The 69,905-nt window shown below is 53.3% G+C and overlaps 1 protein-coding gene across 1 annotated transcript; it reads left to right on the top strand.

Annotated features, from left to right (window-relative positions):
* The first annotated feature begins 37,535 nt into the window (after window positions 1-37,535).
* On the top strand, window positions 37,536-59,675 carry EPHB3 (EPH receptor B3). The gene is made up of 15 exons (XM_032803886.2): window positions 37,536-37,596; window positions 38,073-38,745; window positions 53,243-53,398; window positions 53,709-54,044; window positions 54,797-54,921; window positions 55,065-55,233; window positions 55,323-55,428; window positions 56,262-56,314; window positions 56,559-56,681; window positions 56,771-57,018; window positions 57,440-57,655; window positions 57,764-57,913; window positions 58,020-58,213; window positions 58,502-58,657; window positions 59,183-59,675. The coding sequence occupies exons 1-15, from the start codon at window positions 37,540-37,542 to the stop codon at window positions 59,289-59,291; spliced, it is 2,871 nt and encodes a 956-aa protein (XP_032659777.1). The 5' UTR covers window positions 37,536-37,539; the 3' UTR covers window positions 59,292-59,675.
* The last annotated feature ends 10,230 nt before the right edge of the window (window positions 59,676-69,905 follow it).

The following is a 69,905-nucleotide window of genomic DNA, read 5'->3' as shown; positions in this document are numbered from 1 at the left end:
AGAGAAGTGACACAACTCCCTAAAATTTTCCCCATGTAGATCTGCCTGACAATACGGACAGGAACACACTCCTCCTGCTTGCTCCAGAGCCATGCAGCACTGTATGGGGGCACTTTTCAAACCCTCTAGCCTCTGTGAGGGGTGGGGGGCCAGGGGTGGAGCTCCAGGTAGGTGCAGGGAATAGCGTAGGAACCATAGCTAAATGCACACCCAGTAGTGATCCTGGTAGCTATAGCACTCACAAGAGTGCCAAAGTCCAAAGGCTGCTCCTCTAGCTGGCTTGAGGTTGCCAAGGCCCATATGCTGCCAGCTCTTCAAAGCGCTGCGATCCCCGGAGTGCACTGCGGGCAGTTGTACCACAATGGAAGGAACAAGGCAGCTCTGCCTAGAAATGTGCAGGCACAGATCAACCAATACTCGCTTGAAAACTTCAGAGAAAAAAGGGCCAAGCTAAACCTTAAGTGCCACAAACGGAGAAGAGTTGTGGTCGCTGGCTTGTCCTGTGAGCCAATCCAAGCCAAGCCCCAGGAGCCAGCCACATTGCTCCTTCTTTCCTGAATCTAAGCACAGCCTGCAACTTCATTTGTTTTGGACTTGGCCTTTCAAACTGGGAAAGCAAAACAGTGTGTTTTGGACGAGGAAGCATGCAGCCAATACGTTTACAATGCCGTTTCTGCAAACTCATTTTGTCTGGCTGCCCAGTCACGGGCTCACTCGTGAGCATTCTTTTGTATTTTGGAGCTATTTCATTTGAAGGCTCCGGTATTCGTTTGTGTGGATTTCTTTTCCCATTTTGAATGCACTGAATTGTACTCGCCTTGTTTTTATTTGACTAGAATTATTCTTCTGCCTGCAAAAAAACATATCAAGGGTTTCTGTTACAATGTATGTTTTGGAAAGTTTCTGCCTTGCTTCAAGCATTGTGTTATTTTTTTTCTGTTACTGTCAGAGCATAGATTACACCCCCAGGCAGACTCTTACATGGACAGGGCAGAGATAGATAAAGCCCTGGCTACACTTGAGTGCTACACTTGCTCTTAAAATAAACCATCTGCTTTAAAACAGAATCTCTTTGTTCCTGCCCCGCGTGCCATTGGCCACCAGTCTGAGAGGGCGAGGGGAGGTGTCAGGGGCTATGAAGAGAGTTCACGACAAGGTGTGCATTAATGGGAGCAGTACATTACACCGACCTGAGTCCCCTTCCACGGGTTCTTTCTCTGGGCTCAGCCAGGCCTCGGAGAGCTCCTATCTATCCTCCACGTCCCCCTCCTCTACCAGCTCTTCCTCAAAGTGCAGTTCTGTGCAGATGTTTTGTTGGCCTGAGTTCCAGACACGGCATTAAATCCAGCCAGCTCAGGGCTACTGGAGTGGACACATGCCAGGACTGAGTGGCAGCAATGGAAAGGGGAGGGGCTACTCACTGGTATAAATGGTGCATCTTATACCTGTATTCATTGCAGAGCTCTACAAAGTGAAGGGGTGCAGCTTATATCCATATTCATTGCAGAGCTCTACCAAGTGTAAGGGGTGTGGCTTATATCCATATCATTGTAGAGCTCTACAAAGTGTAAGGGGTGCGACTTATATCCATATCATTGCAGAGCTCTACAAAGTGTGAGGGGTGCGGCTTATATCCATATCATTGCAGAGCTCTACAAAGTGTAAGGGGTGCGGCTTATATCCATATCATTGCAGAGCTCTACAACGTGTGAGGGGTGCGGCTTATATCCATATCATTGCAGAGCTCTACAACGTGTGAGGGGTGCGGCTTATATCCATATCATTGCAGAGCTCTACAAAGTGTAAGGGGTGTGGCTTATACCCATATTCATTGCAGAGCTCTACAAAGTGTAAGGGGTGCGGCTTATACCCATATTTATTACAGCAGTCGTTTTCAAACTTTGTTTCTGGCGACCCAGTTGAAGAAAATTGTTGATACCCATGACCCAACAGAGCAGGGGATGAGGGGTTTAGGGTGTGGGAGGGGCTCAGGGCTGGGGAACAGGGTTGGGATGCAGGGGTGAGGGCCGTGGGATGGGGCCAGGAATAAGGGCTGGGGCAGGGGCGTGGGCTTGCAGCTCCGAGTCAGTGGCACAGCGGGGTGCTAAGGCAGGCTTCTTGCCTGTCCTGGCACTGTGGACTGTGCTGTGCTCCAGAAGCGGCCAGCAGCAGGTCCAGCTCCTACTCGTGGGGCGGGGGGAAAGGGCAGTACGGAGCTCCACATGCTGCCCCCGTTGCGAGCACCGGCTCCACAGTCCCATTGGCCGGTTCCTGACCAGTGGTGCTGACCAGAGCCGTTGCGACCCAGTGCCTTACATTCCGCCACCCAGTACTGGGTCGCGACCCACAGTTTGAAAACCACTATATTTCAGAGCTCTATAAAGCATCCATTGTAAAAGCACGTTGGTCACAGCACCCCTAGGAGCCACGGAGGGGCTAGGATGGTGTCACTAAGGGGCAGGGCTATGCTAATGACCAGAAAGGACTATGAGATGTATGTTTTGAACCCTGAGCAGGCCCAGAGAGAAGCAGCTATTTCCAGAAGCCTGAGCTCGTTCATGCAGAGTCAGGTGCTTGTGCCATGCATGCCCAGGGCTGCCCAGAGGATTCGGGAAGCCTGGGGTCTTTGGCGGCGGGGGGCCCCCATTGCCGAAGACCTGGCACTTTGGTGGCAGGTTCCGGGGAGGCAGGACCCCCCCACTGTGGGTCTTCGGGGCATTTCGGTGGTGGGTCCCAGAGCGGACCTGGAGCAGAAAAAGCTCTGGGGTCTGGGCCCCGTGAGAGTTTTCCGGGGCCCCTGGAGTGAGTGAAGGACCCTGCCCCAGGGACCCCAAAAAACTCTTGTGGGGGCCCCTGTGGGGCCCAGGGCCTGGGGCAAATTGCCCCACTTGCCCTCCCACCCCAGGCAGCCCTGCGTGTGCCTGGCCTGCTCTCCCAACAAAGTGGATTCCTGGGTGTCTGTTTAGGATTATCCTCATCTCGCAGGTTGTTCCCGTGATCCTCCCAGCCGTCGACACAAACACCGGACACTGTGTGGGAAGGCATGTGCAGACCAAAGGTGCTGCCGCTTTGAAAAGAGGAATTCTTGCAGCTGGGTGCTGGTGAGATGGCCCACACTTGACCTCAATGCTGTCTGTGGGCAGCCCGCCTGCAGTCCCTGGGGAGCGCCGGGCTGCGGCTCAGCTTGGCAGGGTTAGTGGGGAACTTGCCCTGCCCCAGGGCACTTCCTGAAGTTGTTTATCCTCCCGCACATTATTTGCTTTGCCTGTTTATTCCTGGCTGACTTGTCTCACGGTGCTTGTATTGATTAAGTGCAGCTCGCCAAGAGCCTGTTGTACAACGCGTCTGAGGAAAGCAATAGCCCCGGCCATGCGACGGCAGTGAAGAGAGCCGGCTGTAGCAGCAACACTGGCGTTAACCCTGGAAATGCTTGCGAGCCTCTGGAGTGGTGGGCGTCCTTCAGCCAGGCATGAGGTGAGTCCCCCAGCCACGGTTAGTCCCCTAGAGAGAACAGAAAATACCACACTGAAGAAAGTGACAAATGCAGAAGCCTCATCTCGGGAGTGGTGTGGTCCCCGTAAGGGATGCAGTGAGGATAAATTGGGCCTTGGTCATGCCCATGTCAAGGCATGGTATGTTGCCTGCAATTGCACCTGTTGTTACAGTGTGGCGGCTCCAGGGAAGGAGATGGCTGGGCCACGCTAGCCGCTCCGCTCTAGTGCTCAGGATATCTTGGAAATGGCTCCTGATTGGGCTGTGCGAGTGAGGCGATGCACGTGTGCATGTGTCGGGGGGAGAGTGTGTGTGTTGGTGTATGATTATACGGGTGTATGTAATTTTCCAGGGGGCGGGGGTTGAATAACTCTGTTCAGACGTTCTCTGAGCAGCACAGAAATTTAGCCTGTTTGGATGTTTGAGCAGGGCGTGGGTGGGGGAGGTGCTCTGGTAACACCATGCTCACTTTGGCCCAAAACTGAGGCAGTTTGTGCCTGTGAGGAGGACGATGGTCTGTGCGGAGGAAGGGGAAGCTCCGTTTGGAAGGACAAAGTTGTGAATATTTGAAAGTGACAGAGGGAGGGCTTGCTTTGCCAGGCTATGTGACAGCTCACCTCGCCGTGCGATGCCACACCTCAGCATGCGAAACCTCACTGTACCATGTCACACTTCACCATGCCAAACCTCATTGTGCCATGTCACACCTCCCCTCACCATGCCATGTCAAGTCTTACTGTGCCACATCTCACCATGCCATGGCACACTTCACCATGCCATGTCATACTTCACTGTGCCATGTCACACCTCATCTCACTGCGCCATATCACATTTCATTGTGCCACATCTCACCATGCCATGTCACACCTCATCTCATCTCGCCATATCACATTTCATTGTGCCAAACCTCACCATGCCATGTCACACCTCACCATGCCATGTCATGCCTCACCATTCCATGTATCACCTCACCATGCCATACCCCTCTCACTGTGCCACAGCCCCCCATCTGCCATGCCCCCTCACCATACCCCATCTCATTGTGCCATGCCTCACCATACCAGGCCCCCCTCACCATACCACACTTCACCATTCCAGGCCTCTTTGTGCCCTGCCCCCCTCACCATGCCACACCTCACCATGCCACACCTCACCTCACCATGTCATGCCTCACCATGCTGCACCCCCTCACCACACCATGCCTAACTGTGCCACACCTCACCATGCAACATCTCCTTACAATGCCATGCCTCACTGTGCCATGCCTCACCGTGCCATGCCACGCCTCACCATGCTTTGCACCTTTCCCAGCTACACTGTGAATCTGAGCCAAGACCCTCCCTGCACCCCACTTGTCCTTACTCCCCTTACACCCAGCTACCAACCTCCCCCACCCAAGGTCAGGGCCGGCTTTAGGAAGTGTGGGGCCCAATTCGAATAGTTTCGATGGGGCCCCAGCAGGGATGACTAAAAAAAAACAACAGCCACATGTAAAAAAAAACCACGTGGGGTTTGCACTCACCGGGCAGTGCTACGAGTCTTCGCGGTGGGTCCTTCACTCGCTCCAGGTCTTTGGCGGCACTGAAGGACCTGCCGCCAAAGACCCAGAGCAAGTGAAGGACCCACTGTTGAAGTGCCACCGAAGACCCAGAGCACCGCCAGGTGAGTAAAAATTAGAAAGGCACCTCTAGCCAGGAAAGGGATTCTCACTGGGCGCGGGGCCCTCTTAGGCGCGGGGCCCGATTCGGGGGAATTGGTGGAATAGGGCTAAAGCCGGCTCTGCCCAAGGTGCACCCATTGCACACACTTCTTACCCCAGGGACACTCCCTTGATCAGGGCCGGTTTTAGGAGGTGCGGGCCCCAATTCAAACAGTTTCGATGGGGCTCTGGCAGGGATGACTTAAAAAAAAAAAACACGTAAAAAAACACATGGGGCTTGTACTCACCGGGCTGTGCTCCAAATCTTTGGCGGCACTTCGGCGGCGGGTTCTTCACTCACGCCAGTCTTCAGCGGCACTGAAGGACCCGCCGCCGAAGTGCCGCTGAAGACCTGGAGCGCTGCCAGGTGAGTAAAAATTAGAAAGGCACCTCTAGCCAGGGAAGGGATTCTCACTGGGCGCGGGGCCCTCTGAGGCACGGGGCCCGATTTGGGGGAATTGGTGGAATAGGCCTAACGCCGGCCCTGCCCTTGATCCTCCTCCCTCTGCTGCCAGACCCTCCTGAATCCTTTCTAGTGTGCACCAGTGGATCTGAGTGCCTGGGCGCCCAGGAGCATGGTGCCAAGGGGAAGATCACTTGAGGCAGTGTGGCAGGAAGGGGGGCAGGGAGTCTTTCTTCCCTATAAGCCCCCAGGGGGGCGGGATCCTGATCGTAACTCATCACCATGCTGTCAGGCCTACCCACAGCACAGCCGATCTGCCGTGTCCATGGGAGCCTAAACTCGGTCGCCTGTCCTGGTGGCACCATCATCTTGGGGCGCTAAGTACTAAAAGGGAAAATGGTGCCTTCCCTTTGATGAAGATACTGCTGCTGCCACAGGCAGGAGGAGCCATGGCAACCTGAGAAAGGAGGAGGAGGATGCCATGGCAACCAAGAAATGAGGGAGAGTTGGATAGGAGCAGTTGAAGATGGGAAGGATTCCGGAGGCAATGAGGGGACCCATCCCTTCAGCACATTTAAAACTAGACCGGATAGCGGCCCAGTCAATATGCTGTTAGTACCAATCCTGCCCCAGTCCGTGGCATATAGTGGGAGGGACATCTCTTGCGGCAGGGATTTGGGAGAGAGGCTGAGGCCAGGCATGGAGGAGGAACCAAAGATGCTTGAGGGGTGAACGGAAAGGAAAGAGGCAGGAAGGTAACTGCAAACGGGAGGGAAAGGGCCATTGTTCCATCCTTTTCCTTGCAAAGCCATACAGTCTCCGGGAACCGTGACTGGCGTGCAGCGACTGATCTCACTCGCTCACCTGGAGACTTTATATTCGTTCTTTCTTTCTTGGTTCTTTTCCTTGGTCTGAAAATAGGCATCGAGGCTGTTTTGCGTTTTGTGAATGAGAAAACCCCATTCATCAGCAGCATACGACTGCAACCTGCCTGGGCTGTGACACCGAAAAACACTGGACAGTGGCTAGGCAGCTGGGGTGCTGAAAATATTGCTCCTTATGCTAACCATAATTGTCTCACTGCTTGCTTGTGCTCCCTAGGTCTGTGTGCTGCACCCACCTGCTGTGTCCTTGTCTTATACTTGAATGGGGAGGGCAGGACCCATCTTTTCTTTAGATGTGTGTACAGCACCTTGCACAATGGGGCACCAACCTCAACTGCACAAATATCAAAATCAGCATCATCCGCGTTCCCCCGGGAGAGGGCAGGGCATATAACCGGGCAGTAGAGCTGGAGCAGGAGGGATACTTAGGGATAGGTAAAGCCAAGACCTTTTCTTTCTGGTCAAACTGTGCTGCCTGAACTAAAACCTCTCTGCGCAGGGTAGAAGTGGGTGCTGTGGCGCACCCATGGCTCATTGCATGGCAGGACTGGACCTTGGGGTGTGTTGCTGAACATAAAACATGCAGCACGTGCAGTATAGCTGAATTAACATTCCTGGAGAATCCTGAGCTTGGGACTTCCTGACTCGATAATAATCCGGTGTTAAAACCAGCTGCACAGGCAGCAAAAGCATCTGCCTGGGCGTATGGGTGAGCAAGTGACAGTTCTGGGAGAGCCACAGCTTAAGATTTTGAACACAGAGGACAGGAAATTCACTGAGAAGGCGTGTTTGCCGAGTGGCGCTGGTGGCACTGGCTGGCGGTGCCAGGAGGCACTGGGAACGTTTGCCAGATGGCACTGACTATGTTTGCTGGGCGGTGCTGGTGGCGTTTGTTGGTGGCACTGGCTGGGCAGTGCCAGAAGGCTCTGGGAACATTTGCCAGATGGCCCTGGCTGTGTTTGCTGAGCGGTGCTGGTGGCGTTTGTTGGTGGCGCTGGCTGGGCAGTGCCAGAAGGTTCTGGGAACATTTGCCAGATGGCACTGGCTGTGTTTGTCAGATGGTGCTGATGGTGGTGTCTGCGATTTGTTGGTGGCTTTGGCTGGATGATGTTAGCATCATTTGCCAGGCCACAGTTGCTGCATTTGTTGGATGTGATCTGGTTGGTCTTGATCCGCTAGGTGAAGGCGGAAGCTGCTTCCCAGCCCCAGGTCCCCTCCTCTCTGCTTGCCCTCGGGGACATTTGAATTTTCTTCACTGAGCTGCCTACTCCACAGAAGTCAGGTCTAATGGCCGCAATATCGCCTCAGGCATGACACAGAATATTGGCAATGACAGAGGCAGCAACACAACCGGCCTGGAAAGAGGACAATCTGACATGACAAAGAGGAACTGACTTCCCAGCCTGGAAGCACTTCAGGGGGTGACGCATTACAGACACTGATGCTGCTCTGATAGAAGGACAAAGCGGGCGTGGGCTTTTGCTGCCTAGAGGTGGATGTATTTCCCACACCTTCAGGCAGGTGGAGCTAGTCTGCAGCCCCCCCCACTCCCACCCCAACTCAACAGGCCTGCAAAGCGTGAGGTGTTCCTCTTGCCCTGAATTCTCACGGCCTCCCCCTTTCCAAGGCTGCTCTTTGCTCTTCGAAACTGGCCTGGGAAAAGAGGACATAACAATGTCTATGTTTGACATGGAAAATGACATAACATTTGTCAACATCTGATTAAAAGCATTTGGGGTAGGAATAGAGGTGGGTGTCACCTGAAAATAGCAAATAAAGTTACATGGGGAAGGTGTGTGTGTGTGTGAGAAAGAGAGAGAAAGAGAGAGAATGGGTGTGTGATACAACAGACAGGAGGGTCTGGATTTTCAGGGGTTTGACATCCACACTAGTTTTTTGTTTTTTCCCCCAAAAAGCTGTGATCACATTTAGGTCCCAAAATAAGAGCCTGGTTTTCAGCCTTGCTTAGCACCCAGCAGCTCCCGCTGTGAGTCTCGCAGCTGAGCTGGGTTTTCACCAGAGCACTGCACCCAACATGCTGAGCTCTTCTGGGGGCGTCAAGCCACTTATTTCGGTGCCTAGATGGGAGCTGAGCTCTCTTGCAAATCTGGACCATAAAGCTAAGAGCCAAGACTGTACCAGGGAATCAGCAGAGTGATTGCATAGTGAAGGTTGCGGCCAGACTTCCATTATAAGCCTCCTTCAGATTTTGAATTAGGCAAAGCAATTTGTCTGCAAATATATGTGGTTAAAATAAGTGATTAAGAGAATTTTAATCCTGGGAACTTGGAAAGCAGGAGATTTAAAGAAACAAAACCCTTTCACATGCTCCTTAATGCAAAATTGTCTGGCTTTAAAATTTAACAGCAGTGGCTGACCGTTTTCTGTTCACCTCTTGCTCAGCACAGGAAATCCTGAAGATCTCCCTATATCACACATATGCATAGAGAGCTCTCCGCATGACTGGATGGATTGGGGTCCATGCAAATGGGGTATCTGGGGGCAAAAGGGATGGATACATCCTTGTTGACATGGAACTGATCTCTGACAGTTGCTTAAAGTTTTAATTGCCCAGTGATTAAAGTTTTAATTACTTAGCAATTAGCACTTGAAGTTATAAGTGTTAAAGAGCTTACCTGCATCCTGGAGCTAGTGGGGCACAGCAGGGAGAGTCATAAGAGAGCATTGAGGTGGAGGGGGGATGGGAAGATGGAGAGGGAATGTTACAGTTAAATAACATCCTAGATCTGATATGCAAGTATCTAGCAGACCTGCTAAAGTCCAGTGGACCAGGACTCCCTCCTGCAGAGGGAGATATCGACTGGGGGTAGAGCACAGTGGGCTCCTGGGAAAGAAACTGGCAGGAGCTAAGTAGCTGCTAAAACAATTATACCTGCTCTGGGAAAAGCTTTGCATGACAGACTGGAACTGACACTCAAGCTCTCAGCAGATAATGCACTAAGCTACTCACATGCCTGGCATCAGAGTAATTCGGCTTATTTAAAAACCAAAGGAATTCCCAAACAAAAAACTTTAACCTGCAGTAAAAGTTGCTAAGTTCAATGGAAGTGAAAATGAGCCATTCGTGCATTGGTGTAAATATATCTTACGTAGAACTGGGCGAATCACCAATTTTTCAGTTCAGTGGCTGGTCTAAAAAGTTGTGTGGGCGAGGGCGAATTCGGTTCGGGTTGAACCAAATCTGAAACTTTTCAGAATTTTCAGTCAGTTGCAATGTCTGTTTGGGGGCCTGTTCCAGAGTGAGGATTCACCCCCAGGTTTCCAACATCCTAGCCTAGGGCCCCAGGCACAGGGTTAAGGGTCACCTCCACCACTGGCTGTTTCGTGAATGGCAGAAACGATTCTTGTCAAATTTGTAAAGCGTTTCAGGTCGACTGAAGCTGCATTTTTCAGCGAATAAAAAATTTGTCTGAAAAAATTCACCCTACTTGGGTGTTACAGACACGTCTCTTAGTGACTCCAGAGCTGCGTTCTAAACCGGGCTTAAAAAGGGGCATAAAAGCTGGCTTTGCTCTAAAGGTAGGTGTCGATTGATGTGAAATTTCACAAGGGGTGAGAGGTGGTTTTTTGTGCTTTGAATTTTCTGTGTTGCTTTCGTTTGGTTTCTCTTCGTACGTGGCTCAAAGGAAGTGTCTGAAATTGGGCTCTGGCTGAAATTTGTCATGGGCAGTCCTACTTCTCTGTGTTGACCGGTGTCTCGTAAAAGAGAGAAGTCAGTAGAGAGGGGGATCCTGACTAGCTCTGGCTCCGCGGGTAGTTTTTGTTTATAAAAATGTGGTATTTGACCTCACTTTTTGCCATTATTCACAGTCTAAGGGAAAGGTTAGGCCCTGTGCACACAAACCTGACTGAGCGGGACCAGGGCACACGCAAGCCTGATTAGCTGATTGGGGCTGGCCGCACATTAACCTTTCTCCCTCAGGAACGACTCATTTCTATCAGAGTGTAGCCTATAACAGAGAAGGGTTAATGCACGGCTACTGACGCTAGGAGCCATATGCAGCTGCTCATAGAGCAAATATTCTGCCAGCACCTCCCCCCATCTCACTGGGGTTTTCTCCCCTCCCCCTTGTTCCCTATTCTAGGTGGAGGGAACCTGCTGGCAGGGTTGTTACGGATGGTCCGTTTCCCAAGAACAGGGACCGGCAGATGCAGGCTAGTTAGCAGTGGCTGGGGTTCTCCCGTTCCCTTGCAGTTAGACTCCTCTGTCCCCATTGACATTTTCGCACTAATGACAACACTTGGCTCTCCTACAGCGCCTCTCGTCCTTCGCTCTTAAAGCTGGCTCCATATCCCTAGCCCCACTTGCAGATGAGGAAGATGGAGCGCAGAGCGGGGGAAGTGGTTATTCCCTGAGGTCACCCTGCAAGATGTGTGAACAACTAGACCAAAACCTCAGGTCTCTGGATGCCCACGGCTGTGCTGTAGCTGTCAGACCATGCTATCTCAAGAGTTCTCTTCTGGATTCCTCTGCGACAGAAAGGAGCAGAGGGTGGTTGTACTCTGCATTGAATGATTGGCTCAATGAAGGACCATGCATGATGCAGGAATTTGGTCAGGACACTGGAGTTAATCTCCTTGAACCTGATCTTTAATTACCGCAAGTGGTCAACATGTTTCATCTGAAAAACAGAAGCCCAAGCCCCTGGCCATAACCTAGGAGTTTATGCCCAGCGAGCGAAGGACCCTTGATAGTGTTTCCTTGTTCGTACAGTCCTTGTTCAAGGTTTTGCTGATTCATTATAGAAAGTGTGACAAATGTACTATCCTGTAGTTAAGGTTGAATTTCTGCTTCCATTCTAGCCCCCCACCCTTCTAGCTGCTCATAACTTTCTTGAACAAATTCCTTTTGGGTTGAAATTTTCCAGCCTTGGTCTCAGCTCCACGGGGAATTCTTCTGGAAAGTTTGATTAAAATCAGTTCAACCGTTGTTGAGTTATTTAAGTGTGAATAAACAGTTTTCCCATGTGTTCCAGTTAGAAATGTTGTGCTTGAGTAACTCACACATCTAAAGTTACAAAGTAATCTGGGTTTCTGCATCATTTTGAGACGTGCCTTTCCAGCTGCCTGGGAAGTCACATGGCTCGGTATTTTAAAAGTGGAGTATTTACAGTTAGCAAGTTCGCACACATGTAATAGAATTTTTCTCTCCTTTTTTCTATCATGCTCAATTTTTTGGCCTCATCACCCAGGTCCTCCAGGACTCTGGTCTCTCCCCTATGGATCTGACCGTCTCTCAGAGTGCATCACTTAATGATGTCAGTTTCCGGACCCTGTTTGCTTCTCTGTCGGCCAACTTTGCACGTCCTTCCACGCTGCCCCATCTGCATGGAAAGCTCAGCCTCTCCTCTTCCAGTCCCCTCCATCCGACCTGCTTCTTCCAGGTCAAGTTGTTCAGGAATAGATGGACCACATGGTAGCCACTTCCTCCCTGAACCACCACGAGGGAGTGAGGTCTCACAGCCAGGGCTGGTCGAAACTGTTTCCGTTGACCAAATTCATTTTCTATGTGAAAAGTGTACGTGTCTGCGTAAAAATAAATTTTTCATTGAAAAACTTACTGCCTGAACACCGAAAAATGTGGAGTCTGAAATGCCAGTGGGGCCTCATGGGGGTTGTAGTTTGGGTGCCTCATTCCTCCATTCTCCTCCATGCACCAGACTCCCCAGCTGGACTTCAGCTCCCATGATGCACTGCAGCCACCTGACAACAAGAACCTAGCAAGTGTGGCAAATGCACTGTCCTGTCGCTAAGGCCTTGGGGTATTCCAGCTTGTTGGTTGTGTTTGTTCTCCTTGTCATTCCATGAGGAGGGAAGAGAAAGCCACAACATGCGGGATCTGCCGCGTCAAAGGGGCAGTCACACCATTGTTTCAACTCCCTGCTTGGGTAATGAAGCACTCTGGATAATAAACAGGGAATGCTGAATACCAGACCTCCCTGTATGAATCAGTGGTGTTAAAATGCCAGAACCTGTGGGGCTGTGTGAGCATTTCACACACTCAGCGCACGTCCAAATCCCCATGGGTGACCAATGGAGACGGGGCGGCTCTAGCCATTTCGTCGCCCCAAGCACGGTGGCATGCCGCGGGGGGCGCTCTGCCGGTCGCCGGTCCTGCGGCTCCGGTGGACCTCCCGCAGATGTGCCTGCGGAGGGTCTGCCGGTCCCACGGCTCTGGTGGACCTCCTGCAGGCGTGCCTGCAGATGCTCCTCTGAAGCCGCGGGACCAGCAGACCCTCCGCAGGCACGCCTGCGGGAGGTCCACCGGAGCCACCTGCCGCCCTCTCTGTAAGCGGCAGAGTGCCCCCCGTTGCATGGTGCCCCAAGCACGCACTTGGAGTGCTGGGGCCTGGAGCTGCCCCTGAATGGAGAGACCCCAGGAATAACAGCCAGGCCAACTGACACTTTGATTCATGAATATCTTTTCTCAAAGCTTTTCCTGTTTCCCTTTGCTCGACCAACTGTACTTCTTAACCTTCGCTTCCAGGCAAGGAATTATAAGTTCTGACATGGGAATTGTGCCCCCTATACCAAAAAGAGGATGTTGACTCTTAAGCGTAAGGATGACCGGGGCTAGATTTTCTAGTAACAGGTGGGCTTAATTTGCATATGCAATTGCCATTGTGACTAAGTAGCCCTGGCACTGGCTGGAGGTGCAGTTACTGCCCCGGGGTCTACATTCTGCTTTGGGCCAACCTCCCACTGATGCTGGCAAAGGGTCTGCGGTGTGCCCAGTGTTGCACAGGACCCTAGCCTTGCAGCCCCTGCCTTCTAAGCATCTGTGGTAGGTGAGGAGCTACCGAGGAGAGACTCTCCCAGCTATTCTCTGCTGCTCCACTGGGGATGGGGCTTTATTTCTGGGAAGCACTGGGTGAATTCACCCGCTGCCCATCTAGGAGAGGCTGAGATAAACCGGTCCAGCACAAACAGGAGCAAGATGAGCCCAAGCTTTCATCGGAGGATGGGGTGAGGAAGAGGAGGGGCAAGCGGGATGCAGTTCCTATCCAGGGGGCAGATGGATCACAGCCACAGCAGACTGTGAAAGATCTGAAGCCCAACCAGCTGTTTATTAGCACACCCAGAGCACCTGGATCAGGCCCCACTGTGCACCGAGCAAACCCTGACATAGAGCAGCCCCTGCCTTGGAGAACTCACAGTCTGGGCTGCAGTCGGGGTAGAGGTGGAGAGCAGAAGGATATTGTTCTCCTTACAGGGGTAACTTGCTGGGGGCAGCCTGGCTGGAAGCACTGCTGAGTTCTGTTCTTAGCTCTGACACTGACTCCTTGTCTGGCCTTGAGCAAATCACGTCCCGCCTCTCGGTCTCAGCTTTCCCTTCTCTCGGAGAGGGACGCTGATCAGACCCACTTGCATTGGGACTGGAGGGTTCACTATGAATTACTTTTACCATGGCTTATTACAGCCAGAGAACAAAGGGGAGAGGGGGTGCCAAGGGGCCAGTTACAGCTCTCTGATTCTCTGCCTCTCCCGTGGTCCCAGTGCACTTTAGAGAAACCTGGAGGCTGTTCTATCTTATGCCAGCTGGTAATGGCCTCTGAGGACCACTAGCTCGGGATAACCGGAGTGACTTGTGCTCCAGCCACTCACCCTGCACGAGGGGATGCAGGGAGGGTGACACAGGATCCAGTTATGTCAGCTCCATGCCATCTAGAAACTCTCCTATGCCAGGAGAATCCCTAGCTAGAAGGGCACAGTCCGTCTCCTCCCCCTTTGTGCCCGCTGAGCAGTGCCAAGGGAGCAGAGCAGAGCAAAGGAGCTGCCCTGTAAAATGCTACAAAGTCTGGACATTTCTCCCTTGGATCATGCCAGGCCCGATGCCACTGAGCGCTCCATGCAAGTGGGGAGCAGACTCACTCCAGGGGTTGGGTGGCTCAGGGTCACCCCCTTTACACATTAGCTACAGGTGCTTCAGCAGGCATCATCACCCACATCCAACAGACCCTGGGCAGTTCGTGTGCGCCTGCAGTTGGGTGCAGTCTGCGTGCCGATGGCGGGGAGAGAGGGAAGCTGGCGTGCATGGCTTCCTGGCATGCTGCATGCTCAACGTCTGCTTTGTTACTGAGGCTGCTGCCTGCCAGGACCTCAGGGTGGCAGGAAATTCCCACCTCACTGGGTGCAGCTGAGGGACAGAGGAGACACCCTCTCAGCCTGAGCCCTGACTGTGAGCTCCCCTGCCCTACCCTGCTGCAGCTCTCCAGGACTCGGCCAGCCGCAAGGCCCAGCATGGGAATGTGAGGCAGCAAGAAGAGGGGTGAGGTGAGGGCAACAGCAGAGTGGGAGGGAGGGGGGCAGCCAGTCGCCTTGCAGAGGTGCTCCAGCTGCATGCCAGCCTCAGGGGTGGGAGTGAGCGTGGGCCCTGTAGACTCTGCAGCCCTTTGATTTCAAAGGAAGCTGGAGTCTTGGGCCTAGGGGATTCATGGAGTGGGGCAGCCACTGGACACCCCTTGGCCCCTGTTTCCAATGGGACTGAAGCCAGGATGCCTCAGGAAAGATGGGGCCACCTGGGAACTAGGGGAGGAGACTGTGAAGGGGCAGAAGAATGTGGGGGCTTGGAGGGAGGAAGGTGCAGAGGACTGTGGAGAGCAGTTGGTAGACTGAGGGGGCATGTGGGGGGCAGGAAGGAGACTGAAAGGGTGCAGAGGGCTGTAGAGGGCAGGAGAAGACAAGAGGTGGGGGAACACCAGGTGGCAGAGCAAGAGAATGTGAGGGGCTGGTTCCTGTGAAGGGAGAGAAGGGGGGAGCAGATGAGGAGGAGTCTGTGGGAGAAGCCTGGGATGTGGGGGGAGCAGGGACTGTTGAGGAGCCTGGGAAGGGGCTGGGGGGCAAGGAGGAGTCTGTGGGAGGAGCCTGGGATGGGGGGCTGTCATGCTCAAGCACGGGGGGGGGGGTTCCCACCGGGCCAAGCCCAAGACGAATCCTTGATTTTAAGCCAGTCTCGTGGGCCCCCCAAGGGTGGGGAGGGGGTGCAGGGCCTGTAAGAGACCAGTTCCATTTGTGGCCGCTAGGTGGGGCGCTCTCCTCGCGCTGCCTCTAGCAGCTTAATAGAAGGGGATAGGGGCGGGGTTTGCTTCGGGTTGGCGCCAAGTCCCCTCCCCATCTAATTCATTTTTCCCTGACGCCCCGCCCTTTGGTTAAGCTCCGCCTCATGGCTAGGGGCGGTGTTTCGGGACTCCCGACGCCCAATGAGCTGCGCGCTTGGCGTTGTTAGGGGCGTGTCCCCAGCGCTCCGCTCCCGCTGAGCGCGGCGTTTGGTTGCCAGGGGCGTGTCGAGAGGGTGACTGGCGGCTGGGCTCCGCCCCCCGTGGCTGAGCCGCGGCGGCGGAGCCAGAGCCCCCAGAACTGGAGCGTGAGCGGCGGCGCGCGGAGCCGCGAGACCCCGGCTTGGTTTGGAGGTGATAAGACTGGGGACTCTCTGCTGAGAGAGGTTAGAAAGGAGGACATGTCTCTTGGCCTTTAAGCATATGGAAGAGGTTGGGGAGGGGAGTTTGTTACAAATAAATCATCCTTTTTTTTTTGCTTTCCTTAAAAAAAAAAACTTCAAATTGAGGCAAAAAGTCACCCTGAGTCATCTGTGAGGGGGTGCAGGGGCAACCTAGGATCTCTGGGCCTGCTCAGTCTCTTGAGCTTCTAGAGCCAAGTGTGATCACCCTTCCCATCGTTGTAGCTGTCTGGGAAGCAGTGACTACGCTTGCATGCACAATGCTCCTTTGGATGAGCCTACGAACTAGCTGTGGACCCGTAAATGATCAGCTGCTTAAATGGTGGCTATGAACCTTACGTCATTAAATAGATACCGCAGAATGAAGTTCTTCTAGCAGGGACGGTTTTCTTATGTTCTTACAGCACAACCACAGCGAGCTGTGGCGTTGATTGGTATCTAGGTGCTGCCATTATATGTTCTAATAACAATTAGTTCCTACAGATCCTTTGGAATTGAGAACCAAACAATCTAGGCCAGCACATTTCAGAGAGGGTGTTAGAGAGGGTGTTGTGTGTGTGTGTGTGTGTGTGTGTGTGTGTGTGTGTGTTTTACAGGCTTGCATCTGAGCTTGAGTTTCTTGCCTCAGTTGCCCGCTCCTGGTTCAGATCTTTGCTCCGAGGCTGTTCCATTGTCACTCTGTAGCATGTCTGGGTGGGTTGTCCTGTGCGCCTGCATTTCCAGCCCTAATATTGTGACACTGAGTCTTGCAGCATTCAATAGCTTGTGGATGCAAGAACCAGGACTACACAGCTCCTGGAGTCCCAGCGGTTTGGGAGAGGTTAGGTCGCCTTTCCTCAGGAGGAGCTTGGTGGGCTCGGCTGTTTAACCCCCGTGAACCGGGGTGAAGAGCAGGACAAGGAAAATAAACTGCTTTCACTTAGGGTTTTCTCAGCTTCCTGAGTGTGGAAGGGTCAGAGGGCTGAATGCTCCTCCTGAGAAGGTCACCTTCCAGCTGTTTGCCAGGCCTCTGTGAACAGTCCTGCTTCAGTGCTGGGTTAGGAGGCTGCCTGTGTGTGGAGCAAGCCTGGGTGATGCTTGTTTCAGCTTCTCTTCTAGCTGGACTTCATCTAAATTGCTAGTAAGGCTGCAAAGCTGGCTGGCTGGGCCAGGAGAGGGTTTCAGTGACTCCAGTCTTTCCCGGCTCTGGGAGCCGAGATCACTAACCCCGTGGCCGGGGATTGTGCTCCTGCACTTTTGCTGTGTTTGGCTTTTTTAGCCGCTCGCAAAGCTGTTTCCTGACCTGGGCTGGAGCATTCGAGCCGTTACTGTAAATCTAGTGTGCATGGTATTTTAGTGCTAATCATAAACCCATCGTGGCAATAAATCTGTACGCACATACTCTGTAACCACGACTGCTAGTGGCCCAGGATTCTGCCACCTCACTTGTCAGGTTCTGTGCAACTCCCAGCTGGCTTGCTGGGGTGTAGCCCACGGTAACTGCTGTAGTTCGTGGTCACTTAGGTGGGGGCGGGGGAGTTACCCCTCTCGTCTGGTGTTGCATTGGGCTCCCTCTTGCCCTGTCCTGTGGCGGAATCTTTGGAGTTCGGTTTCTTAGCAAGGCAACGTAAGTGGGGGGAAGCTGTTCTCTGCAGCAGCTCAGTGAGGGCTTTGTGCGGCTGAGAAGAAAATGGTTTCTCTCCAGATCCTGTAAGTGTACTGCGTTTGTTTGAAGTCACAATGTGTTTTTCTTCTCCAGTTCAGCAGAGCCTCGGCCTGCTGGAGAAGGAGTGCTCTGTCCAGAAGCAACAGCAGTGGCTTTCTCTGGCAAAGCATTTGAATGTAAGAAGGAGACGGGTTTGCCCTGGTTTGGTTGGGAGCTGAGGCTTCTGTGGTCGGGAACCAGCTGTGGGAGCGAGCTCTCCACGCAGGCTGACATAAGTGTAGTGGCCTCCTTTGGGCCTCTGTAGCCTGCTCTCTACCCAGCTGCTGGCACTTAGAATTTGGGCTGTGGAACAGCTCGGAGCACCAAGAACATCCATTATGTGACTCCAAATGTGGGATCTGAGCGAAATGCTATGGGATTAATTTGTTTCCCCTAAATCACATTTTCTCTAACCATGTTTAATGCCTCAGCATGTCTGATGTGATTGCCAGCTGTCCAAGCAAGGTCCCTGGCACTGCGTGTCCGGGGGGTAGAATTGGTGATGGAAGAAGGGATAGTGGCTAGCTGCTCACGAGGCTACGCCAGTCTCCCTTACCAGTGTGCGGGCTGGGTGGGCAGACAAGACGGCTGCGTTCTCTCGCATTTCGCTCAGGGGCGAAATTCTGCCTCTCTGGTGTTTGTTTTCACATAGTCTCCTGGAGGCTCCTGTGGCTGCTACCCGTGAGCCACATGCTAGGGAGCTTCCTGAACTCATCTGCAGCTGGGAGAGGGAGGCGACTTTTATGCGCCATTTCTGAAGCAGTCCCAAAGCGGGTGTTGCGCCTTCCCATGTTGCACCGTTTATGGGCTCTCCTAGTGTAATGAACTGAATGTGCGCCCTTTCCCTGAATGTTTGGGAATGAGAAAGATTTGGGAGTCAGTCCTTGGCTTGGGTTTTCCCCGATTGCCGGTCTGCAGCCACCATTTAGCTTTATGAAGGCCGACCCCCAAACGCTGGGCCAAGTTCATTCCTGTACCAGAGCCACCCCCCAAGTTCTGGCACTGTCAGGTATTTCCTTGGCAGAGAAATTTGCTTTTTGTTTAATTACATTTCACTGAAATGCCTCATTTCTCGACGGGGGTGACTAATGGATGTTAGCTCGGCTGTTTTATTGACGCTTAGGGGTAGGTGGGGAGAGAATGCCGATCGCAGAGCTTCGTAGTGTTGCCTACACTCGTTAAATCTCTTGTTCCTTGCAAAACGCACTTCTGCCTGCAAGCTGCTTCGGCTGTGTTTCCTGAGCAGTGGGGCTTTCCTTTGTGTCAAGTGGAGCATGCAGCTAGTTAGGGAGAGGGAAGAACTTGCAGAGGAGTTGCATGTAGTGAGATTTCGGTGACAGTCTGTATATTTGTGGATTTGCACTTCCATTGTGTTCTTTTTTTGTTTTCTTCCATAATAACGCTTTGCTCTTACTTAGAGGCATAAGACATCCAGCTGCCTGAGGGGCAGAAACTCTGGGTCTGCCTGTGTGTGTGTGTCGTCATAGGAATATTGGCCTCTGGTTTTAAGAAACGTCCCCAAACTCCCCACTGTTGTGATGACTTATTGCACCAAATATTCGGGGAAACCAGTTTGTGGCATTTTCTTTCCATGATAAGTTGCTGCTGCTGAGACGGGAAAATCGGCGCTCGGCGTTTAATTAACTGTCCAGAAGACTCTGAATCACGGACTTGCATGTTTTGAAAATTGTAGTTGTGCCTGTTGTTGTTGTGCTGAGTCAAACTGGTTTGTCGGGATTAAGCGTCTCCTCCTTGGTGCCGAGCGCAGGGGGAGGGGCGACGGGCGGGTGTGTGTACACAGCCGAGTGCCCTCCAGTGCACGGCACAAAATGTTCTAGCCCCAGCTCAGGTTGGCTTTGGGTGCCCTGCTTCACTAGTTTGGGATTCTCGCCCCTTGGCCAGACAGGCCGGTGGGATGGAGGCCTGGTTTTTCTGCAGGGCTCTCGGCCTGACTGTGCTCTAAGGGCCAAGGTAGCAACTGAAAGAGTCACTAAGCTGTCCCCAGGAGGGTCAGGCAGAGCCCCGCGTTGACAGGGAGTGAGCTGAGCACTCTGCGGGGTGGCTCAGGGCTGCTAGCATCTCAGTCTTGACATCGGCGGGGTCTGTCATGCCCTTTGCTTCCTCTGCCGTTTGGTTCAGCACGAAGTGGTAACAGTGGAAGGAGAATTGCTCTCTCACGGAGAGGGTTTGCTGCTGCTGCCCTCTGAGGCTGGCCGCCTGTCTGAGGGGGAGAGAGGCGATGGCTGAGGGACGGGGAGCTGGACACGTGTGCTCCTGCTCGCAGCTTGGTGATGTGTGCTCGCAGCTCTCTGCACATCGCACTTGGCACATTACTAGGAAATAGACACAGAATGGGAAACCCATTCTCAGCCTTGAATTTGTCCTCTCCTACTCCCCTCTGCCCCCAGCCACGGGGCACTGGTGGGGGTGAGGCAGCCCAGTCTCGTAGCAGGATTTCCGAGCAGAAGCCGCCATATTGGAGGGAGGGGAAAAATCTTTCACCCAGGTCATCTTCCCTCCCTCCGTCTCCTGTTTAGCACTGGGCTGAGATGGTCACGGAGCTGTGGTGTTTCGGGCACGTCGGCCTTATTTGGCTTGTCAGTAAAATTCGGGAATTTCGATGGCCAAAAAAAACGATCAGGATCCCCTGCCCCGGTCTCGGCTTCCCTCCCCACTGTGTTGGCACGGGTAGGCGAGCGGAAGAGCTGCTCTGAACCCTTCATCGCTCAGTAAGATCACGCTAAATGAGGCTCAAAGGGAACTTCTTTAAAAATGGGAGCGTTCTCCGCTTAGGTGAAGGGGGAACTACAATGATCGCCAAGCCCTGCCTGGCACTGGGGTAACTTGGATAGATAGGGCAGACAGGTGGGGAAGGGTGGCAGCTTAGCCACGAAGGAAACCAGGAACCATTTTATAAGCAAAACAGGCCACCTACACATGGCTGCCTTATGACTCTCCTTTCTGATTAAGGGCACCTTTAAAAACAAATGTACCTAGGAACATGCGTCAGCAGCGTTACGCTTTGGGGCTCTCTTCACACTGAGCTGACGGTTCCCTGCCCTTGCTAATGCCTGGATTGCCGTGGCACGTCCTGATCGGGAAGATGGCATTGGAAGGGGTGCAGATCTGGCGGCCATGACGCCGAGCTTCTGCCAAGCACCTCAAGTATCAAATGCCGCATTCCCCAGTGCTCTGCAGATAGCCCAGGGACCAGCAGTGCTGGTAACTTCTTTGGACAGGGGCCTTTTCAACACCCTGCCTCCTCGTAGCCTTGGGTCCGTCATGGCGGAAGCTTTTCTGCGGGGCAGCCCCGCTCTCTGCGTCGGGTTGCCATAGCAAAGTGCGATTGACTGGTCACCCCTCCAACAACTCCTCCATCCCTCCTCCTGCTGTTAAGCACATCTGACTCTTCTGTCTCCACTTCCCATCAAGGTCAAGCACCCTAATGCACAATTGCCAAAGCGTCTTCACTTATGGATGCTGTGCTGAGGTGTTCCTCTGCTGGGGGAAGGTGGTGGGGCTGTACTGGCTCATAGTACTTGCGGGCAAGAGGTGCTGGTTAGGTTAGGGGGTGCTTTTGCATAAAGAGGAATGCCGAGTGGTGCTGAGGCTGTGCTCCCAGGTAGGGAGATTTGGGATGCAGGCCCCCAGCATTGTTACCAGGGGTACCTGACAGCAGGAATTCAGCAGCACAAACAGCTACCACAAGTTGCTTCACTTGGCTGTGGAAACCTTCCCCGTGGATTTCTATGTGTGTGTGTGTGTGTGTAAGTTCCCGGCCTTGCTGGTCGTTGTATGTCGCGGCAAGCTCTCTGCCACAGGCTGGCATGTCCCCCCATGCACTGTGAGCTGCCGCCCAACACCTGTTTCCCAGCCCCCTCCCCTGGAATGCCAGCAGTCGCTGGACCTTCCTAGCCGTGTGCGGGGGGGCTGCAGGCATAGGGCCTGACTCAGCCCAGAAGAGCTGCTTCAGAGAGAGTCGGAGTTGAGACTGGAGTCACGCAAAGGCCCCTTTTATCCCCAGCTTTTCCTGCCCCCAGATAGAGCTGGGGAGGCAGTTAGCTCAGGGGATGGATGGTAGGAGAGAGTGAATGTCCTCAGGACTCGCCCTGCAGCCTCCTGGAGGCAGCTGCTGCTACAGCATTTGCTCTGACCGGTTTCCCTGGGAGGTGGGGCCGTGTACCCTCGGCGGAGTGACTGAAATCCATCCAAAAGGGAGTAAGGGGGGGTAGGAGAGGCTTGCCCACTTCTCCAGCCAGCGCCACTTGTCACTTGACTAATTCAGCCAATTGCCCAGCCAGAGCCGAGGCCTGAGCAAGATCCCACTGTAGGAATCACTGAGGGGGACTGTTCTACATACACACACAAATGGCGCGCAGTCCAAGGCCTTTTTTTATTAATGAGAAAAATGTGCAGGGCTTGAATGATTGCCAGGAACAGATTTATTCTGGTTCCCCAGAAATTAAACTGAAATGAAGAGGAGAGAGTCGGCCAGGCCTGGCACCCCCCAGCCCCACCCCCTCCTGATTCTCTGCTTGTTTTAACTTTGGAAGAATCTGACTTTGGAAGCGGGGAGGAGGGGAAGGATATTTGGGTTTAAATAGTTCCAGATGGATTTGGTGCTTGAGAGTTGGAGGAAGTGAGCAGACAGCAGCATGGAGATTCGGGTAACTGCCCCAGGCGGGAGTGAGGAGGGAAGTCTTGGCAGAGGCTCCATCTCGGGGCTGACTGGATGGGATGCAGCTTGGCAGCTGAGCACTGCCTCTCCGAGCCGCTGTGTCTGTGGGCTGAGTGTCTCTGGATCTGCGATAAGTAACTTCTGGCTATTTCCCCCCTCCTCTCCTGGAATGTTTCCAAAAGAATAACCTGCAAAAACGGCACTCAGGGGAGGTATCCCAGCCCGGAAACAGCTGCCACCTCCGGGAGCCAGAGCAAAGCCAGAGACTGTGTTGTCTGCCTGCCCTCCCATCACTTGATGGACAGGAGCTTGTTCGGTGGCCCTGAATCATGTGCAGCCCAGAACCCTGGGCGCAGACGCCCGAGCCTCCCAGCATGGGCTCTGCCCCGCGGGAGCTCGATGGAGCTAGATGTTCAGCATGGAAAAGCAGGGAGCTGCTTGTTTCGGCCGTGCCCGGCCCCGTGCAGAGGCAGTGCTGTGGCCCTCTCCCCTGGCTGTTGGGGACTTGTGAATAAGGCAGGCCAGCAGGCTGTATTCTCCTGGTCGCCACAGCACTAGAGGGTGCAGAGTGGTTTTATTTTGCCATAAAGTTTGGAAACAAAGATGGGTTTGTGGAGCAGTTTGCTGCCTGTGTGTCCCAGTTAACGGTATTCGCAGCTCAGGCGGGGCTGATGTCATCTGCTCGGCTGAGTTATTCCCATGGCCGGAGAGTGGCCAGAGTGAATGTTTCTGCCAGGAGTGTAACTTATAAATCGCTTTCTTGCCTGCTGGCCTGGGAGGTCTCTACTGCCTGGGGTCAGTCACATTCTCCCAGAGCCCAGATTGGACCCCTGGGTAGGGAAGTGGTGAGGAGAGCAGCCCCTTGCAGTGGGGCAGGGAGATGTCTGTGGAGTGTGGGAGGCTGTAGGGCTGAGGAGAGGCCCCAAGGGCAAGAAATGGCAGCCAGAGGCTTGGCTGAGACCACTCTGAAACCTGTCAGTTTAGAAGTGTGAGCGAGCCAGTGATCAGAGAGTGGGGGTGGGAGCTCTGTTGCAAATGAATCCATAAGCAGCCCTGTGGGAATGAGAGATGCTCCTTATCTGGGGATGTTAAAGGCCCCTGCAGAGGAGAGCAGTGGGGGTGGCTCTGGGTCTCACACATTGGGAAAGGGAGCTGGAGCCAGGGAATATCTGTTCTTCCACCTGAAGCTGCCTCCCTCTGCAGACCTCGAGTTGCTCGTGTTGCGTTGCACTCCCGAAATCCCCAGGGTATTAATAGAACGGTAATTGCAGTGTTGAGATGGGCTCTGAGCAGCTGGCTCTAAATGGCTCTGGGTTCTCTTCCTCCTTGGTGCCTTCAAACGTGGCTGCCACTGCCTGAGAAGTTGCTGGGGCCTGACACTCTCAGGGGCTGGTGGGACTGCCTGCTTGGGGGATGGCACCAAAAGCTCCAGCTCAGAGCAACCGCAGAAGGGAGTGAATCCCCATGGTATGTGAGACCGGGGGAGGAGGGGGCCGGCTGAGCCCCCTGAGGGGTTTCCCCTCCTCCCAGGCACAGTCTGCTGCTCAGCAAGGAACTTCTTGTTCCTGCCTGAAGCTTGGTGCCCAGGGGCTGCGTGTCCAGCACCAGCACGGAGCTCTGCCTGGCAGTGAAATGAGCGGCGCAGTCCTGCATTGGCAATGTCTGGCCTAGCCTCCGCTTGCTAGCAGGTCAGAGAGCTGCCAGGTTCTAGCCTGCCAAGGCAGCTCCCCTGAAAGCCAGTGACCTGGAGGAAATGAGCACTCCGGCCCTCCCCATATCTCCGGCCCTCCCCGTATCCCCAGCACCGGCACTTCAGCTGCTTTTCCAGTTGGAGTGCTGGCACCTGTCCGTCGTCACATGCTTCCAATCTGTCTTGTTACCATCCGAGAGCGGCTCCCGGGGAGAATCCATTGGAAACTTCCCTTCAGGAGTTTAGCGGCGGGCGAGTGAGACACCGGGAACTGAAGAAAATGCTCCAGCCCAGAGAAGCTACGTCTGGCCTCCTTCCTCTTTGGCCTGACATTCGGTGATTTTTGTCTGGGATTTATATTTGCAAATCACCGAGGGGGTCTGGGTGCGGGGAGTCATGAGCAGTGAGATGCATTTGCCTGGGGGGTGAGGGGAGGGAGGGAAGATGGAGTTGCTGGCTGCTCAGTCACACAACCCCTGTCATCTCCCCCTCCCCGCCCCAGGTTTAGTTGATCATACTCTCTGGATTGGGCTAGTTTTCCAGGCGTAGGATTGGGCGGGGGGGCAGTGCATCTTCCCCTGAAGCAGCAGGCTTCAGAGAGGGAAGATGGCCTTGTAAAGGAACCAACCTGCGACTCAAGATCTGGGCTCAGTTCCTAGCTCTGCTACAAACTCTCTGTATGGCCTAGGGTTGGGACACTGAGTATCCTAGTGCCTCAGTTGCCCATCAGGAAATGAAGCAACTTCCTTTGGCTTGGCTGTTAAGGTTGGAAGCTCTTCAGGGCAGAGGCTGCCTTTGTGTCTGTACATTGGGGCCCCGATCTCACTGGGGCCTCTAGGCTCTACCATAATGCAAAAATAATGAGTCTGTTATTAAGTGCTCTTAACTCTGCCCACTGCCAGAGGCAAGACACTGCATTGCATGTGCCAGGGTCTGGCTGGCTCAGCAGATCTGAGCTTCTTTGATGATGTTCCAAACATCTTTGGCACAAAGGGCCACAGGTGTGACACCGGCCCTGGTTTCCTTTTGCTCCCCATGGATAGCTGGCTCTGAATGGAGGGGGTGGTGTGCCCTTTACCGCTGCAGCCATGTATCCGAGCGTCAGCCCAGCCAGAGTGGGGGAGAGGGCAGGGTGGGAAGCCCTTTGGGCCATAGTGTTCCCTCTTTCCCATCTCTGGAGGTGAAACCCAGGTACCCGTGGGTTGGAAAGTGTCAGCAACGGGAACTTGTCATGTACGCCGGTGAGAGAGAAGAAAGGGAGCTGCGCTGGGCAGATTCCCCAAGGGGGTCTTGTGGCCAGGACCCAGAGGGCTGAGCGACCCGAGGTCAGGGTGTGGGGAGGTATTGGGCACTTGCAGAGGATTGGAGTTCAGGTGTGTGTCTGCAGCCGCAATGATTCCCAGCTCCTGCAGGGGGAGCTGCCACACAGCATCTGTCTACATCAAAGGCAGCCAGCGAATGTTTCCGGCCTTTGCAATCCTGCGGAGGGCTGTGTCCTGTGCTGAGGGGTCACAGCCTCTCCTGGGCCTGGAATAGCTTTGCACTGACGGTTCTGATCTCCTGGAGCATGTGGGGAAGGAACGGAGAGGGCCTCCCTTGTTAAAAATACATGGGGGTGTATAAGCAGCCTGTCTGTGGCTACTGCCGGTGCCCCGGCATTGCTAATTCCAGCCTGAGAGTCTAGCACCGATCCACGTTCGCTGTCTCCTCTCCCCACTCACTGCACACACAACCCAGCTGCTGTCTCCCTCTGCTCTCCTGTCCCACAGCCTGTCAGCCTCTCCCTTCCTGCCCCTTCTCTCACGTGGAAAACCCTGGCTCGCCACGAACCCTTCCTGGGAAATTCACTGTGAAGGGGTGAGTTCTCCAGCGCTGGAGCATGTGGCGGGGAGGGGAGCAAGCAGAGCTCCTTGCAGCCTGGTGAGGCATGGGCATTTCCTGCAGTGGGGACGGTGGGGCCAGACTCTGGAACGGGGAGCGGACTGATGGGATCTGCTTTGTCTGAAGGGTATGGCACTGTCACAGGTCCTAGCAGTGCTCCCTGCTGGCCACCCGCTAGGAAAGCAGTGAGGGGAGTCCAAGAGTGTGCTCTGGATCCCTGGGAGCGTGTGAAAGCTGCTAGCGCCTCGGAGGCTGCAGCACTGGGGCATCCCGTGGCCTGTCTGGCATGGGGCTTTTGAGCTCATCTTCCCTATGCCCCTAGATACCTCCTGTGACAAAGTGGGACTGTTTTTAATGTTTCCTCTGAATACTGTGTGGGTGCCTCAATTTCCGCGATGCATTTCTTAAGTCTCCAGCTTGCATAAATGGCCGACACTCTGTCTCCTGGCAACAAATAGCCAGGGCCCTTCCCCCCTGCAAGGGGATGGCTAAAGGTGAACAAAGAGATCAAGTGACCTCCTGGCCTGGGAAAGAGACAAAGGCCAGAAAGGAGGGACTGGAGGGGGTTTCAGCTGGGAGCTGACTGGGAATGAGAAGTGAGGGCAGATGGGGGTTGTCTGCCTCGCTGGGCTCCAGAATGGACCCGGCTGAGGGGTCCCGTTCTCTGTACCTACAAGCTCTGTTTTAGACCGTGTTCCTGTCATCTAATAAACCTCTGTTTTATTGGCTGGCTGAGAGTCACGTCTGACTGCAAAGTGGGGGTGCAGGACCCTGTGGCTTCCCCAGGACCCCGCCTGGGTGGGCTCGCTGTGGGAAGCCCACGGAGGGGCAGAGGATGCTGAATGCTCCAAGGAGAGACCCAGGAGGTGAAGACGTGTGAGCTTCTTGCCCTGAACAAGTCTGCTCCGAGGGAGAGGAGGCTCCCCAAAGTCCTGCCTGGCTTTGTGGGGAGCAGTTCCAGAGCATCGCCCGGGGACTCCGTGACTCCCCCGTTACTTAAACACATCCTTCTCTAGGACCCCCCCACCCCCACCCCCAAGGTGGGAAGCTTCTGGTTACAGTTGAACTCTCAGGGGCCTGCAGTAGTTGTAAAGCAGTCAACACCACACTCATACGCTTTGCGCAGAGATTAGCCCCTTTATGCTCTTTTATACTTAATCATACGAAGCACAGGAGAGTGCACATCGTGCAAAACAAACGTTAAATGCGTGTCCCTGCCTCAGTTTCCTCACTACTCCAGGGCATTCTTTGGGCTGGAGCGTGAGTCCGTTGGTTTGTCCAGAGTCCTTGGGCCATCTGGGCTCAGGAAAGCAGGCAGGGCCCCTACCTCCTGGGCTGCTACACGCCGGGTAACCTCTCCCTCCTACAAGTCCTTTACCCAGCTTCTGTGACCTTGCTGTGTCTTGCCCTGTGCTTCCTTCTCCTACCTCACCCCTGTTCCAGTATGTTTCTTTATTTAAACCACTCTCAGTCACTTGTTTTACCCCTGGTAAGTTTCCGCTTCTCTTGCCTTCCCCATCTCCCTTCAGAAGGGCAGAGCTAGGCTGGATTTCCAAGGCTTGAGCTGGTTTCTAGGATAACCTTTGTGAGGGCTCTAACCATTGCTCCTTCCTGGTGTGTACCTGTCAGCAGTGCTGGATCCTCATATGTACAGGGACTCGCAGTACAGCAGCTTTTCATGACACAACCTCATGCTATCAGCCAGAATGTATAAGTTGTGCAAATATATCCCCAGTTCATCACAGGTGTCCCTTGCCAGTGACTAGGGCTGAGTGGGATGTGGGCGCTTCTCTCTGGATGGGGTTTGGGGTGTTGTGAACTCCCTAGCAGAAGCTTGCCTGGGGATAGTCCCCAGCAGCTGGTCAGCATTTCCCTGCCTTGGTTGAAGGCTCCTCCCGGAGGATTGGGGTGGAGGGATCTAGGATTGGTTTGGACATTGGGGTCTGGGAAGTGCGTGGAAGGGTCTCCCTGCAGGGTCTGCCCTGATACACAGCCCTCTGTGTGGCTTTGCTTTTGTGTGTGTGAAATGCGTGTCAGCAGGAAAAGTGCAACCTCAGGTTCTCTCCCACAGGCAGCCCTTTGTTTCCAGAGAAAGGGCCTCACTCCAAAGTCCTTTGTGCTGCAGTTTAGAACGGGGCTGGGATTAATTGTAGCAATAGGTGCCTGAATGGGAAGCGCACAAGGCCGCTCGTTCCTGCTATAATTATCTCAAAGCTGGGGAGGGAACTAAAATGTGCAGGAGATGCCCCCTTTGGTGGCAGCACCACCGGCAGGCCATTGCCTGTTCTGCTCCTGTATGCCGCCAATAAGCCACAACCAAATATTAGCAAGATCCTGCCATCCACAGGCCCATAGAATCTCCCCCTTCTTTTCCGAGACCTTTGTATGTGGCTGCGAGGCAGGGGAGGTGACCAAGCCCCAGAGCCAGGCATCACCTCCCAACAAACACTGTGGTGTGCATACTGTTTCCTCTTGCAGAGGAGCTGTGGATAGGATGAGGACTCATGAATAGCCCCACCCACTCATTGTCTAGCATCGGCACTGTTGTGTTAGCCATGGCCCCATTCCTGCCCTCTGGAGTGAGGCTCACCTCTAGTACAGACCCAAATGTTGGGCATGCGTCAAAGATCCCTGGCATCTGCACTCTCTCGCAGTGGGTTGCAGAATGAGCCCGGCCCCTCTGTTTGACACTCTGGCCTGGGTAACCCATGAACTTTTCTCTGGGATATTTCTAAGGAGCTCTTCACTCAAATCTGAGCCCTTTTTTTTTCCCAGTGGGGTCGGTATAGCTGAGAGGCCAAAGTCCTACCTTCCCAGAACATCAGGATAGCTGGCATTGTTGCAAGTTCAAAGCCAAGAAAGCGTAAGGTTTTGTACCCACTGGATCAGATTCTTGGGCTCTTTCTGAGGAGCTGACTGAAAAGAATGCATCAGAACCTAAGAACGGCCATACTGGGTTAGACCAGTGGTCCATCTAGCCCAGTATCCGGTCTTCCGGTGGTGGCCAGTGCTAGATGCTTCTGAGGGAATGAACAGGACAGACAATTTACTGAGTAATCCATCCCCTGTTGCCTGTCCCATCTTCTGGCACTCAGAGGTTTAGGGACACCGAGAGCATGGGATTGCATCTCTGACCATCTTGGCTAATAGCTGTTGATGGACCTGTCCTCTGAACTTATCCAATTCTCTTTTGCCCCCCTTTAGTTCAGTAAGTGCCCAGAATTACTGAGAAGTGGTCTCCCCAATTTTGCATATGAGCGCTGGAGCAGATACTGAGAGAAAATCCTGGCCCTAATCCTGGTCAGTAGCAAAACTCAGACTGTAATGGGGCGTCAAAGCCTTAAGTACTGAAAAGTTTCTACTTCTGCTGCTTCTTCATAGTGCTCCGCCATCAATGTCAGCCTCGACCACCTATTCTTCCTCTTCTCCCAAGACACTCTTCATGCTGTCTTCCACTTGCAGGTGACTTTCCATGTGATATGGATCTATAAAGCTACTACCTGCTCCTTCTTCAAATCCTTCCTCAAAATACCTGCAAAAAGTCGCCAGCTAACCATGAATAAGCAGAGGGGTGGTGAGGCTAATTGCTTATTGTATTCCTGCCGTCTCTTCCATATTGGTTGTCTTCAATTGTGAGCTTGGGCAGGGCAGGTGATGACTGCGTCTGTTATGTTTGCACAGCTGCTGGCACATCGCGCTTGCTATCCTAATTCTGTGCATCAGAAAGGGAAAAGGGCGGGTGGTTTGTATCCAATTTTGGATTTGTAAAGACTTTTGAATTGATGAAGAAAACAAGGTGGCACGGTAGCGTCCAGGACAGTGTCCTTCTGCGAACTGCCTCTGCAGCTCCATGCTTCAGGCAGCAGGTACAGCGAGTCCCAGAACCATTTTGAGCCTGGCCCTCACAAACAACCAATCTCTGAGACAAGGTTACAGAAGGCCTGGAATGCCCAAATGGCCCCACTGCCTCAGGCCTGGGAGCTCCCTTCTGCCCTCTGTTTGCGGCCCTTTCCTTGGTTCGGAGCTGTCTCTTAACTGACTGTCGTTTTTCTGTGTGGTGTTTGGCCTTGGCTGTGGGCTTGCGCTGTTGCCTGGTGGTTTCTCAGCTAAGATGGTGGATCTGGAATAGTGAGGATTTGGGCTGCCTGTCTCTTGTCAGAGTGACATGTCTGTTGTAGATCAACGTGTGTTGCCAACGCTACCTTGGAGAAGGACATTTCCTGGGGGTGGCAGCTTTGTCCCACGGCGGCCTGTACTACCTGGCAGAGCAGGCCCTCTGGAGGAGGCTTTCAATGCTTCATAGCCTGTTTGGGTCCATGATATTGCTTCCCACCACTGTTTCATCAAGGCACAGGACTCCACTGCCCTTAGTGTGGAAACTGCAGGAACCCGATGTCTGGGAGGGAGGCTCCTCCCAAAGGCCAGTACACCAGGGCGGGCAGAGATGGAGGGAATGCTCCAAGTGTCATGGATGGAATTTCCTTGTGTCATTGGCACAAGTGAGGACTGTAGCAAGGGAGTCTTTTTGGCTCTGTGGGATGCATGGCACGGGTGCTAAGGGTCTGAGCGTCACAGAGCGCGTTGTCTGTGTGCATTTCCACTGTCTTCGGCAGATGTCATCAGCGCATTGTGTCCCGTACTAAGAATCTATAGACTCTGTTTTAGCTGGAATCTCTGGAGTGGGGGAACGCCCAGTGGCTTTCTGTGCTGAGCTGTCCCACTCGTGTGAATATCTGCGTTGCTCGGAGACTCGGGTCAGTTCACTTTCAGGTTTCCTCTGCCTCCTTCTTAGTGGAATGGCAGGCTGATTCTGGGCTCCTCAAATCCGAGTTCTCTCCCAAACCTGTCACTTTCAGCCACTGGGCTTCCTAACCTTTATCTCTTTTACCTCTCCTTGTGCACCCAGTACTGGCACCTAGGGACCGTCTGCATTGGCCTGTCTGGCCCTTCTCAACAGCTTTCCTGAGCCAGCCCCCATTACAGCCTTTTCCTCTTCCCCCTCTCTGGTCAGCCACTCTCTCATTCCTTTTGACACACGGTGGAGTTGCGTCAGATCACTGGGACCTGGAGGTGGGAGAGCAGAGGTAGGAAAACCATTCATGCTTCAGGCTGTTTCCTCCTCCCTTCTCAGACCCCTTGCACAAGAAACTGCTCAGGGAAGGGCTTTCCGATGAGCCATAGAAATACCCAGTCCACTCTGGGAGGAGTGTGGATTTTACTCCGAGTATTTCCTAATCCCAAAAGAGGCTCATGCCCCATCACACTAGAGACCTGGGGTTCTGCGCAGAAGCTCAAGTCTTGTACGATTCCATTGGAAGCAATAATTCCTTCTCTCTGACCCCTTGGGCCTGACTCGGAGTTCTCCGCCTTGCTGATGCATGCCGTACTCCCGTGTCACATCTTCCTGCGTGAGTTCAAATGGCAACGTTCAGACTTGGCAAAGACCAATCCCTGTCAATGCAGAGTACTTGTTTGGCTTCACTACAGCCAGTTGGGTCTCCATGAAATGTTTAACGGCAGTGGCTGCATATCTCAGGCATCATGGAACACAAGTGTGCCCATATTTGGACAACTGGCTTGTCAGGGCTGCGTCCTGGGCTCTGTCCTTTCAAAGGGTGTATATCCCTGCGTGCAACTTTGTTCCCCCTGCAGAGATCTGGGACTCCAAACAAACTGGCTCGGGCTGACTTTTATAGGAGCCATCCTGGGCTCCTGTGGCTACAGCTTTTCTTCTGAAGGAAAGGCGCCTAGAAATGGGGAATGCAAATCTCTGTAATGATGCTGCATCCCCGGGGAATGACAGGTGTCCCTGAAGCTGGCTTGTCTCATGGCTCTGGCACATGACGACACCTCTTGCTAGACTGCAGCTACAGTCCAGGCTGACCACTGGTTACGCTCTAGGAATGCAGCCTGCACATGTGGCTAGCGATTCCCTAAATCTGGGGTAGTCAGTTATTTTTTGTCAAGGTCCAAATACCTTGGTCAAGGTATAGTCAAGGTCGAGACACCAGAGAAAATAAGTAAGTCTCCCACACACACACACACCAATGAGTAAATAAAATTATTTTGGGGTCTGTTCCAAAGCATCTGGCAGTCTGGATTTGGCCTGCCTATTGACTACCCCTGCCCTAAATAGTTTGGGATGCTCCGCTTTGGTTGTCAGCGTGATCCAATTACCTTGATCTCTCTCTCCTAGCCCCCTCGCTGTGGATGGGTCATAGTCAGGTGGTTCTCCCATCCAGAGTTTTGCAGGAAAACTCGCAAATCCAGGATGTTACAAATACGCTGGAATTTAAGGCAATTTGACTCAGCTGCCTGGAGTGACTAGGGCGTGGGGAAAGAAGCACTGTTGTCTTGAGGCCATGTATGTGTGGGAGCAGGGATACTAAACCACGTCTTCGCTGCTAGGGGCAAGGTAGGACAGCTCTCAAGTAGAGAATGGGCATCACCAGAATTCAGACTAGCACTGGTGGTCTCTAAGGAGAACCATGAGAATCAGTTTTATGGGGTGGGGCACAGTCACTTCTGTAGACTCTGACAAATGTTCTCTCTTGGAGATTTCTGGTGCTTTCTCTTGGGCCATGCTCAAGACCTCTCTGCCATTTCCTGCAGAAACCCTCTTACCTCAGGAGAGCAAAGCTGGGTAGAGCCTAGATCTAATAGCCATTGCCTGGGCTGGTCAGATTTGGAGCTTGGCTCTTCTGGTTCTGGCAGCGGAGCCTCCACTCTTTCCCTTGATGTTTCAACAACAGGGTCAGGTTCTACATCTGGATCCAGATTCACTTTGCCTAATAGCAAGGGTGGTTTAAAAGTTTTTTGTTCACAGTGCTTCATCTGGTGTCTAGGCCTTGCTGATCCTTGTATGGTGCTTCCACAAGGCTGAAATGTGGCCTCTTGTTTCATGGTTAAATTCCCTCTACAAACCAGGTCAATTTAGGTTCAGGACTCTCTGCTGTGGGTGGGTGGGGATGTGCACGGACGCTGCATCAGTGAAGGAGACCTACAGGAGCTGTTACAGAATTAAAAATTGGGACAGTTGTTCCAATTCATGCTGGGGGATTCACATCCCACAGACTCAGAAACCCAAGAGGCTTCACACACAGTCCTGAGCTTTGAGCAACGCGATTCTCTGTGCTAGTCATAAGCAAAGCAGCATTGTTCCTTACCCTCCAGTGCAGGGGCAGTGTATGTCTCAGTGCATCTGTCCCACAGAGTTATCTTGATGAAGAAGAACATGCAACGTGTCCTCCTTTCCGGCATTCACTTGGCTGGGAAAAGGAACTTCCTGGCAAACAGCTGGAGTTGCAAGCACCAAGGATGAATGTGAAGCATAAGTCGCATAGTCTGTCTTGAAGTGGAATTACCTCTCAAGAGAATGCCAAATGCCTGGTGCTTGGCACAAAAGCAGCAGTTCCTGCCCCAGTGGGGATTCCTAAACAGGTTGATTCCTCTGTCTCTCTGTGGCAAAACCTATGAGGAAGACCAGAGCAGACCAGACTGTTAGAGTGGAGAGGGCTGTCAGAGCTCCTGAGACCAGTCTGGGATCCTGGTACCAGAGCTCTCTGGCTCCACCAGGGATGTGGTATTAATAGCATCTCCTGTAATCACCATCCTCCCCTTGGTTAGTCTCCAAGATTGGGATTCTGCTGCGGCAGGTCATGAAGAGGAAGATTACTGACCAGCAAATGGAGTTTCCCGTAAAGATGTACATTAGTGAGGCCACCTCCTTCCTTTCTCATTTGTTGTTCTGGTCTTTTGAGATTCTCTTGCGAGTGGCTGACATGTGGATCTCTTAGGCCGGTGGTCCCCAACCTTTTTGTGGCCAGTAGCACATTCATGTTGTCAGAAGAGTGTGGTGGGCACCAACAATTACTCACATACAGGGCCGGCTCCAGGCACCAGTGGAGCAAGCACGTGCCTGGGGCAGCACATGCTAGGCGGGCGCACATAAATGCCCTGGCGTACACCATGGCGCCCGCGGGCACCACATTGGGGACCACTGTCTTAGGCCCTGGGCCCGTGAGCAGAGAAGTCCCTGAGGGAAGAATTCCAGTTACTGCTCAGTAACCTTCCTTTCCCTACTGGCCAGCACTGGGGCATCTGATAGTCCTCTCGCTTCCTCTTCTAAACGGTCTCCAGTTGGGGCAATTTCTGCTGGCCCAGGGTAGATTACTTGTGTCCCACTGGCAGAATAGTGGTGAGTATTCTAGCATCATTGACTGTGCCCTCGGTTGTCGCTGGGATACAGGGACGTGAGCCATGGAGGAGGCTATGGGGATGCGCTAGTGAATGCTTGGGATGGGGAGCTACTTGTCCCCACACCCTGAGAGTGACCCGGCGGCTTCTGTATCCAGACTATGGTACAGCAGGGAAAGCCGCTTTCAAGTACAGCTCCTGTAAGAGGCAGATGCCTTGTGGACCGGGAAGGCTCCATGGCAGTTGGGAGAGGCAGAAGATCAGAAAGTGGGATAAATGCTCTCACTAGAGTGATGCCTCAAGAGGTGCCAGATGCCTGTTTGCAGGCTGGGCTGATGAGCTCTGACTCCCTGCGTACAAAGTGGGTTTGGATAGTGCTGCCCGTGCTGAGCACTTGCAAGGGAGCTGCTGCTCCAGAGCTCGCCGATGAGACCATGTGCAAGGGAGTGGGACCGCCCGGGGACGGAGCAGTGGTGCTGAGTTCCCAGCTGCTCAGTGTCGCCATGTTTGAGGGAGTGACACTGTGTGGGGACTGGGATTTGTAGGCCTCTGGGAAGTGTGTGTATAACGATGCTGGTTCTGGCAGGACCCAACTGAGAGCGTCAGTTCAGGACAAATTGCTTAAAGCAGGGCAGTTACAGCCCCAGGCTGGGGTTTCTACGCACACCAAGGCAAACCAAACCAGCCAGACAGAGAAGACTTTGGTTTTACCCCACTGGCTAACCACAAGTCAGACAAGCAATTCCCTTAGAAACTCCAGTTTCCCAATATCATCACCAGTGCCACTCGTTATGGGGATGAAAGGTTATGTAAACTAATGCCTCAGTAAAAGAAAAAAGGTTCTCTTGATCCTAGAGGACCAAGCCCCAGACCCAACTCAATATACAAATCAACTCTTACCCACAAATCACACAGTTGCCAGTCCTTTAGAATCTAAAGGTGTATTCATGAAAGGAAAAAGATATAGATGAGAGCTAGAATTCGTTAAATGGAATCAACTACATACAGTAATGGCAAAGTTCTTGGTTCAGGCTTGTAACAATGATGGAATAAACTGCAGGTTCAAATTGACACTCTGGAGTACATCTCCACCTGGGATGGGTCATCAGTCCTTTGTTTAGAGCTTCAGTTTGTAGCAAAATCCCTCCAGAGGCAAGAAGGAGGATTGAAGACTCGATGGAAATGAGGCATCAGCTTTTTATAGTCTTTTCCAGGTGTAAGAACACGTCTTTGTTCTTACTGTGGAAAATTACAGCAAAATGGAGTCACATGGGCAAGTCCCTGCATACTTTGAGTCACAAGGTGTATTTGCCTGCTCTCAGTGGGTCAGTTGTATAGCTGATGATCCTTAATGGGCCATCAAGCAAGCTAGGCAGAGCTGACACCAACTTGTCTGCGATGTCGACCAGAAGCATAGCCTAAATTTGAAATACAGACAGTATAGAGCCAGTATTCATGACTTCAACTACAAAAATGATACACACATATAGACAGCATAATCATAACCAGTAAACCATAACCTCTCCATAGACCTTACACAGCAAGCTTTATACAATATTGGCCGCAAATATATAACAGTGGTTGCAACAATGATCTATACAGTTACAGATTATGTCAATAACATAGTGTGTTAGATGTGAGTTGGAGGTGGGGGGCAGGGATTGGCTTATAGGGCATCCTGGCTAAAGGGCACAAAGTGGGAAGGGGCAGGGAGGGGGCCACAAGGAGGTTGCACTGATGAGCTGCAGCGAGATGCCCCCCCAATGGGGGGGGGCAGGGTCCTTGGGTCCCTTCGGGAGCTGCTGGAGCTTAGTCATCCTGGCAGGGGGAGGTGGGATCCGAGCCGGGCGACAGCAGCAGCGGGCAGCAGGTGGGGAACATTCACCAGGAGTCCAGTGCAGAGCCCGCGGGGAGATATACACCGGCACCTGGAGGCTGCTAGCACTAGGCTGGAGGTGGGAGTGGCTCCTCTCAAGGCACCGCTCTCCGGCCTCTTGCAAAGTTAATTGGTGGCTGGTGGCACATGCGGGGAGGGGGTTCAATGTCCATCCTTCCTTCGCAGCCCTCCAGCTCTGGAGGCAGCTGCAACGGTTCAGGTAAGCGCACTAGGATGGAGGGGAAGTAGCAGCAGCTACAAATCTTCCTCCTGGCGCCCTCCACCCTGGGGTCCTGGGAACGTATCCAGGAAGGGGAGTTAAGGGGAATGGGGACATGTGAACTGGATGGAGGAAAGACTCTTCTCTCTTCCTGTAGGCTGGGGCTATGCCATGAAGAGAGGCTTCCTGAGAGGGGCAGTGAATGGTGTGCCAAGTGTGGGGGCAGTCTGAGGAGGAGGCTGTCTGTAGGGAGGGTTTGGTCGAGGCACAGACCCAGTTGGGGTTCAGAAGGGGCATTTCTTTGCCCTGCAATGGCATTTTGACCTGAATCTGCTTTGCGCCTTCGGGGAAGGCCCTGGGTTTGGGGAGCTTGTGCTGGGTAACTGGGAGCGGGAGCTCGGCTGTGTTGGTCATGAGCAAAGACCCGTTTCGCTAGACAGTGCTGGTCCTCGGCGTGGGAGTGAGGTTGTCTGCTGGTTGTGGTGGAGGAGATTTGGGGGGGAGGGTGCCTCCAGGCCTCTGACACCTCCCCCACCCCTCAAAGAATTGCTCGGGGTCACGACTGGGGTTAAGACCAGGATTGAGAGAGTTTGCTGCTAGCCAAGACTCTCCCACTGTAGCATGCTCAGGTTCGGTAGGGCTGCATGGCCTTGCCTGGGATTAGCCGCAGGTGGCTGCAATTCTAGCTCCCTTCAGACTGGCTTCTCGTCGTCCCCCCGTTTCCCCCCCTCCTTCCCCCCCACAGCTGGGGCTGGGGCTGGGGCTCTCGGGGGAATGTTGACGGGGAGGTTTGGCTTGTAATCTGCTCTTGGAATGTCGGCCAGACGGTCAAATTCTTCTCGCCTCTTGTGAAATGAGTGATGTGGGGCAGCTTGGGAGAGCAGCCTGCCATCCCTCCCCGGCTGGAGAAACCTGCCTGGTCTGCACCGCCCTGTCATGGGAACAGACGCTTTCAGCCTGAGCTGCAGCAAAGACACCAGTGCTGGGGGGGCTGTTTCCCTGCTGGCAGACCCTTGCAGCAAAGGTGTTTGGGGGGAGGAGGTTGTGTGGATGCCCAACAAGCAAGGCTCAGGGTACAGATTGCTGAAAGGAGGATGGCTGCTCTTGCTTGCTGTCCACATTCCCTTTCCTGCTGTTTCTTTGGTGGCTCTGCTCCCTTAGCAATTCTCCTGATGGGGGTCTTTCCTCTCCCCTTGACTGGAGGAAATCCGGAGTCTGTCTCACTCTGCCCTTCTCCCACCCGCCCCCCAAGCTGCGTTGCTCTGCGTTGCCTGCAAAGGTTTTGAAAGATTTCTCTCCTGTTTCTTTCCCAAACCCTGACCTTGTCTCTCAATTCCATTTTTCCTTCAGAAACCCTAATGGATACGAAGTGGGTGACGTCCGAGTTGGCGTGGACGGCTCATCCAGAGACCGGGGTAAGGCTCGGGTCCTACTCTTGGAGCCTGCACGGGGCTCTGGATTCCAGACTGAGCTGCAGGTTTTGATCCGTTCCAAACTGGGACGCTTCATGAGAGAATGGCACCCTTTGGGTTCGCTCCTGTGCCTGTTGTATGCCTTGTGAAATCACTCCCGTTCCCCAGAGCAGCTCAGAGCTCTCTTTGATGCCGACTCCTTCATTACTATGGGAGTCACAAGTGCATGGCGTTATGCAGAGAAGAGTCAAGTTCTCACAGGCTTCAGTGTGACAAGGGGAGTAGGGCCAGGAGGGACAGACCATATGGGTACTTTGGTTCGTACTGGCTGTGTGCGTGTGTTGGTGCTTTTTGGGGTAATCACATGTCTGGTTTCAGCAGTGTGGTTTGGATTAGTTTGTGTGGGGGTGGGGCCGTGTTTTTAAGCATTCCGGTCTGCCTATCCCAGTGGCTCACCTGCCAATCTCTCTCCACTGCAGTGGGAGGAAGTCAGTGGTTATGATGAGGCCATGAACCCCATCCGAACGTACCAGGTGTGCAATGTGCGGGAGGCCAATCAGAACAACTGGCTTCGTACTCAGTTCATCCAGCGCCAGGACGTCCAGCGAGTCTACGTGGAGCTGAAATTCACTGTACGGGACTGTAACAGCATCCCCAACATCCCGGGCTCCTGCAAAGAGACCTTCAATCTCTTCTATTACGAGTCGGATACAGATTCTGCCTCTGCCTCTAGCCCCTTCTGGATGGAAAACCCCTACATCAAAGTGGATACAATTGCCCCCGATGAAAGTTTCTCCAAGCTGGAGTCTGGTCGCGTGAACACCAAGGTGCGCAGCTTTGGGCCTCTCTCCAAGAATGGTTTTTACCTGGCCTTCCAGGATCTGGGCGCCTGCATGTCCCTCATCTCTGTCCGTGCTTTCTATAAGAAATGCTCCAACACCATTGCTGGCTTTGCTGTTTTTCCGGAGACCTTAACTGGGGCTGAGCCCACTTCTCTGGTCATTGCCCCAGGGACCTGCATCCCCAATGCAGTGGAAGTGTCTGTGCCCCTGAAACTGTACTGTAATGGAGATGGGGAGTGGATGGTACCAGTTGGAGCCTGTACATGCGCTGCTGGATATGAGCCTGCCATGAAAGATACCCAGTGCCAAGGTAAGCACGTTGCTAGATGGCCTGTAACATGTTCTCTTCCTCTGGAGTAAGGTATGTGTCTAAGCAGAGGATGTGGGTACTTCTCTGCTGGACCAGTTGTGAGTTCAGCGGTTTCTGTGGCCTGAGGCCTGGCACTTGCAGCGACTCCTGCTCTGTCCTGGAGATTGGAGTTTGATCTTCTGTGATTCTAGCTTAATGACCATCTGTACTTCTGGGTCTCCGCCTGGGTGCCTGATGGTGTTTGAAGCTTCAGAGCTCACACCTATGTTACCTAGTTAACATCAGCTGTAGTGCACTCGCTGGCACCCAGTGGGCTCCAGCAGCTGGGAGCTATGGCCAAGGCCTGCTGCCTCCTGGTCCTTTCCTTGGCATCAGGGCGAGCACCTCATGCCATTGAGGGGTTCCAGTTTTGCTGGAGACTCCTAGGTGATTACGGTTGGAAGACACCTCAGGAGGTTCTAGTCCAAGCTCCTGCTCAAAGCAGGACCAACCCCAACTAAATCATCCCAGCCAGGGCTTTGTCAACCTGGGCCTTAAAAACCTCTAAGGATGGAGATTCCACCACCTCCCTAGGTAACCTATTCCAGTGCTTCACGACCCTCCTAGTGAAATAGTTTTTCCTAACATCCAGTTTAGACCTCCCCTAGAACCCCTTCTGATTTCAGCTTCTGATGTCCCTATTTACAGACCTAACAGGGAAACTTGGGATCAGTGGGTTACTCAGTATGAGATCATGCCAGAACCCAGTCCCCACCCCATTCCATTTCCAAGTCTTCCTTACAGCTAGGGGGTGAGGTCCCTGTATCTCTTGGAGAGGGAGGCTAGAGAAGCGGGGCTGATGTCGGAGCCATACTGCATCTCTGGGCAGTATAATCCTTATGTTAAATTCTCATTATTATTCAGGACCCACAGCCGTTTAGGACACTCACTTCCATGTGTCTGTAAGGCAGCAGCACAGGAAATAATGTGGGTTCAACCTTAATTTGTACAGAGTAGTGCCCATGGGGCAAACTGCAGCAGTGAGGGTGTTGGGAGAGCGTCTGGCAGTGGTGGCGGCTAACTGTCACCATCAGAGCCTGCAGGGGTATCCGTATTTAGAGAGCTGGCTTCGAAGAGCCTGTACTTATAAAGATGTGATTCATTTGGTTCTCTTCTTAACCCTAAGGTCAAGAGTGAGCATGGGGAAGCTGGCTGCAGTGGTGCTCAGATTCAAACATTGATAGGGTCTCTCCTGGATTCCAAGGGGGCCTTAGCCCCCTTCCAGGAGATGGGGGACTTCTAGCAGGTGGTCTTAGAGACTAGATTGTGAGGCAGAGGCCCTGCCTGGCAATACTCAGACAATTCACACAGCAATTTGCTGAAGCTAAGACTTTACCCAACTTGTGTCTGTGCCTTTGTTTCTCTGACCAGAGAAAAGGCAATAGAGCTTTGAAGGAGCAGTGCTCTGCAGCAGTGACTTACCTGAACAGCCAGGGAGATCCTAGAGTCATAGTGAGCCAACGAGTAATGTTTCTGAGGGATGAGGCTTCTAGTAATGCTTTCAGCTTGCCTTCTAGAGCAGGAGGGAACAACTCAGCAGATAAATTGGGTCAACATGAGTAGTTTTCATGGAGACTGAAGCAAACTTCTTTTTTGCCAAATGAGGTTCCCTGTCCCCCAATCCGTGAATCTGAGTCAGAATAGTACCTGTCTACTCCAGTGCATCAGGGCTTCCAACTTTGTGTTCAGTGATCATTACACTGGGGAAGAGGATGCATCTTTCATTCCCTATCTCCTTCTTTCAACAAAAGTTGATCAAGAAGTGATCTCAGTTCTGTTATCCTTGTCCATGGCAACCCCTTTGTTCTTGCCCAGACCTCTTTCCTCGTCAATAAGGAAAGTTCCTTAGACTTAAAAATCTCCATGTGATGCACCAGTTGCTGGGTTTTAAAAGAATTGTATTTCTCTGGGAAAATTGTGTTGTGCTTGTGGAATAGGAGATCTTTTTTGCTAAATGTTCACGTGTCCACAAACGAAAGCAGCTTAAGGATTCAGCGAACCTAGAGAAGTCACTCCATTTTCTTGTCCCTTTATCAGTCATTTTAGAGTTCTTCTGTTAGTGAGTTAAGGATTGTCCTGGGAAACAACCAAAATGTAATTGGCAGTTATCTCTGCCTTCCACGCACTTGTGCAAGGGAGGGGGTCTTCTATCATCCTCTGGAAAATAGTCGAAGGTTTCGTGCATGTGTGCGCCCATTTGCATGCAAACCTGACCTGTCTAAGATGGAGGTTATAGTGATCTGGACCTTGTTAGTTCATTCCACTACTCTCCGCCTCCCTTTCTAGTCATAAAATGGGGATGTTATTTATTGCAGAGCACACAGGGGTCCTAATCACATTTGTGGCCCCCGCTGTGCTGAGCACTATTCAGACAGAGGTAGAAATGGTATTTGCCCCAGAGAGTTTTAATGGTCAGTATTACTTTCCATCCTTTGTAAAACGCATTGTGATGTCTGGGTGAAAAGTGCCTACAAGGGCCAGGAATCATTTTAATGGTGGGGGGGAACCCCCATTAATGAGGGGGAGTTACTGCTGAGATGGGGGAAACCTGCCGTAAATCCATCCCACTGCAGACTTTCTATAGCTTTTTTGAAGAGATCCTCAGCTCCGTTATCTCCAAGCAGCGCAGTGTTAGACTTCCGCTTCAGAGCGGTTAGATGTAGCTCGTATCCTGCTCCCTCAGGGGTTAAGGGCTCATTCCGCCAGGCGGAAGGCAGCGTCTTCGACGTGCTTTGTACAATACGTTTCCATGGCATTGATTCGTCGTCTTGTTCTCAGGCGCATTGTCTTTATTTCATTAGCACACCGCTCTTTCGGGGCAGTTGCCCTGCTCGCTGCTCTCCCAGAATGGGGATTTCCAGAAGCAGCCGCCTCTGGAGGCAGAAAGGTTGCTGACCCCTAGCTGTGGTTCTTGGATTACATTGCCTCTGCGGCTCCACCAACCCCACCCAGCTTCTCTGGACTCCTTTGGGTCACTGAATGAGGAGGAACATTGCGGGGGTCGGGGAGGATTTGCTGCCTTTTCTATATTGGGGCTCAAATGCTGAGTTCCTGAAAGGGATGCGCCATCTTCTCTTGCACCCCCAAATGGTTTCTAATTTCCAGAGGTCCCAGACCAGCTGCACTGTGAGCATGTGAGCCCGGGTTAACTGACGTGGGCTCATGCTGCTGGGCTAAACCTAGCAGTATGGATGCTTGGGCTGCTATTTTTAGCCTGAGCTAGCTTGACCCGGGCTCTGAGACTTGCTGCTCCAGGTGGTGGTGGTGGTGGTGGTTTTTTTTTGCAGTGTAGACATGCCCTCATTGCATTGCATCAGCAAACTGCTACGTCACCTTTCGTTTGTTTATTGCGTCTCTTTCTTTAAAAACAGACAATTCCTACTTTGGATGGGACAATGTTAGGGTGAAATCACCCACTGGAGTTTTTTCCTCCAGATGCCGGTCATGTCAGACCAGAGGCAGCGCTAGGCATAAATAGACTAAATAATTGCTTAGGCCCCTGAGCAGCTCAAGGGGGCTCCTATTAATTATTACTGTGTCGAAGGAGCAACGCAGAATGTATGGTATCTTTGCTTCTGACATCTCCCCCTCCCACCCTCAAAAAAAAAAAACTCTTGTAGGGGACAGTTTATCCAGATTCCTTCATGCCTGGTGTCCATCACATCAGATTGATGGGATCTCTAGAAATGTCTGAAGTCTCATTGACAACACACCCCTTCCCCATGTCTTTCAACGTTCCTACTCACATGATCATCTGAGACAAGATTGGAGGCAATATTTTCAAAGTAATCCACTTCCTGGAAAGCAGCCCAGCTTCCCTGATTTCTGTGCATATAAAATCAGGGTCATCATGTTACAGGAACAATGGGCTTTGTGTACATTTCCTTCTCTTCTGTTAGAATAGAGAGATGTGATTGCGTAGTTCAATAATATGTGACTATCTAATCGGTTAAATGCTGAAAGAGAGCGCACCCAGAGCATGCGTGCGATGCTGTTCTCACTCCTGAATTTATTCCTCAACCAGTTCTCTTCCAAACTCAGCAAAGCACATGTTCCTTCAAAGCCTGTGTACTAAATTTGAGCTTTTTCAAGGGATGCCATTGGGTCAAATTGGGGCCAAAGTCTGGACTTTGTAGAAGCAAACTTTTTTGCAACCAATGACTAATAGAAATGTTACCGTGACTTTTTTTAAAACTGCCTACTAATCATATTATATGCCAATTGTGTTCATCTCCACGTTGCAACACTGGGTTACTGCATGAAAACCAGGAAGTGAAACTAATTATTTAGCAAAAAGAACAGGAGTACTTGTGGCACCTTAGAGACTAAACAAATGTATTTCAGCATAAGCTTTCGTGGGATGCATCTGAAAAAGTGAGCTGTAGCCCACAAAAGCTTATGCTGAAATACATTTGTTTAGTCTCTAAGGTGCCACAAGTACTCCTGTTCTTTTTGCGGATACAGAATAACATGGCTGCTACTCTGAAACCTGTACTTATTTAGATAATTAAAAGAAGAGGTGACCGATTCCCAAAAAAGAAAGCTAGAATTTTAAAAATCTGTTACTTGCAACAGTTAAGGAAATCTGACTCCGAAATAGTATTTCTGACCCATCAGTGCCCTTTAAATTCATATTATTGTGATTTGAGTAATAAAAAAAAGTAAATTCTCCTTTTTAGAGTTGGTTTTGTGCTTTATTTGGGCATCATTCAAATACCCAAAGGCTTTTTCAAGTTTACTCCAACCTGTGTGTGCCCCCACCCCCACCCCCACGCACCACTTTTGGACTGAACCGGCATGAGACAGTTCAGCCCAAAGGGTACTTTTTCTTGAAATGAAGTGCCTTGAAAATAGAGGCTTAAAATGAGCATTGTCTCCTGAACCGCAGCTGGAACGTTGCTGCCGTGATGCTAATCCATCACTTATGGAAGAGTAATGTGAGTGAACGGCGCAGGTTCATGAAGCCCAGATTGTCCCAGGCAAACGTGATTGCTGCCTTTAACAAAATGACAGGGTTGCTGGACAAAGGGATGTGATAGGTTTAATTTATCTAGACTCGTGAGGCTTTTGCTTTAGTCCTGCAGGGAAAGGACTAGAGAAACTGGAAAGAAGTTGTCTGGGTTAGAATACTGGAGTGTGGATCAAAAACTGTCTCAGCCCTTAAACAGTATAATTCAAGGCTATTATCTGCCCCTAAGAAGGAGCTATGGCACAGCAGAGTCCTACAGGAGTTGGTGCTGGGGCGGAGAGTAACAACTTGACTAATGATCTGGACAGTGAAGTACATTGTACCAGGCAGTTTTGAATTTTCATGCTGTTGGGACAATCCTCCCTCATCCCTGCAGAGGGAGGGAACCTCGGAATATCGAGTTCAATGTGTATCGGGAGGAGTGTGGTGGGGTTCCCTTCTCCTTGCCCACATCCAGTGCAGTAATCGCAGGCCCTGTACCTGGTGACTCATGGTGTGTGATGTTGGGATGATTTATTTTGGTGTGCTTATGCTCCCTCCCTTTTCCCTTATTCACAGGGGTGGGGCTTTGTTTTTGAAAGAGAAGCTTTCTGCAACCAGACCACCTGGTACTGTCATTCTCTCTGACTCCAGAGGCTAAGCAAGATTGGGCTGAGTCAATACTTGGATGGGAGAGATCTCTACCGAAAACCCCAGGTGCTGGAGGAAGTGGTGTTTTGGCAGGTGGCCCTTTGAGCTGGTGCTGCCCATGATGCAAGAGGTGCTGTGTCACTGGAGGAGTAGTTGACTTGCAGGCCAGATGCGAAACCGAAATCCTACCTTCTTGTGGTGTCATCCTGTGGCAGCAGCATCCCTGCAGTCCTGGTGAAAATCCAGAGTGAGGAACTACTTTCTGCCAGCCTGTCCCCTTCCCCTGGTCCTAGTAGCTTGATTTTTATTATTATTTATTATTATTTTTAGACCAGGATTCTGCTTCGCTTCCTCTCCTGCGTCCAGTTGTGCTGTGATTGTTAAATGGCTGCCACGTTCCCCCTAGAGGTGGCTGCATCTTGGTTCTGACAGACGTGATCTGTGTGTCAGGAGTCTTCTGGGGATTCTTCAGCCTGAAAAGCACTTACAGAAATGTCAGCTCCTGTCGGGAGGGTCAGGTGATGCTGGCTCTTTAGCCCAAGCTGTAAGGACTCACGCTTCCATCTTTGGAGAGCTCTGGTTCAGTCCCGGGGTCTTGGCCCATACTGTGGCTGTCACATGCAGTTTCTCACAGAGAAAGGATGGTTCGGTGGTTAGGGCGCTACCTGGGGACATGGGAGACCTGAGTTCACGTCCCTGCTCTGCCACAGATTTTGTGTTTTCTTGTGTGAAATTACGTAGCCTCACTGTGCCTCCATTCCCGCCTCAGTACACTGGGGATAATAGCCATGCCCTGGCTTGTGGGTGCTAAGAGGATAAATACAATAGAGAGAATGGATCCTACAGTGAGGGAGCCATGTAATAAGTAGCTTGGATAGGGGAAGCAAGAACCCCAGAAGGGTGAGTCCGATTCTCTTTCCGCCAGCTCTTTTCCAGACTCCGGAGGACGTAGAGTAAAGCAAAACAGTTGTACTCCCATATCTGGGTGAAGAGGCTCTGGAGATCGTATCTGGATGGGAGAGTGACTCTGCCAGAGCCTGCACTTCTCTGTTCCTCCCCGGGACTGCTGGCTTGAAACTCGTCGAGGTGGTGATGCGATGAGTCAGATCGGTTACTAATTGTCTCACACTCAAGTGCCTTTCATCCCAAAGTACTTAATAAGCAAAATAAATAAGTGATGACAATGCATTTACTGCTGTCTAACCAAGGGCTCTGCTACTGCATTTTCAGCTTGGAAAAGAGACCACTAAAGAGGGGATATGATAGAGGTCAATAAAATCATGACTGGTGTGGAGAAAGTAAATAAGGAAGTGTTCTCATGTTATGAGAAGGAGTAGATAACTAGGGGGCACCAAATAAAAGGCAATAGGCAGCAGGTTTAAAACAAACAAAGGAAGTATTTCTTCCACAGGTTGACTGTGCATTGTGTGAACTCCTTGCCAGAGGATGTTTTGAAGGCCAAGACTATCACAGGATTCAAAAAAGAATTAGATAAATTCATGGAGGATAGGTCCATCAATGGCTGTTAGCCAGGATGGGCAGGGATGGTGTCCCTAGCCTCTGTTTGCCGGGAGCTGGGAATGCGCAACAGGGGATGGATCACTTAATGATTCCCTGCTCTGTTCATTCCCTCTGGGGCACCTGGTATTTGCCACTGTCGGTAGACAGGATACTGGGCTAGATGGACCTTTGGACTGACCCAATATGACCATTCTTATGCATTGGACATTAAAAAAAGAGGGAATGGGGCTTGGAAGGAAGTACGTTCTTCCACCGTAAGTACAGACCTAGGACAGTGGGTGCTGGTACAAACCAGATACAAAAATCACTTTTCTCTTGGCTGAAATACAGCTGCTTCTGGGCTAACAGGCCCACAGTAACGCTGCACACAGTTTAGGACAGGAAGCAAAGAAGGCCATGTCCCCTCGAGTACGCAGGAGGCTGTCGGGAGGCAGGGTACTGTCCAACTTGGGATCTAGCCAGAACTTCTCAGTTTCATCGCCTCAGTAAAGCTGTACTTGCAGCATCAGGGTTTCCTGCCTTGTGCAAACTAAGGGAGTTGTCTCTGTTTGGATTTTCTGTGTCCCCGATGGACTCAGGCTTCTCTTGCCAGCTGTTTCAGCCTAACATGTCCAAGGGGCTTCAGTCATTCCTCATCCCTTCATAGCCTTAAATCTGAATTTGTATCTACCGGTTTGTAACCGTACGGGATGTAAGCCTGGCTGTCTAACACAGAGGCATCTTTGGGTGTCAGCAGTCTCCGTTTTTTACTTAAGCGTGGTTTTGCAGTGGCCATGGAATTGGCTTGGTGAGTGCGATCCACATACCCTCCCTCTGCACTTTCCATCAAGAGAAAGTGTACATGGGAGACACCATCCCCATTCGTGGCTAGTGGTGGTCCTGGATTTTCATCTGAACCCATCCACCTACCAGTATCTTCTGATTTGTAGGGCAAAGCCAGGGGGAACAGTCTCTAAATGGTAAACTCTTCATCTACCAGGCTGTTGGGGGACCCAAAGACCTGGTGACTTCAGCTCAGAAAGTAACACAACAGAGCGCTGTAATCGGTGTGATATGAGCTAGCTGGAACCTCCGTGTCTAAAGGACTTGGAGCCCAGTCAGATGAAGGGATAGCAGCTTCTGCAGCCTGCCTGCTTAATGTCTCTGTAAGAGTGTGAACCAGCCTCCTGGTAGACTTAAAAGCATTTGCTTTGCTGAGTCTAGATTGGATTTCCAAATCAGAGTAATGCATAAGGCTCTTAATCAGTAGCACTAGACTTTTTCCTGAGAGTTTCTGCTGCTTAATTGTCTCTTAGGGTGGGGAACTGCAAAGACAGTGCAGTGAAGGAGAAAGAAAGGTTGCGCACTCGCTAGTAAGTATTATTTTTGTAGATCCGCACTGACCTGCCCTCTTTCCCTCTGCATTCGAGTCTTCAGTGGTGTTTCCGTGAGAGGGAGAGGAACTAAGCAGTGGCTAGGCATTGGTCTGACATACCCTGGTGTTCTAGCCCCTAACAGCTTTTCTGCTTTGCATGGTGATGCGTGTGGCAGAGCATTCAGGGTCTCCAGGGAGGGTCTGTAGAGGCAATACACTTGGAGAATCATTGCAGTAAGTAGCTTTCCTTCCAGGGACATAACTACTGGCTGAGGTCATGACTACGCTACAAACTTTGGTCAACGCAGGTTACATCAGCATAAAACTACTGCACTTAGTATATCGCTTGGGCGTGAGCATGCTCACCAGAAATGCTTGTGCTAGTGCACCAGGCAGTGCACCACGAGGAGGTATCACAGCATGTTACTTGCCGTGGTCCAGGACTCTGCCTTTTGGGAAGATTTGGCAATGCGTAGTGGGGCAGAAATGTGACTGGGAGCAAAGGCTCAAGGTCCCATCATGCAACTTTCTCCATCCTGTAATGCCATCCATATCCCATAATTTTTGTGCCTTTTATTAAAATCCCATAAAGCCGCATGGTGCTCCTCGCTGTCCACCGCTTCTGACAGAAACATGGAGTCTGCATAGCTCTGCATTGCTTTCATGAGCATTGCAAACACAGGGTGCACAATCCTCTAGTATTTGCAGAGTTGTACGAAGAACCACAGCAGCGGGGGACAAGATGATTCTGTGGAGGACAGTCTGCTGGGGGTCATAGTGAACCACAAGCGAAATATGAGTCAACACTGTAACACTGTTGCAAAAAAACCGAACTTCATTATGGAACGTATTAGCAGGAGTGTTGTAAGCAAGACACGAGAAGTAATTCTTCCGTTCTACTCTGCGCTGATTAGGCCTTGACTAGAGTGTTGTGTCCAGTTCTGTGTGCCACATTTCAGGAAAGATGTGGACAAATTGGAGAAAGTCCAGAGAAGAGAAACAAAAATGATTAAAGATCTAGAAAACATGACCTATGAGGGAAGATTGAAAAAATTGGGTTTGTTTAGTCTGGAGAAGAGAAGACTGAGAGGAGACATAAGTTTTCAAGTACATAAAAGGTTGCTACAAGGAGAAGGGAGAAGAATTGGTGGTCTTAACCTCTGAAGATAGGTCCAGAAGCAATAGGCTTAAATTGCAGCGAGGGAGGTTTAGGTTGGACATTAGGGAAAACTTCCTAACTGTCAGGGTTGTTAAGCACTGGAATAAGTTTCCTAGGAAGGTTGTAGAATCTCCATCACTGGAGATTTTTAAGAGCAGGTTGAACAAACACCTCTCAGGGATGGTCTAGATAATACTTTGTCCTACCATGAGTGCAGGGGACTGGACTAGATGACCTCTTGAGGTCCCTTTCAATCCTGTGCTTCACGGAGCAGCGGCAGGTGGTGGAACGCTGTCTCTGGGCCTGAGAAACGAGCGTTGACTGATGAAATTACATCGTAATTCAGGTTTGAGATGACAAGAACTTTTGGATGCAGAACTTTCAGATGAGCAAGGTCACATTCCTGGAAATGTGTGCCAAGCTCGCCCCAGCCTTCCAGCACTGGGAAACCAGAATGAGAGCTGCACTGACAGTGGAGCAGCGAGTGGTGATCATGCTGTGGAAGCTTGGAATGCCGGATTGCTACTGCTCAGTGGGAAATCATTAGGGTGACCAGATATCCCGATTTTATAGAGACAGTCCCGATTTCTGGATCTTTTTCTTGTATAGGATCCTATTACCCCTCACCCTCTGTCCTGATTTTTCACATTTGCTGTCTGGTCACCCTAGAAATAATTTTGGAGCTGGAAAATCCACCCTGGGGGCTGTTGCCATGCAAGTGTGCAGGGCCATTGTCTTTGGCTATGCAGAGCTGTGACTCTTGGCAATGTGCAGGACATAGTGAATGGATTTGCAGGAGTCTGGTTCCCAAATTGCAGTGAAGTGATAGATAACATGCATCTCTTTCTATTAACACCAACCCACTTGCCACAGAGTACATCCAACAGAAAGGGCTACTTTTCTCTGGTTATGCAAATGTTAGTGGATCACGAGGGATGCTTCCCTGACATCAGCATTGATGATGTTGAAATGACACCTTGTTGGCACCAAAGAAAGAGGCAACTGCCAGCTCAGCCAGTACAGAGTGACAGTTGAATGTGCTTTTGGTAGATTGAAGGGACATGGGCGCTGTTTACTCACAAGATTGGACCTCCATTGAGAAAAATATCCGTATGATTATAGCTGCCTGCTGTGTCCTGCTTAATATCTGGGAAGCAAAGGGAGGAAAGTTGGCTCTGGGGTGGAGGTGGAGCAGCTGTGTGCTGAGTGGGAACAGCCAGGCACAAGGGCTGTTGGAAGAGCTCAATAAGGAGCTATGTGGTGAGGGAGGCCTTGAAAGAGCACTTTAACAGTCAGCCGCAGTAATGGGGTGTGATGGATTGTGCCGTACTTGGCCCTGGAGCTTTGGGGACTGTTAGGAATTGGATGTGCATCTGTAAATTTCACCCTGGCCGTTAATGTACCTCTTAGTCTTGTGGTGCTTGCTGTATATTTACAGTTATTACCGTTGTTAGGCCCTGATCCTGTGAGTTCTGTCGCCTTGTACAATAACCAGTCGTGGGCACTTTCAGTAGCGCTAGGCATTCGGCAGCATATATTGTGAAGTAACAAAGATGACTTGTACATGAAAAACAGTGGGGGGCGGGGAACGGACCCCATATGCAATTAAAAAACAGTACAACAAACACTTCTGTTCTGCTAGTTTATTTCAGAGCCTAACAAAGGGAAGGAACATTCATGTCCATTTCAGTGCATTGTGGGTACACGTGCACTGACTTGCAAGGGCCACAGTTGCTGTAGGTGAAGCTGGGGTTGTCCTTACTGTCCCTGGCTTGGAATGGTACGAGGGGTGCAGCCCCTGATGCCATTGGAGTATTGGTTGGTGTAGGGAGTTCTCCATGGAAAACTCCATTTTATCTGCGAGCCTGTAATTGTTGGCCCGGTAGGTCTACAAGACTCTGCAGCATTTGTGAGGCACAAAGTAGGGTGATTTGAAGAACAGTAGAGGGAGACAGTGGCTCTGGATCTGAATCTCTGCGCTCATGAGACCCCACTATGGCATCAAGAGCCAATGGTTGTGGTGCTGGGCCATCTTTCTTCGGCAGCAGCAATGAAGAGGACAGTGCAATATGGCGTGAAATTGGGAAAGAAGTTGGCATTTGTTCCCAGGTGTCTGCTTTGTGCTGATGACTGCTGAAAGAAATTAGTGTCTGTAGGAAATCTGGAGGATTGGACGGGCAAATGTATAAAAACAAGCCATTGTGTGATTATGAAATGCCCCACGCCCTGTGTGCAAGGCTGCAGTTCCCAGCTGGAAAACTTCCCGCTGTGGGTGGTAGGAAATGCCTCGTAAACAGAAACCACTTTTGCCTTCCCAGAGATGGAGCAGTTCAGTCTTCTCATCTTGTGGATGATGAGTTGTAGCAGGCCTAGAGCAGGAGGCTCCTCTGCTGAGATGGAGCTGCCGGAGATGAACAGTGATACCTGAAGGCAGTTTGACACCTCGGGCTGGGTGGGGGAAGGAGGTATGTCCTGAGCGTGCCTTCTGTGGAATAAGGAGGGCTCTCTGGCTAGAAAGGGGCAGGAGAGGTGGAGAGGGTATCTCTGAGCTCCTGGGAAGCCTATGGCTATTGAGGGACACAGTTGTGTCTCAATGATGGGTGACTGACATGATCTGCAATGCCAGCGCACAGCATGGGGCTGTCTGCCAACATTTTGGGCTGTAACTATGAATTTCCAACATTTCAATGGGCTGAGGTCTAACTTATTTTGTGGCCTTGTGTGTGCCTTTGATACTTGGTAACTCAGGAAGGGTCCTGGAGATAGACCTGCCTTCTCATGGAACAGGGTCAGCGGTACCACAGGGGTGAATGAGATGGCTCGAGACCTGGGTTCGTTTCATGGCACTTGGGGGTCAAGTACTGTTAGTTTTTTCACAGAGCTCTTGTTAGAGTTAAACGCTCCATTGTTCAAACCAGGCCTGGGCTCCAGGCCTTTTGCTCAGCAAGGGGCTGTGGTGAGAATCAGGAGAGTTTTCAGATGTGAGCAGCCCAGCAGAGGCAGCCATTTAGCAAAGCAGCTAGTAGAAAGGCTTATCCTTACTTGACAAAAGACTTTAAACTGGCTGGGGAATGACACTGTCGCGGGGACTGAAAACTGGCAGGGCTGGGGAGGGGCCACTGGAGTTGATGCCGAGTCCTGTCTGAACAGCTCAGTCCCTCTGGAAGAGGGGTGACCATCATGTCAAACAGGCAGCGGGCGCTGAACTGAGGCAGGGTGAGGAAAACCAGCGGGAGCAGAGAATTAATGACATGGCCACTGAAGTGTCCGGGGCTGTCCTGGGGAAAGAAGACTGAGAGTCATGCTGGACAAATGGAACAGCTGGAACAAATGGAGTGTCATAATTTTGAGATGCAGACTGACCGGGGAAGGAGGCCTTTGGAAAGCAGCAAAGGCTGGGAGGGCAGCCCCGGGGGGCACAGCTGCAAGGGACGTGCCTGGCATTGGGGCTGCGCATGCAGCGGCTTCGGGACACAGCGCAAGAGGGGGGCAGGGATCCTGGTTGGTCCTGCTCAGGTGAGACTGTGCCTAGAACTGTGTTCGCTTCTGGGCACTGTTATGCCATGCAGGGCTTCGGGGACAGTCAGCAGAACAGAGCGAAGAGCTGGAAGGAAAAATTGAAAATGCAGCTAGGCAAAGCACTGCCGAATGCCTGGGTGTTTAAAGGGGCTAAGTGCCAAGGAGGAGGAGGCGGTTCAGCTCAGTACAAGGGGCTAAAACTAGGGCTAATGGGAAGACACTGAGAGGGGAAGCTTGGGTTGGCGAGATATATCCATCTGCAACATGGATTCTTAAGGCTGGGACAGGAGAAAGCAATGGCAGACACGCTCTAGGGGCCAGTCGTACCCTGACCCAGGAGATGGACTAGAGGGCACCCTAGATGTCTCTGCCATCTTTGACTTCCAGTGTAGGATTGTTCCCCTATGCCCCTCTTGGGGGGCTCTTTCCGGTTGAGATTTACTCCACTTCCCTGGAAAGCCAGTAACTCCTGGTTTGGTGATCTTCCTCCTTGGTGTTTCATAGGTGTCGATGTTTGTAGGAAGGTGCCCTCCATCCATGCCTGGAGGCATCTTCAGCCCAGGGTGCTACTCTAAGCCCAGAAAAACTCAGCTGAGCTGGGCTAGTGACAATCACTTGTCTGCCTCAGCCAGCAAGCCCCTTGCATCCAGCTCAGGTGCCCTTGGCATGTTTCCCATCACAAACCAGTTCCTGGAGAGCTGGCCATGCTGAGCGCTGGATTAGAAGACTGTGCTCGGAATCCCTGGGCCCAGAGCGCAGCAACGGGCAGAAGTCACCAGGGTTGGGCTGGGGTTGCCGAGAGGGTGGGCAGTGTTGGAGAGGGATCTGTTGGTAACTCTGTGCTAGGGCTTGGATTGGTTTCTGCAGTGAACATCGGGGGTTAGAGGGCTGACGAGGAAAGTTCTGGGCTTCTTCCCAGCAGTCAGTCCAGTCCCTTGAGTCAGCGCTCCGTTCGGAAGGAAGCTGAGGTGAATCGCTCTTTTCCTAGTACCTCCTGCTGAGGCCGACATCTGGCATCCTGGCCTTTTGGGCTCTGGAGAAGATCACTGGGAAAGATTTACAGCCTCGATTGCTGTAACTCTGAATCCCACTGCTGCTCCGAGTGACCTTCCCAGGCTGAGGGGGCATCTTCGTATTGTCCTGTCAGGGCAGGTGGGCTGGGTCTTTCCAGGGTCTCCCCAGCAGCTCCTGGGTTTCTGCAGCTTTTCCCACACCGTCTGTGCGGGGCTAGTGACCCAGGCCGGGGAGGTCTGTCCAAGAGCATTAGTAACAATGTTTATTTTTCCCTTCTCTCCCCTCCGTGCAGCCTGTGGTCTTGGGACCTTCAAGTCGAAGCAAGGGGAAGGGCTCTGCTCACCCTGCCCTCCCAACAGCCGGACGAGCTCTGGGGCAGCGACGCTCTGCACCTGTCGGACCAGCTACTTCCGGGCAGACGCAGACTCTGCAGACAGTGCTTGCACCAGTAAGTCTGTCCCCGTCTAGCGGATGTCTTGGATCTCCCAGTCACTCAGACCCTGACAGTGGGGGACAGGATCAGGGTCCCAGTCTGCAGCAGTGCGCGCCGCTGGTTTGAGTTCTCCTCTGCTGGAGGAGTGGGGTGTCCTGGATAACCGTCTCACTGGAAAGGACAAACAGCCACAACGAGAGGCAGTGAATCCAGCCCTGAGGGCTGTGGGTCCATTGGGCCACTTCCCCCACAAACCGGGGTGTGGGCTGGGACTGGGGGGCTCCTCTGGGCACTCTCCGCTCTGACATGAGTGTCTCATCCGCAGGCATCCCATCCTCTCCTCTCAACGTCATCTCCAACGTGAACGAGACGTCGCTGGCGCTAGAGTGGAGCGAGCCCCAGGACTCGGGGGGCCGGGACGACCTGCTGTACAACGTCATCTGCAAGAAGTGCACCGTGGAGCGCCGGGTCTGCACACGCTGCGACGACAACGTGGAGTTCGTGCCTCGCCAGCTCGGCCTGACAGAACGCCACATCTACATCAGCAACCTGATGGCGCACACCCAGTACACCTTCGAGATCCAGGCTGTGAACGGCGTGTCCAACAAGAGTCCCCACTCCCCGCAGTTCGCCTCTGTCAACATCACCACCAACCAGGCAGGTCAGTACAGACAGCTGCAGGCTTGAGCCGCTGCTGCCTGGGGAGAGGGTGCATCTCTGCTCTGCTCCTGTAATATCCCAAGTAACCAAAGCAGGGTTTCCTGCTGAAAGTCTCTCTGAGGCCACTGTCCTTTGTTCGCTCCCTTTGTGCAGCGTTGCTGGCTCTAAGCTCCTGCGCCTAATCCCTGGGTGACTATTTCTCTCTCTTTTTAAATCAATGTCCCTGGAGAAAACGAGGTCAGAACTCCTGCAAACAAAGATGGGCGGCTGACTTCTAATTCTGGCTTCAGAGACTCCCGGCTTGCAGGGGCAGATAGGCTTTCTCCCTTGTGGGCCTGGCTAAGGTCAGAACCCTCCCAAGCCTTCAGAGCGTGCTGTGCACTCTCTGCTTTCCCTCTCCACCTTCCCCTGCATTGGGCTCTGCTCCAATGCACTGGAAACCTGCTGCTGCCACTTACTGAGCAGAATTCATGGGCCTCCTCAATGAGGCAGAGGAGGGCACCCTGGAGAGCAGGAGGAGTGTGACGGAGTCACAGGCAGGTAGGTGGAAGGGATCTTGGTCTCGTCAGCAGTTGGTGGGATCTTTGTCCCGTTGATTTGGCCTCAGCCTCAGAAGACAGATGTGGGTTGGGGGACGTTGTAGGTGATGGGGGGTTCCAGGGGATGAATTAAGTGACTGATGACTTTTTCCCCCAGCACAGGGCTGCGAATGCTGCGGCTTAACCTGACCCATCCCTTCCCTCTGTTTTGCAGCCCCCTCGGCCGTTCCCAGAATTCAGCTGCATGGCAGTACTGGCAGCAGCATGATGCTGTCATGGACGCCCCCGGAGAGACCCAATGGAATCATCCTGGACTATGAAATCAAGTACTTTGAGAAGGTAAGGCAGAGCCCCGCGCCATGCTACCTGCGGGACGCGCACAGGCAGGTAACAGTGTTAGAGGTTGCCCCGGTGCAGGGAGTAGGATGGCACTTGGGATTGTGATAACCACTGTAAGTGACCCCGATCTTCCTGCCCCACAGCAGGGCCAGAGTGATGGCATCGCGAACACTGTCACCAGCCAGCAGAACACAGTGCGGCTGGATGGGCTGGCGGCAAACTCCCTGTATGTAGTGCAGGTTCGGGCCCGCACTGTGGCTGGCTATGGCCAGTACAGCCTCCCCGTGGAGTTCCAGACACCTGCAGAAGACGGTATGTGCTGGGACTGGGACCCCTCCCTCCTCCCATCCCACACTCCGGCTCAGCCCCTTGTTCTGATCAGCCTCCCGTGTCTCCCGCAGGCTCCAGCGGGAAGAGCTTCCAGGAGTTGCCCCTGATCGTGGGTTCAGCCACCGCAGGCCTGGTCTTTATCATCGCTGTGGTGGTGATTGCTATTGTCTGCTTCAGGTACCGGCTCTGGGGCTGGGGAAGAAGGAAAGGGGGTGAGCCCCAGGCTAGGAGTCCCACAGGGCCTCGTCCCTGCTGTAGTGTTTGGAGTTTCCCTCCTGTGTTTTAAGGCAAATACCCATCTGCATGCTGCGTTCTGGAGCGTAGTGTCCGCATGGGGTCCTAGCAGAGCAGTTCCCGCTGCACTAGAATAACCATCGCTCCAGGCCTGTCCTGCTCCATTGTCCTCTGCATGTGGTGCTAGAGGGGTGTTAAGCCAGCAGGGGAGGATGGCCTGTCGGGGAACATCAGCCGAGCAAGGAGCCCCTTCCAAACCTCAATGCTCCCACCTGGCCTCCCTGGGCAGCAGGTCTGCAAATGGAGCGTGGCAGTGAGCGTTCCTCCCCACGGCTTTGCTCTTGAGTTAGAGGCCATCAGATGCAAACTAGGTTTTATGCAACTAGCAGCCCACTCCCAATCTGAGCCAGCTTTCAACCTACCTCTACCACCGCAGCCCTCATTGGGCCTTCAGGTGGAGCCGGCTTCATGACCCGCCCTGTGCACCTGTGAGATCTCGCCCTGCCCACTGCAAACCTTGCAAGGCCTCTGAGCCCGTGTGAATCAGGGCAGCTGAGCCCAGAGCCAAATGTCCCCTCCAGCAGTTCATGCCCATGTCCTGCTTCTAGGCTGAGGGTGACGGTACAGGGAGAAGGCAGGGGGAAAGGTGCTGACCTGACACTGTGTAGTGCCGGAGCGATGCATCTGCTCTCTGCCGGCTTGCAGACTTACCTGTGGCCCCTCGGCACCCAGCAGACATGGACTGTCCTGAAATGGCTCTTGTCTCCTTTGGGCAGGAAGCAGCGGAGCAGTACGGATTCGGAGTACACGGAGAAGCTGCAGCAATACAGTGAGTATGATTCCAGGCCCTAATGCATGCTGCAACAATATGGGAGTGTGACCCGGCCCTTGCACCCCCCAGGTATGTGCAGGGCAGTGAGACTGGGATGATTTCCTTTGTCGTGGGGGCTTTGTGTCTGGTGCCGGGGTTCCTGGCCTGGCCCCCAGGACATCCTATAACGCTGTAGGTCAGGGTGACGGGTGTTGCTGGTGCTGTGCCCTCACACTGGGCCTGACTTGCTCTGCTTTCGCAGTCACTCCTGGAATGAAGGTTTACATCGACCCCTTCACCTACGAGGACCCCAATGAGGCCGTCCGGGAGTTTGCCAAAGAGATCGACATCTCCTGTGTCAAGATCGAGGAGGTGATTGGAGCAGGCAAGTCATCTAACCGGGTGCGGCTCATGTGGCGGGACTGCCGGTGGCTTCTCTCTGTCTGTAACCCCTCTGCTGTTCTTCTCCTGCAGGGGAGTTCGGGGAGGTCTGCCGGGGCCGCCTGAAGCTGCCAGGCCGGCGGGAGATCTTTGTGGCCATCAAGACCCTGAAAGTGGGTTACACGGAGCGGCAGCGGCGGGACTTCCTGAGCGAGGCCAGCATCATGGGGCAATTTGACCATCCCAACATCATCCACCTGGAGGGCGTGGTGACCAAGAGTCGGCCTGTCATGATCGTCACGGAGTTCATGGAGAACTGTGCCCTGGACTCCTTCCTCCGGGTGAGGCACTGTCTCGGGCCAGGCCTGCTGTGCTGCGGGGCAGGCTGTGCCACAGGAGTGTGGGAGGACAGGAGGCTGGGATGGAATCGCTTCCCTTCCTCTCTCCCTCTGGCCGGGCAGGCCTCTGCTCTGCACTCTCGCTCCCGCCACATTCGGCTCAGACATGCATTTGCTTCCCTACGTTTCACACTGATGATCCAGGGTTGGGGATGGGGAGGAGGGGCCCTATTGGAGGAGCCCGGTGTGGGAGAGGTGGGTAGCACCGTACTGAGGAGAGTAGTAGTGTGTTAGGGATGGATGGACGGACGGTGTTAGAGGTTCATTCCAGAGGGAGGCCAGAACCCCTCCCCAAGACCCTTGCTTTGGAACTAAGGACTCACCTTCGAGACCCCTCTGACCACTCCCCTCTGTCTGCTGGCAGCTGAATGATGGGCAGTTCACAGTGATCCAGCTGGTAGGGATGCTGCGTGGCATCGCGGCTGGCATGAAGTACCTGGCAGAGATGAACTACGTGCACCGGGACCTGGCCGCCCGCAACATCCTCGTCAACAGCAACCTGGTGTGCAAGGTGTCGGACTTCGGGCTCTCGCGCTTCTTGGAGGACGACGCCGCGGACCCCACCTACACCAGCTCGCTGGTATGTGAGATTCTCGTCGGCCCTCTCTGCCCTGCTGCGGAGGGCAGGGGCTGCGGGGGAGCCCTGAGGTAGGCACTAAATAATGGAATTAAGCGGCTCTCCCCACAGGGTGGTAAGATCCCGATCCGGTGGACGGCTCCGGAAGCCATCGCCTACCGCAAGTTCACCTCGGCCAGTGACGTGTGGAGTTACGGGATAGTCATGTGGGAGGTGATGTCCTATGGGGAGCGGCCTTACTGGGACATGTCCAACCAGGACGTAAGTACGACCCTTGAAGGGGGCCGGGCTGTGGCAGCGCCAAGGGGCCTGGCCGCCTTGCTGACTCGCGGCCGCTCTGAGCGCATGTGCCTGTGTGTCTTGGCAGGTGATTAACGCTGTGGAGCAGGATTACCGCCTGCCACCGCCCATGGACTGCCCCACGGCGCTGCACCAGCTCATGCTGGACTGCTGGGTGCGTGACCGCAACCTACGGCCCAAGTTTGCACAGATAGTGAATACGCTGGACAAGCTCATCCGGAACGCTGCCAGCCTGAAGGTCATCGCCAGCGTCCAGTCAGGGTCAGTGCCCTCCCCTCCCTTCCCTGCTCGGATGCAGACTCTGCCAGGCCTCTTGTCCCTTGCAGTGGAGAGAATGCTAGGGATTCTGCCTTGCATGGGCTAGAGCCAGGAATTGGCTGAGCTAGAACCTAGGGGGCTGGAAGCAGGGATCCAGGTGGAGACAGCACAGGGGGGTACCCCATGATCTTCCAGTGCCAGGCAGAGGCCTGTACCTACCCCAGCCCAACAGCACCCTGTGTCGTCGTCGCCCCCACAGCATTAACTCTGGGCTCGCTCTTGTCCTCACAGCATGTCTCAGCCACTCCTGGACCGCACTGTCCCGGATTACACCACCTTCACCACCGTGGGCGACTGGCTCGACGCCATCAAAATGGGACGGTACAAGGAGAGCTTTGTCAATGCTGGATTTGAATCCTTCGACCTGGTGGCACAGATAACAGCAGAGTGAGTGGGGCCGAAGGGGCTGGGAGCTGGGCCTGGGAGGAAGAGCACTCAGCAGCTCTGATGGCAGATGCCTCCTGCCCAAGAACAATGAAGTGTGCACGAGTTTCCCCCCTTGGGCTGGGACAGCTCTGTGATCAGTGTCCAGCACCTCTGCCAAACATTTGAGCCCCACGAGCCGGAGTCAGTCGACCTAGGCTCTGCGTCTCGTTGCACTGTAGATGTACCCCAAGTGGCCATGAGAAGTAGACACAGATAAGTGCATGGCTAGGGGTGGAGGGGATTCATACAAAGCCAGGGGCAGGTGCAGGCCCTGACTAGATTGTTGTTGTTGTTGTGTCTGGCCAGGAGGCCAAGAGGCATTAAAGGATTTCTGTTGCCGTGTTCTGGGCCCCTCTAAACACAGTTGGGGAATATCTGTCTGCTCCATCAGCCACTCGTTAATGCTGCAGCAGAAATGCCTCTGCACAGGGTTCTCCAAGGAGTGTGTAGACTTGTTACGAGCGCTGCCTCCTCTTGTCCTTTCAGAGACCTGCTCAGGATAGGGGTGACACTCGCAGGACATCAAAAGAAGATCCTGAGCAGTATTCAGGACATGAGGCTGCAAATGAACCAGACACTCCCAGTTCAGGTTTGACCACAGGAAATTCTGGGACTGGAATGGACTGAGAGAATCTGTCAATAAGATTCTGGTTTGCGGTGCAGCCCGGCTTCCTGTTTTTCTCCTTTGCGTGGAGCTTCTCGGCCACTGACAGTCACATGGGATGGGATGCGCCTCCCTGAATCCAAGGCACTTGGGCCGAGAGGGAGACCAGCCTTGTGTTTGTGTTTCGACCAGAGCCAGCAACGCAGTCTTCATATTGAAGACAGATTATCGGATGAAGACTTCACACCCTCTTCCTGCCCCATCGCCACTGCTCGCAGTGCCGTGGGTTCAGGAGTTGTTCCGCTTCTTGGATTTCCTTAACCCCAAAGTCACAAATGTTCTCCTCCTGCTACGCGCCTTTTGGAGACGCTGCAGGCACTTTCCCAAGCTCGTGGTCTAGAGAAGAGAGGGGGTTGTGGGGATACAAGCATACACAGCAGCTGCACGACCGTGAAGGGCATGGAGCAGGGTCTGGCCTGGCCTTCTCCTGTGCAGCCCCAGACAATCATGTCCCCCTGCTGCCCCCATACAGGGATCTGCACTGGAATGTGTCGGAAGGGAGGGTATCGGTCCGTTTGGCTCTGGATGCCGGAATCTGAACCCAGTGAGATTACTATGCAGGGAGTTGGATACACCAACTCCAGATCTCTCGTCCCTCTTTGTTTTATGGCCGAATCTGGACTGTGGAGAAAGGCCATCAGCGCGAGTTTGCACAGGGACCAGGGGAGCAAAGGCAGCCTTGCTCCTGCTCAGCCAGAGTTTGGAGAGGCGTCAGGGAGGCCAGGCCGAGCTGACTGAAGAGCCTGACTTCTCCCCAGTCTCATGTTTTATGCAGAAGGAGCGGGTCTTGTCAGAGCACGGCCATCTCTGCAGAGCCTCCCCTGACGCACGCTGTGATTGCTGCCAAAAGACTCTCACTTCTGCTTCTTTGACTCTTCCCAGCCCCTCGGCTCTTCCTAGCAAGCGGGAGAGTCCCAGCGCGAGCGTGTGTGCGTGCATGTGTGTGCGTGTGTGCTGGCCGGCTGGGTGAGGGCACGGGCAGAATAAAGGCAATAAGAATTTTACTTGAGTTTCCTTCGCTCGCTTAGTCTCTGCCGCTGTACAGAACCCAAGAGACATGGAGCACAAGCCCATTTTTTCCTTTGTGCAGGTGTAGGACACCTCTCCCACTCCTGGAGCACAGGGCATGGTCCTTCCCTGCCCCCATGCTCCGGCCCCTGGCTGTATATATCACAGGGAGCTGGCAGAAGCGCTGGCTTCACTAGTATCACCCCCTTCCCTGCCAATCAGGTGTAGCTGTCCTGCCACCCAGTGCCATGATGGTCATACAGGGTCTTAGCCACTTCCTCAGCTGTGTCCACAAACCCACCAGCTCCCCCCCCCCCCCGCCCTTCCTCCCTGCACTGCTTACTGGGGAGCCTTGCCCTGTCGGAGTCCCTAAGGGCATGGAGAAGGCTACTGTCCCCTGGCCGCAGAGGGAGTGAGGGCTAGCAGGAGGTGAGGGTTTGGAGTCACACAGGCTTGGCCACGAAGAGCTATATGTAGGGCACTATATGGTGCTGGTTTCTAACCCTCTCAGCCTGAACCGAACTGTGCAAAAACAAACCTAGAGCCCAAGCCAGGTACGACCAGGCAAGCGGGTGCAGCCAGCAGGCTGGGAGCAGAGCCTCTGTTGCCGGTGCCAGGAGCTCTGCCTGGGCCCAACCCCAAATTGGAGAAACCGCCCAGGCTGGCTGGACTTGTCTGACTTTCCTGGCTCCTGAGCCAGGCCCCATTCTATCCCGTCTATTGGCCACTCTTGCTGATAGCCCTTCTAGACAAACAAATCCCCTGGGCTCCCCCAGGGAGAGAGCTGTTAGAGACCATCTTCTCTCTTCCACCCACCTTCGCTCTTTGCTGGAGAACTTCAGTCCTCCAGCATCCCAGCATTCCCTTGGGACTACTTAGCCCAACATGAGGAGACAACAACTCGGGTGGAGTGCAGCAACTAGCTACGCCCGTGACTCAGTTATAAAATTTATGCCTGATCCTCAGCCACCTCTAGGCTTGGAAGGATTAGATGTTTATCGGCTGTGAACATCGATTTCACCACATACACGCAGACCAGTGAAATAAATATTTCCATGGGTGGTAATGGCAATTTACAGATAGGCAATAGGAAAATGCTGCTTGAGAACTCATTGGAGTTTGATTTAAGGGTATTTATGCCCTGTATTTTGACATGTGATGTTGACACACACTCCCATTCTCTCCCAGCTGTGAATACTTAAATTGATAAATTGGAAAAAAGTTTCAAAAGAAATCTGGATATTATCAGTCGAAGTGATGACCAAATACAAATTGAAATCTGCCCAGCCTGGCCACCTCCCACGTGGGACAGCTGCCAAGATGGCTGCTAGAGAAACACGGTGACTTCAAACAGTGGGAAGTGAAGCCGTTCAAGGCAAACGCCCTTCCCCGAGAGCTCCCTGGCATGCTGAGCCAGAGCCAGCTACTTCTGCCCAAACACCATAGAAGGCTTGGAGTTGGATGGCTCTTCAGGGGTTTTCTCTGCCCGTCATGGGGAGTCCTGTCTCTATACCTCTCCACTCTGCTCTCCTACCAGCCAGAACTTGGCAAACCCAAAGCTCATTTTGCCCAGCATTGGGTGCCGCTGGCTGCTGGTCCATACCTCTTGCTGGGAGTGCCTGGGCGGACGTTCATTCTGGGGCGGGGATGTCTGTCACATCATAACCTTGGCCTCTCTATTGCCTCTCTGCACTGTGGTGCTGCTGACTTGACGATCCCTGCACCATCCTTGGGAGAGGAGTGTCCCCCATAGCCTTCGGAAGCTCCAGGGCTGGCATCAACACATGCTGCGTGCCAAAAGTTTGATGGAAATCTAGGTTTTCCTTGCTGCAGTTCAAGCCCATTTCTGCCTGGTGGGTCTGTGGAGCCTAGTGAGTATGACTGGACTTGCTCCTTGATGTAGATGGTTCTCCCACCAGTCTGAATCTCCTGCCTTTTCTCTTAGGTCTTCTTCAGATCCTAGCTTCCTGAAGATCCAGGACAGAAGGGGCCAGTATCATCTTGTCTGGCCTGAATAAAGCGGGGGTGTCACCCTAGCACTCCTCAAACCTTAATCAGGTGTCGCTGTGCTCTGAACTCTCCCCAGTTTGTCCAGAACCGAATGCGAGGTTGAATAGTGCCCTCGGTCCACCCTGTGGCTGGACGATCCCCTCTCTCCTCTTGTGTGTGACGTTCTGTCCTACAGCTCAACAAGGCAGTTCCATAGCCCCAGTTCTTCCGCAGCGGGACCCACTCTAGCTCCGGGATTGTGGCCTGTTCTGCTTTATCTGACTTCTGTTGCGTGACACTTTGTTCCAGGTTTTGTTTTTTAGCCTCTTCCTTCACTCTATCAAGCTCAGGCTATATTTTAATTCAGTCCTTCTGAGCATTTGGGATCTTTACTGTTGTCAGCTGAGTTTCATTAGAGACCTTGCCTCTTAACCCTCCCGTTCACTGATGGAAATATTGCGTAGGTTAGGTCTCAGCTCAGGGGGAGTCCTGGATTGCGCCTTGGGAGGGCGTGAGGGTGGGAAAGGTAGTTCTGTTCCATTTTTGTACTGGTTCCACTTCCTTTCTCTGGTCCACTGCCATCTGCTCTGCATCAGGCAGCTTACTTGAGTCGGGATATGCCATGTCGCATGAAATGAACGTCCATTTGATTTTGCTTTGCTTTTTTTTAAACTCCTTCAAAAGCCTATTTGCGCTCTGAGGCTGGGTTCTGCAACTGCATCCACTGCTGACATTGCAGGGGGTGGAACCTGACCTGAGGCCCAGCTTTGAAACTGCCCGTTTCACAGCCTGGCCCAGCGCAGGGCCTTGTTGGGGTGAGATGGGTCTGCTGCCGAGTGGATACACCCCTGGTTTAACGCTGCCCCGTGCCGGAGGGCCCAGTGTTGCCTAGCAACAGGCTTCTCAGCAGCAGCTATCAGCACATGGTGTGGAGCAGGGCAAGCGGATCCTTTCCAAAATGGCGTGAAATGCACCATGTGAGTTGCGCTCTCCAACAGCGCCATCCCTGTCTGTCCAATCAGCGACTTCTCCTGCCCAGGGAAGGAACCAGGCTCCTTTGTGGCCTGGTTTGTTTCTGACAAAGGCATCTTGCCTCTTTGTCCCTTTCCTCTGGGTGCTCTGCAGCGACTGCTCCAGCCGTGAAGCAAGCAGTAGCGTTGATTGGTCTTTCCCTGCACCTCCCTCAGAGCAGGGGCTGTTTGCCGCTTCCCGCTCCTGGGAACGTGCCCATCCTTGGAGTTCCCAGAAACAGCTGCCAGTAGCTTGGGGACCACATTGCCTGAGGCCGCTCTTGCAGTCAAGGCTGAATTGAGATGGAAACCGTTGATCCACGTGAAGTCCCACCCCCCAGCGATGGACGCTAACAGCCCGGATACACACGGTATCTGGGCAGCAGGGAGCCTGGTATATCTAGTAGCGAACCACCTCAGAGCCTGCACTGCAACCGTGATGTGATAGAGAGCTCCGTTCTCCAGGCACACCGTGCTGTGTCGATTGGAGCTGGGGGGGCTGGGATCATGCAGCCCTCGTGAAAGGCAGAGCGGGGATCGCAGACGTGAGGGGCTGAACGCCTGCTGCACAGCTGTGCCTCCCCCTGTCCCAATCCCTCCCCAAGCACTGAGCCCTCAAGTCAGCAGAGAGAGAGGCAGTAGCAGGGACGGGAGGGAGAGAGGCCTCAGAAGAAGCTGAGAGCTAGAGAGCTTCCTGTGTTTCATGGTGTCCCGTATTCCACTTTGAATGGCCCTTCCTTCCAATGTGGGTGCCCTATACGGTCTCCCTGTTGCTCAGCCCACTTGCTGCCTTGGTCGCGTCTTCACAGTTTGGCCCAGCTAACTAATTACAAGACTAATGCCTGGCCCAGATGATTGTCTCATGCCCTTTCCGCAGAGAGGCCATTGCTGGCACTGACCCACCTGCTGCCTCCTCCCACCACCTTATTCCCCTGCACCCACTGCTGCAGTTCTCCATTCACTTGGCTCAATCTCCAGCTGCAGCTCTTGGCGTTTTGGCACAATTCTCTGCAGCCTCAGTGCTCTTCCGAGTCAGCCGCTCCCTGTAAGGAGGAGTGGCCTCATTCCGGCCACCTCTGGTCTTCGCTAGCCCCTGCCTCACCTCTTGAGCTTTCTTTTCTGGGCTGCCCCGTTCCCTGCAGAGCAAATGCTCACTCCACAGCCCTGACTGCTCCAGTGATCCATCAGGAGAACTTGCTGTGTCTCTACTCCTCACTTCTGCTCTGTCCATCAGCCCCTTTTCTTATACAGTTGTCTCCTCTCACACCAAGTCTGCATAGAAACCCCCTCACCCCCGAGTCCTGTACTCTGGTCACCCCTTCTTCTGTCTCTGCACGTTGTAGCTCTGAGATCTGCATCTCTGCCTCATCCTCCCATGCCACCTCTGCAGCGGGTCTAGCAGTGAGTCCTGCCAGCTTGATCTGGGCCATGGTTCACCTGGCACTCAGATTCATTTCTAGAACAAACACGGTGCATCCTCAGTGCCCGCCAGTTCTTGTCCTCTCACGCTAGCTGAGCTCGCTCCTGTTGCGAACTAGACAAATTATTTCCCACTGGCTCTAAAACAAAGTGACCAACACCGTAATCCTCTTTGCTGTCTTGACCTCCCCATGTTCCTCTGCCGTGCAGCCCGGCTGCTAGCATCACTCCAGCTCTCGCACTTCTGATGGGGTGGGAGCCCTAGCTAGTGGGACAGCATCTGTGATTCCCTACCTGAAGGTGGATTGGCAGCAGGCCTTGAGGAGTCCGACTCGCTCCCGTACAACTGCAGCATTCCTGAGCCTGAGTTTCGTATCCCAGCCCACCCCCGGCCAGTCCCATTTCAGCACAGCTTGGTGAAGCTCGGAGGTCTCTCCAGGCAGTGTGTCCCCCATCCCCACCTCCCAACTGGTTCTCCTGTGCTGTACCTGCCACCTTTTTATATATTGAGATGTATTTAATGGTGAAAAAGGAGAAAAAAAAAGAAACAAATGATGCAATCATGCATTTGTAGAAATATTTTTTAAAGAAATACTTTTTTCAATTAAATTATTTAAGAAATCTATGGAGCTTCTTGGTTCGTGTGTGTTTATTGGCCTGGCTGCTCTGGCGGAGACCGGGTAGCGGAGGGGTGGCTCAACACAAGGCCACTCTCCAGGGAGCTGTGGTCCTGCTCTGGCGCCCTTCCCGGCTTGCTGTTTGCACTTCGCTGTCCCTGGTGTGCTGCCCCCATTTCAGCCAGTGTCTGCTGGATTCTTGCTTCCCAGCAGAGCCCCAAGGCAAAAGAAGGAGCACAGAGCCTCAGCCAGGCTGGCAAAAGGAGGTTGCTGGGAGAGAGACCTGCTGCTTGTTAGCAGGTGTCCCTGCACTCTCAGTGGCTCTCTAACGGCTGGGTTGTCTCCAGTGCTGCAGCCCCAGCCCGTTTGGGCCAACCCTTCTCATAACATCGTCTGCCCCATCTCCCAGCCCGAATCCTCTCTCCTGCTGCCCCGGCCATGCCCTGCACAACCTAAGCACCTGTGCTGGGGGCTTGCTGCAGGCCGAGGGGCAGCCTTTGGTGCTCCAGATAAATCCCTTAGCAATAGCTGGGAGCTGCATCTCTATAGCCACAGAGAAGCTCTGTTTAATCAAAAACAGATTTTAAAGTCGGGCTGTCCCCTGCCCTGGAATATGACTGCCAGTCCTGTGTGCAGGGGTGATAAGCCCTGGAGTCTGGCTGATGGGACAGTGGCAAGGTCCCCCTTTTTTGCACTCCCCATCTTAGAGGGGGTGCTTTGTGTTCCACATGCCCTTGGCAGGGGCTGCGGAAAAGCAATTGCTCGATACTGCAAGGATTTGATTCCTGGAGCACCGTGTTCTGATGCTGAGAGGAGCTGCTAGGGCGGTTTAGGCCTGAGCTCCAGCCCCACAGTGCTGTGTCAGTTGTGCACAGTAACCTTAGGCGGTTTCAGTACAATCCCTGCTTGGGGGTTGCTCCTCGCAGGGGCAGGCTCACCCCTAAGCTACAGCTTTGTAAATGAGGGACAGTAGGAACAGGAGACGGGGGAAGTAAAATCCAGGCTGTGCTGTGCTGCTACAGTAACCAATGAGCTGGACCCCCTAGAGCGACCTAGACTTGGGGAAGCGAGGTGGAAACCAAGTTATAAAGGGGCAACATTGAGCTTTCAGCCTTAGCTCTTCTCCAGGCTTGCCACCCCGCCCCCCTCCAGGGGCTGTGGTGTTAACTGGTACTGTACTTCCCCCCACACTCACCCTAAGAGGCTGGGAGATTCCCCAGCACTGGCCCTATCTGCCCCAATACTCCGTCACCTGCATACCTGCCACTGAGCTAAAGGGTGGGTAACACCAGAGCCTGCCCTGCCCCTTCCTACAGCTCTCCAAGGAAAGGTTTCTCAGGGGCTGTTGTCTCTAATATACAGGCCCAGGACCTGGTTCCTCTTGCTGCGGCCCAGGGCTGCTAGAACCATGTCCAGAAGCAGCTGCATTGAGCAGGACCCCAGAGGTTTTGTCTCTCGACATCAAATCTTGGCTCCATGTTTTGCCGTCTCAGCCGGTTAATCCACCCATCCCTGGCCCCTCCGCTCCTGCCTGGGGGGAGATTCCTTCGCTTGCTACCCAGGGGAGGCGGAGGGGCCAGGCCCAGGGCGCCCCATGCAGCGGAGTGGGTTTGACACTGGGCGGAATGGGTGTGTCAAGGATGGGATGGCGGCAGAAGCCCAGGAAACATGGGCAGGCGTGATGGGGTGGGGGCTGGTCATGTGTGTTGGTCTCATGTCTCCTGGGGAGGAGGCCCCAGTGGCCACATGCAGCTCCTGGACAGCAGAGCTCCCCCCCACCCCGTTCTGCTCCTGGCCTGCTCTTCTCACAGCCCTTGCAAAGGGGCCTTTTGTGCTGCTGTTTTAATTCCTAACCAGGAGATTAAGGGGGGAGACAAAGGATCCAATTGTTCCTGGGCTGGAGAGAGCCTGGAGGGGCTGGAAAGTTCAGGCGGGGGTGGGGATGGGGGCAGGAGCAGCGCCTACGTCTCCAAACAAACCGGAGGGAGGGGTCCCAAAGCCGCCTGCCCCACACCCCAGGAGCAGGAGGGGATTCCACCTGCGCTTGCAGGGAGAGAAAGGGCTGCAAGATGTCCCTGGTGTGGGTGCAGCCTCTCCTGCCGGCCTGCTTATCCGAGTCCCAGAATGGGGCCTGGAGAGCTCACCCACGGTTTCCCTTTATTTTCATTCCCTGCTGCTGAAGGTGCAGCTCAACCCAAGCACAGCGTGTTACCTGTGCTGTGTTTGAGCTCCAGCCAGGTACTTGGGACTGGAGCCAGCCAGGCAAGTTACAGAGCTGCGCGGGTGGAGCTGACTTGAGCTGCCTGGAGGTGGGCAGAGAGGAAAGATCTTGTGTTTTTATGGGGCTTTATCAACCTGCATTGGAAGTGCCTGCCCAGCACTGCAATGCAGCCCCCTCTGGGGTAGACAGTGGCTGCTGAACAGCGCAGGAATCCAGTGTCTTGCTGTTGCAGAAGGCTTCAGCCAGGGCAGGGATTGGGGCTAACAACCCAGCTTTTGCAGACAGTGTCCTGGGGTCTCGCATGGGTGAGCAGGACTACCCCACTGCCCAGAATATCACACCTAAAAGAGACCTGCAACCTGTCCCCTCTCAGGGCCGGGGTCCCTCCACACCAGGATCACCCCCCTTGCTAGCGCCTCGCACAAAGCCTGTTTTTCTAGAACCAGAGCCCGGAGGTCTGTGGAGAGCCCCAGCTGGCTAAACTAGCCAAGGGCCCTGCCTCTGGAGCAGTGGTGCTGTGTTCCCACCTTGCTCACAGGGCTGGGGTTTACAGTTTGTGTCTCGCTGCTCTGATGGCACCGGGTGGCAGGTGAAGACAGGCAGGAAGTTGGGGCCAGCTTGGGCATTGTTTAATCTGGAATCCACATTGCATCCTTTTAAAGGAACCGCCCCCTTCTGGGAGGTGGCCCAGCATCAGACAAGGCTCACAGGGCCTGGGGGGGGAGCAGTGGGGGAGCAACGTTAAAGGCCCCCTAGCAACCACACACTAAGGCCTGACCACGCATTAGCTTCATACTATGCCTGTAACTGGTAAGGGGCCAGAGCTGGCTACAAGCACAAGTTGTGGGTGGCCACAAGGCACCTGGTTAATAAGCGGAGGATCTTAGCCATGCACCAGCTCGCTGGACTCCTGGCTTGGCGTGCAGCTTAGCACCTCCGCGGGGATAACAGGCCCCTGTCTCTGGGGAAGCCAGGCCTCCCTCCTCCTGTGACAGTGCACTGAGGTACTCCACCATGGGATACCCGCCCTGCTCAGAGCACCGCTCGGCAGCATGCCAGGCGCGGGTGCGAGAGCAGCTGGGTGGGGGGGAAAGCTGCTCCGCACGATGCGTCCCAGTTTGCACTCGCCAGGCCCAGGCTGCCCCGCAATGAGCCCTTACCCACCGCAGGGCAGAGACACTCCTGGGCCAGACTGGCACCCTCATGGCCCCCAGGCCTGGGTGTGTTGTGATTGGCACGGTGCTGTCCCCCTCTCGCATCCCTGGGGGTGAGGGGTAGGGCAGCAGGGCCCTGCCATTCAGCTCCTGCCTTGCCTGGAAAGTACAGCATGGGGCAGTGCACCCCAGAGTCTGGGGTAAGTTAGTCCCTCCTGGCTGGCTGGGATGTGGGGACCAACCGCTCCAAATTCCCACCCCAAGCCCAGGCGAAGCTCCACTCCTGCTGGCCAGGGGCTGGGAGTTTGGCTGGGAATATTAGCACCTCTCCCTCGGTCCCTCCCCTGAAAAGGGGAGGAAGAGTTGGGATTAATTGACCAAGGCTGCTGGCTTCGCTGCGCTCTGGCTGCTAACTCTTGGCTGACACTCCCGAGACTTGGCAGCGTGGCTCAGAAACCATGTCAGCTGCCTGGGCCTATACAGCTGGAAAGAATCAGCTGTCGGCCTCTCTCTCCCCACCCCACCAGGAGACCAGCTGAACCAAGAAGGGGTGGGCCAGGCCCCAAACATCCACATGCACGAAGCGGGGACCAGCAGCCCGGGGTGCGGGGACCTGAGAACAGGGGAGGGGGGGCCGAAGTGGGGCTCAAGAAGCACTGATGGTGAGCTCCCGGAACGGGCCACGTCCCCACTGAAACCCCCTCGCCCCGACCCACGACCCTGTTTTCCTCACGCTCTGGCCATGCGCCCAGGAGTCACTGCTTAATGGGGAACTGCAGGGCCAGTAATGCAGCCAGGCAGACGTTCGGAGCCCAGCTCAGGAGGGCCAGGCTGGGCTGGGGATCGGGCTGGTGGGACGGACGAGGCCACGTCCTCATCACAGGCTGAGGCGAGGCCTAGGAGTCTGTGTGGCCCCTGCCCGGCTGGGGGGTCTATGCTTCCCCTGGCACAATGGAAGGGGAGTGGCCTTTGCCTGTCTCCCAGTGCTGCGGGACGCCCCCCTGGCCCCAGCTCAGCGCCTTCTGGTTCCTGTTAGAATTATTTATGGGGAAGGTGTAAGCCTGCTCAGATGCTGACAACACACAGGCCTCTGGTCGGCTTTTTCCCATGGAATTTTTTTTCCCTGT

This window comes from Chelonoidis abingdonii, chromosome 8 (assembly GCF_003597395.2).
Source record: "Chelonoidis abingdonii isolate Lonesome George chromosome 8, CheloAbing_2.0, whole genome shotgun sequence".
Classification (NCBI taxonomy): domain Eukaryota; kingdom Metazoa; phylum Chordata; order Testudines; family Testudinidae; genus Chelonoidis; species Chelonoidis abingdonii.
This window is presented reverse-complemented; position numbering and strand designations above follow the sequence as displayed.

Excerpts from the sequence above, each read along its gene's own strand:
- EPHB3 (XM_032803886.2), top strand. The coding sequence starts at position 37,540 with ATGGATACGAAGTGGGTGACGTCCGAGTTGGCGTGGACGGCTCATCCA. Across the intron at positions 56,682-56,770 it reads CGAGGAGGTGATTGGAGCAG|GGGAGTTCGGGGAGGTCTGC; the intron begins GCAAGTCATCTA and ends CTTCTCCTGCAG. Across the intron at positions 58,658-59,182 it reads GTGGCACAGATAACAGCAGA|AGACCTGCTCAGGATAGGGG; the intron begins GTGAGTGGGGCC and ends TTGTCCTTTCAG.